Genomic DNA, 72,089 nt, shown 5'->3' with positions numbered 1-72,089 from the left:
AAGTGCAAAAAATGTGCTTAAATAATTTACGACTTTACTTCAGATACCTCTAAAATGATCGGTGCTTCTCTAATATATTGTGCATGTATTATACATAAAAACCTTCCTCTTGAATCAATCTATCGATTACAAAAAAACACATCAAAATCCGTCGTGTAATTTGAAAGATCTAAGCATACGTAGGGACAGACAGCGGTAAGCGACTTCGTTTTATACTATGTAATGATATTATTTTCTCATTCAGGATGAGGTGTAATTTTATGATCTCCATGTGTTAACTAAAACTTAAATACAGTATCTCGGAAAGCATCCTATGAAAATAACTCTGCAATTTTTGCAAAATAGATTTTAGAATATCAACGAGCGTAGACAGGTTTTCTTACTTAAGTAAAATGTATAAAATAAAATATTTCATAAAAGTTAATTCCAAAGCACTAGCTCCTCACAAACATGGCGCCGACCGCAGGTAGCATTCATCATCTAAACAGACTTAAACCGAGGCGTGCTCATTATTTCGCTAGGATTTAAACTGTAAAGGACCGCAAAGATTACAATCTAATAATGTTCATTAATTATGTAAATTCCAAATAATAAAATGATAAAAATATGTTATTCTCTATTTACCAGTTTTACAAATTGAAAAGTTACGTTAAAATATTTAGTAAATGTAAATAAAAAAAAAATCTTCTGACATTTAATATGTTATAAATTTAATTTTATATTTTATATAGGTTAGTTTGGCTTATATAATTTCCATCAAAAATATTTTTGAAGGTCAGTGCTGTTTACACCTTTAAAGACGTATCACTCTGTATGTTACCCGAGTCAGATATTAATTTTAAGTGCTTAGTGATACGTTGATGGTGTAACTTTTCCAATAAATAAATAAAATAAAAATGTAAGTTAAATGATAACAACGCGTGCATTTCCGCGATCTCTGATAGATTTCTTTCATATATATTATACACATTTTGTTAAACCAAAACTAAAAACTAAAAGCGATGCTCAGTGAGGTAGCCTGAATTATTCGGATGAAAGTCTGCCATCACGAGTACCAGCATCGGCATATTACAGATTCCACGTGGGAATAACCTGCGAAAGGTCACCTCGAAAGGGGGCTGTCATTTCACAAGCTCTACAGTAGCTCGCAATGATTTACAAAATACGTATGGCAAAATGCATACTAAAAGATAGGATCAAAATAGTGAGCAGACGAAGCGACGCGTGTAAACATAATTACCTGAAGTCAATGTTTGTGTTCCAGAACTCCGTGCTTTAGCTTTCGGCTCCGCGTTAGCACGACATCCGCTGCATTACCGACTTAGCGGGCGAGCTTGACTTCATTTCAATTTCGAGAAAGGAAGAGGGTTTCTGCTCGCCGCGTATATTTTTTATTTATAAGATTTCAATATGATAAACTTTATTATTTTGAGGACCCTGGATGGTTCGATATAGTATCATTTTAGAACATACAGATTTTAGAGTTGAGATCGCCTAGTGTTAAGAACACGTAAACTTAAACGGTGATTGCGGGGTCAAACGCGGACGAGCACCACTGAATTATCATGTGCTTCAAATTTGTTTTTATAATTCATCTTATTTTTGGCGGTGGAAGATAACATCGTGAGGAAACCTGTATGATTCGGGTGAGAGCGTGTTACGTATATATCAGAAGGGCATCGAACATTATGTTTTCACTTTCCAAAATTCAAAATCCATTTTAATTTTTATATTATGAATTTATTTCCTTTTTCATCGATTTCCGTGAGACAAGTAATACATTGTAACGCAGACTCGAACCTAAAATATATCTAAATATGATTTTGTTGGAGAAGTTTCCAGCAAAATTGAATTGCAATGTATGTTGATACTCGAATAGTAACCGGACAAATATCGCTCGCGGTCAAACCTGATAGTACGACAGTGTAATGAGTTTTAACGATTTGATATGACGTAAGGTCGGTTATCGCGTGGCAAACCGATCGAATATGCAAGTGTGGAAGTAATCCCGGATAAGTGTTTGCGTTGCTTATGTTGTTTATGCAAATTGAGACTTTAGTGCGCTTGTTCAATCATATTCGTTTTTTATGACTTAAAATGCTTTGTATCCACTTTTAAAAGAACTAAATCTTTGTGTCATTTGAAGAAAACATAATCTGTAAACATTGCAATAAAATTATAATAATGTTAAAAGCTTTGTTTTGATTTTTAAATGTCTGATTTGATTAGAAACAATTTTCATATTACAATAAGTGGGCTTAACGCCTCAAGGCAAAGTCAGCAAAGCCTATATATCTGTGCAATGTAGAAACAGCCGGCTTCGGGCTCGTCAACATTACTTATTGACTGTCAAAATTTTACCACCAGTCCGACATAGAGGAATAATTACTATCAGAGTTTTTTTCTTCAGGTCATTATTTGCCTGAAAGTCATTAGTCGTGTAATTTATATTTGCATTTAACAAACAAATTTTTCTTAAAAACATTTTTCAGAACATTAAGACTTTCGTATTATAGCACGAGTCACTAACCCCGTGTAATGGAGGGACGGAGGTAATGAGCTTAGGCCTGCTCCTCGTGTTAACAGTATGTACATCATAATTTTTGTTAAAAAAAATATTTTGTTCTAACGAACATATATATATATATAACTTTACGAAATTGTACTGAAGAGGTTAATAGTCAAAATTAAAGAACAAGAATTAATATTAAAAAATATTTTGCAGAACTCTAAAAGTTAATCAAATTGAATATCTAATTTTATTACATTCGACGCTGTTTAATAAACGAAAATTAACTATCATTATACCATTAACTATATTATAACGCGACGCTAATTTGCATACTTTATAAGGACAGGCGCTGTCTACGCTCATTAATGAGATGCTGTATGAAATTACCGTACCGTAATGATTATAAGAAACGTATTCAACAATGATAGTACCTACTCTGCTTATAGGCTTGAACAAAAAAAACAATAAAAATCTTTCGATTAATTAATTGAAATATAAATTACCAGATGCTACGTAGTTGCGTAGCAAACGCTACAAGAGATCTACGTAAACCCACTTGGTGGTAAGGCTTTATGAAAGCCCTTCTGGTGAGGTAGCGACCACTCGTCATTTGTTCTATCACCAATAAGCAACATTTAGTAGTGTTGTATTCCGTTTTGAAGGGAGAATGAGCCAGGTGTTACTACATGCACAAAGCTCAGTAAGCTCACATAACCTCTCAGTTCCTAAGGTTGATGGCGCACTGATAAGTGGTTAAAATTTCTTATGGGGCAGATGTCTATGCACAGTATTACTTACTGTCAGGTCATGGTATGGCACCTTCCTATGCTATAAAAATATATACTCATATAGCAAAAAAAAAATCGCCCTTTATAACGTTTTTACAAACCATTATAACAAAAAATATTGTAATTTGTATTAAAAAAAATCGCTACCTCTGGGATACAATGTAAGTGATAAATGACCTTTCGTGCTTAAGTATAAAAAATATTTGAAATATATAAATTGTACATACGTTAAATATTTCGCTGTTGGGTTATTTTGTGATATATCTAACGCATTGGACTCTGTGGCTTACCGGACTTATACAAAAGAACATTACGGTATTAAGAGGATACCTATCTCTTGATCTTATTGCTTCATACTTGAATCAAAGAACTCAACAAATGTACGTTAATGGAATTAAGTCTTCTGGGTCTGAACTAAAGATGAGCTCTCCACGGGGATCAATTTTTGGTCCCGTTCTATTTTTGATACACACAATTTACCTATTGGCTATTTTTTACATTCCAATATTTATTCCGATACCCACGCATTACTCGTCTGTCAAACTGTAAATAAGAAATCGTTTTCAAAAATTTTATTTATGTAATATAAAGAAGCGTAAAGTTAATTTCTATATTACAAAACAATCTCTTGGGGCTACGTGAGTGACAATTATTGAGCGAAGTAAATTTGTTTTGTATCGTAAATGTAAAAGCAAAGTCAGGCCGTATTGTTTCGGTAAACTTTCTCTTTTCAAACATAACGACCAAATCCGATTACAACATTTTTAATTAATTCCTCGTCGGACGGGCTTGAAACACAATCCGATTTATTGGGATTCCAGCGACGACCCAATTTTTTTGTATATTTTTCTAATTAGCAAAGGACAACAGGCACCCTGACCCGACCTGCGATCGCCACCAAGCGGTCGCCATGACTGCTACTATTATTTATTCCAACCTCAACGTGTAAATTCTAAAGTAATTTTATCAATGCGTCACAGTCCATGGGGATCTCAGATGTGACGTCACGTGCCTTCTTCCTGTAACTATACTGACTCACAATCACAGCGAAGCTTTGCACATGTGTTTGGTCTTGTATTGTACCAATCCCTACCACTAGAAAATAAAATGTCCAATTGTCGATATCTAGACACGCGGTAGCGTGTCAGCCAAGTTCAAGTAACAGAACTGGCGAGTGGCAGAGCACCGTGTGTAATATTACACGAATCATTTTGAGCCACTTTTGACCTCCTCATAACTCAAAAACTATTTGACAGAAACTATCTTGCGATACATGTGTGTTCCAAATTTCATAAACGCATCTCAAACGGTTATTTAGATATTAACGTCTAAAAGTCGTCATTTTTATCACTGACTGACCTATAGATCAAAACTATAACCTACTTCCAGATGACCTAGAAAGTTCAAATTTGGCATGCAGGTAGATAATTAAGCCAATACAAAGGAAAAATCTGAAACTGGTAAATTTTTATCATTTTATTATAATTTTTCATTTTATTGGGTCTATTAGGAACACTTATATACTTAGTTCCTGTAATAACTGTAAAAAAATGATGTAAGAACCAGCAATCAAAACTTATGACAGCCGGTCTTAATGTGGAATTTAAGGTTTTCACGTGAATATATAACGAGTTGAATATCACCCTTAATTTCTTTTAAATCCAAATATTTCTGTTTTAGTACTTATGAGAATAGTCGACTTTCGTATTAATTACGTTATTATAAGAACTAGCCAAGACATACCTTAGGCTACAATATATTATCCTAAGTTATAAGAAGAAATGATATTTTATATAGTTATAAATAAATTTCAGGAAGGACCATTGAACTTGGCACCCATTTAGATCTCACTTCTTTTGTCATTGAAGTCAACAACCAAGGTATATATCATAATATTGGACTTGTCTCTCATTTTTACATTTATGTTTTTGATGGGATTGATATTTTCACGTTATCTAATTAATAATTAATTTAATTATCTAATTCACGGTTAATTATTTCGTGACAATCTCTCATATAGGCATGTCGTACTCACGCACTAAAATAACCTTTTGTCTAGACGAAAGGTTACATACATTTATGAGTTGTTCGTGAACAAAACTGAAAACATACAATAATAATTGCGACAGAATCACATAATTAAATATTATTACATTGCTTTAACTCAGTATTGTGAATCTAGTTATTACCACGTGAACGAAAATATTCATACATTTTTTTTAAATTACATTAAAAATATAAAATGTTAAACTCGTATACAAGATAAACGTATTATAATTTATGCCTGTTTTTATTCCAGAATAATCTCATTTGGCATTTTAAGGCATCTGGTTAAAACCTTCTTCGAACGCTTACGCGGCTGTAAGAACAGAACTATCTAAGCACCCGCTGTGTCTGCTCTTTCAATATTTCCCGTACAACGATGGATTGAAAGCTTTCATATTATGAAACATTTCACCATTTGACCCACACACTTGCAGCTGAAGTTTAATCCACCCAACCTGTTGAGCCGATGAGCTCTCAGTACAATCTGAATCACAATCAGAAGTACAATCTGTATCTTAATTTATACTCGTTTTAGAAAATGTATTAAATAAAATATTCCTTTTAAAATTTGTATTATCATCTTGATAATTTATACGTTGCATATTTTATGACAGACATTATTAAATCAACGTCGGAGTGAAAATCGTCGGTCCGCGCGGTTTCGAGGCGGACGCCTTGGAGGGTACGACAGATGCACCGACATTATTTGTACGAAATATTCGAAGGTACAATTTTACTTTTTAATATTATAATATAAAGACATACGTGACGCCATAGCGTGGAGTAAGCCTCGTTCGTCTAGTCTAGCTTATAAGCTGCAGGTCTCGAGGTTTTAGGTTCAATCCCCGGGTCTAATCCATAGAAAATTATCTCTTGGTGGTAGGGTTTTGTGCTAATCTGTCTAGGTAGGGATTACTTACTTATGAGATATCTTACCGTCAAACAACAGCTCCCAGTATTGTTATGCTTCGGTTTGAAGGATGAGTAAGTCGTCCGCCTACCTATATCATAAATATATATATTAAATTATTTCTCTCAAGGAATTATTTCCGTTCGTAGTTTAGAAATACAGTACTACACTGCGTGTTTCGGAAGGCTCGTTAAACCGTTGTTTCTGCGACTGAACTTTCTCCAGTCACACAGTCGTAGCATAAGATTATAAGACTGAGGAAACAAAGGGAACACTGACGTGTGCATTTGCGCACTATATGTAAGTTGGCTAATCCATCGTGAAACATCATCATCAGTAATACACAGTTTAGAGTTACTCGTTATTAATTACACCTGAACACCAAATGCCTTTTAATAAGAAAATATTGTAACCAAATCTCATTGCCCTCGCCTTACGCGCCCACTTATAACATTGCGTGAGTCGGCTCGCCCGCGGTCGAGCTATACTCTTGATTCATTTAACTTCATAAATACTTGCAACTCCAAAAGAAATATAAAATATAATTAAATTTATCGTATTATTTATTGCTATAAGGTAGACCGGAATAAGGCACCGTACACGTCCATGTATTTTAAGGCACATCAGAAAATAACAATACTATTCTAGCGGCAAGATACGATGGCCGTTTTGACACATTAAAAAAGTGATGTGAAATGTAAATTTATTATCGATATAATATATTCAAATCTTTGTTTTTTTGCAAGTAATTTAATTCAAGTTTTTGTTGCAAGTAGTATCTCATTAAAAAGGTTTAATAAAAAATATATAAAATAAGCTTAAGTAATATATTCGAACGAAATCAATTTAAATCAAAATTGGAATTAGAATGAATAACTTTATAAACACATTACATACAAGAAATAAATTGATACAAAAAAAGAAACCAAAAACATTTACTATCAAAATATAAAAAATAAAATATAAAATATTTACTGTCAACACAAATATAAAACCGACTACGAGGACGAGTGTGAGAGTGTGACGTACACGTTTACGCAAAAAAAAAAAAAGTTATCCCGGTACCCTAATATTTGTAGTTTAGAAATCACATTCGATAAATTTTATGACTAACTGCACGTCACTATTGACAATAAAGAACAACAATTTGCTCCTTTGATGTAATTATTTATTAAATACGAAACTTCATGAGCGGGCAAACGTCAAAACGGCCATCATAGCGTGCCGCTACTATAGTTAACGATACATCCAACGCGCTGCCGTCGCTGCTTACACCTTAGCCCGGAGCAGAGAATGGAATTGAAAAATTCTCACAATACGGCGTTTCAGGTCCACAGTAACTACGATTATTGTACACGTAATTAATGTACTTATTGTCACTTCCGAATACTAGATGGCGTTATGTCACGTCTTTGGTATTTTTACATCACGATGACAACGCGACCTCACCCAGCAATGACTGCTTCCTCGTTGCGGGTTGACGAGCGCTCGCCGGAATCCACTGACGAATACTCGACCTCGCTGCGCGACGGATGAAGCCAACACACGGACACACCACAGCGGGATCCGCCGCGGCTCGCCGGTCGCTGAGGCTCGATCGCTCTGAGGCGTGAACCCCACTCGGATCAAACACCACGGACAATAATCCACCAAGTGACCCGTCTGTAGTTGCAGACGGCGTTGCCACTGCGGCCCATGTGGGCCTGCGTGAACATCAGATTGACATTAGTATTTTGCAGCATCCTTAGGATCGAGAGAGCTAGTTGTTCAATTAATTATCAAAGCGAAATTTATTCATGTTCATTAAATTTAATGGTTAACATTCACAATTCAACCATCTTCAATCCTATCGGCCTATGAGACCTATTGTTCATTTCTTTCAGAAATGAAATATTTAATTTGTAGAATCCTAATTAATCAGGTGACAAAGTTGATGGAGAATCCTTTTCAATAACGGTGTTATAAAAAAACAAAAGTTCGGTATTGGAAAAGGCCTAGAACGCAATATAACTTAAGTACATAGTGCATTCCCGAAAACATTATATTTTAAGGTTAATGCGAAAAGTTCCAAAAGTCTTTCATCAAAATAATTGCAGATGATTGACATCTACTAAAAATGTATGTTTATATTACGATGGATATATGTATGTATGTATGTAAGTAATGTGGCATTGTCATCAGCGCCTCAAGCATGCTGATGATGAGTCGCGACAGATCTCAAGCATTTCTCGAATAAAATAAAATAAATTAAATAAAACTAAAATATTTGTAATTAAAAATGTATTAAAATTCTATCGAAATCCAAAATGTTCTTTACGAGTCACGTCATGTCATGACCACTTACAATAAAATCTGGATTTCTATAGAATTGTTATTTTTGTATAGTTGAAGCTACTCCCGTTAAAATCACATTAACGAGAATTTAATTCTTAGTATTTAACAAATAACTTTTTTTTATAAATGTTTCATAGAAAAAGCCTGTAAATGTTTCACTGTTGCTCTTCACTTGGGGAGTAGGTTTCGGAACGTGTCAGAATTTTATTCGATTGTAGCTTTCGTAACGATGTTTTACTAAGCCGCTGTACGCGAGCTGAATTATAAGTACAAATCAAGCTGATGAAAACTAAATAAGGAAAAAATCCAACTTGGAGCCCATGGCTCTCTGTGAGGACTGACGCGTTCTATTCGCTGGTCCATCGAAGCTCTATTGTCTTTAAAATGGCTGAGATATAGGACGTAACACGTTTTGTTATGAATATAAACAGAGAGCTAATACTGACTGTTATAATACTTTCATTTCGTTTACTTTACATGACAAAGGGAGCTTACCATCTGCGAAGCCTCATCCAGAGAGAGTATTTCATACAATTTGAAATTAGTTGATAAAGATAAGATTTAATATATACATATTTATTACAAAAAGGAATCAATTGTTTTTTTTACTCATTAATTTCAACACGAAAACAAAAATTACCCCTAGGGTGCGGAATTCATTGACTGATAAAAATCCTATCAAGATAGTTTGAGTTTCGGGGAAGAATTCTTCCTACTACTGAGAATTTTTGACTTTTTATCAGCCCAATTTGGGCTTTTAACTATGCTATTTAAAGCGGCCAATAGAGAAGCGAAGCAGTCAAACGTTTGGTTAAGGTCCCTCAATTTACCAAACAGCTGTATAAAATATACCAAATAAAACTCCTTACAGTATTAGCCTACCCGCTATTGAAATGTTAAACATATTAACCCGATATTTCAAAAGCTAGCTCGTTCATTATTAAATAAGTTAACCCCGAGTGCTGCTACTAAGCCTACGCAAAATAATTCCACATAGTGCTCCTACGCTACGCGTGTGTGGCGATCGAGGCGACCATGTCTAAGAGAAGTGACAGGCGTGCGAGCCGCAAGTTGGCTTTAGAGGTTCCTATTTTATATTAAGAATAAAATCTGAGTAAACTTTTGAATGGTCAACTTTTGAAACAGCTATTCATGACCATTCAGACCATCCTTCGTCACATTTTCCCAATTACTTAACATAATTGTATATAAATCCCAGAACTGGGCAAAGGTCTTTCTCACCACTTGAATAGAAGGTTCTGAGTTTATTCTGCTCTAATGCGGGATGGATACACATGTGGCAGGATTTCATATAAAATTTTTATTGCAACTGTGGACGACCTGAAGGTCAATACAAAATAATCATTCCTTACATCACCAATACTGGTGCAATCTTGAAATCAAAGAATTTACGTCCCTTGTGCCTGCTGTTACACTGGCTCACTTACCATTCAAACTAAAACACAACAATTCTAATACCAGGTGACTACTTACTTATCTATACAATTTAAAAAACAGAACGTTATTGAAAGAGAGCCAGGCCGAAGTTACTTCGACCATTACGACACTTTTGCGCACATAGTGTGTGCGCTATACAATATACAATAATAATACAGGACGTCTGACGAGATTAATCTTAATATGGATACGATTTTTGAGTCAGTCAGTTTATATAATTTATATATAAAACATATAAGCATTATATACTCTTAAACGTTGGTAATTTATGTAATAGTGGTTGTTGTATGTTAATATGTAACATATAGCAAAATTAATGTCGTGAGTTAGTAGAATATATTTTTTAAATATTTTCAAAGGTTAGCTGGTTATATTATTAAATTTATTTTAGAACATATTCAAGAAAAAAGCAGAGTACGAACAAAAACAAACTACATCTAATCTCACCTGTCCTTACTTGAAGGCTTAGGATAAAACGTAGAAGGCCTTACAATGAATTGAAATGTTAATCTTGAAAAAGAGTGTTTAGTCTAAGTAGTACAGGCTGCTTAATATTCTAGGCTGGTATTATTTGCAAGGCTGAGTTAAGCGCAATTTACGGGCGGCTCGGGATTGGAACCATATTAATCTAACGCGACCTCAAAATGTCTGGTCCATTAAACCGAAACGAGAGCGACACGGGTACGTCACGATATTTGTATACGCTTTCCTAGTTCACCAGCAGCTCACTCTGGCCTCAGTCCGTTTAAATAACATCACTGTATTGTAAGATCGCGAGTTATCTCTGTGTTACTTAACTTATTCTTCAGTCGTGAGTTTGTCGTCTCGTTTGATTTGCAAACAGCAGGAACAGTTTAATACATTAACATTTATAATTGGTTTTATTTCTTTGGGCACGATGGAAATGAAATGTAGAAGTTAGTTTTGAAAAATCAAAAATGCTTTATACGATTAAACTGTTGTCGTTTTATGCTATGATAAGTAATTTAAGGTGACCGCGCGTTCGGTGGGTGACTGCGATGGTAACGATTGCATGATTTTTACTGCACACAGTATGTATAGTTAACATGTATTTAATTATTATACAGAAAATAAAAAGAAAATATTTGGAGTTTAGTTTACCTTCCCTCTGTTGAGGCCCCTCTTCGTCTAAGGAAAATGCAAATTCCATCATCATTCTCTAATCTGAGTCGGTTTATATTATTCGATACACGTATGTTTCCCAAAATGTATTCCTTTAAGGATAAATTTTAAACACAAACTTTTGAAATCTTTCGAAAACTCAACAGTGTCAGTTCTAGAAGAAAGTAAAGGCCGACGTGTCTTTTCCGTTGCGCGACCTCGGCTCTGAAATATAAACTTCAAAAAGATTCTTCTAACGACGTAATACCGATAACAACGGTTTTGTGAAAAATCTATTGGTGTGCTTCGGGCGCTAGAACGGTTCGCACGCCGTGACGAGCAGCGGTATGGCACTCGCTTTTAATAACATTAATGTATTTCGAGATTTTCTAGTAACTACTTATATGTGTGTCGGCGTATGTGTGTTCGTCTGCGGGTGTGTGAGTGCGAGTTAAGTGAGGTAATTCACTATATAGTGAGCAATACTCTGAGAGATAGAACATCTCTAATACATTCCATACACATCAAAAGCTCATTCATGTTACTTTTAAAAAGAAAATATTTTGTGAAATATGAAATTTTTTTTGGAAAACAAAGAGTTTATCAACGTTATCAATTCGGCTTTATTATAATGTTCTACTTGTTTTTATTTTCCTCGTTAAAAACGTTCCGCAGAGCCTTGAGCTGCGAGATAATAAATAGTCGGGAATGTTCATTTTTGTAGAACGCGAACAATTTCAATATCTTTAGCACTCACTACCCAAACTAAAATGCCGGGAGACGTAATACGAAAAAAAATTGAAGAAAGTATCCTTATCGAGCAGTCTCGACATCAGTAAGTTGTTTAACTTATATTAGACTTCAATAGTAATCATCCGAAGCACCTCTAGGGTAACGTTACATGACATCACCCTAAATATATTAAAACCATTAAGGATAGAAGAAGTACAGTCTTGTAAGCCTACGAAGGGTCCGCGTTAAGCGCTCGTTAAATATACAATAAATATTGTAATAGAAAAAAAAATACATTTCCTTTTAACAATTATGTAGTGTCGTGGGTTAAACGCAACATTGCGGCTTTAAGAACGCCCACAATCTAAACAAACATAAATAAAAGTAAAATTTTATTTAATTTAGAAATCAAACTATTTATTGCGTACAGCGCTAATAAATAAGGGAGTGAAAACGTTGCGAAATTAAATACTTCCGGCGCTTCATTTCAATTTAGATAAACTTGTGTGCTATTCGATTTAGTAGCGTAACGATTTCCTTACCGACAAAATAATATATTCAATTACATTCCCAGTTGCCATAAATATAAAAATTGCCCAATTGTTTAACACCGGGCTGTGGTCAATGTGCTCAAAGCAATGCCACGGTAGGCCCTAACTAAAACTTATAATACACGAATTATAAATACAACATACTAACATAGTTACATTGCAGCTGTTAGTGGTATGTTTTAATTGTATTGTTATTAAAAACTTAAGAAATAGTCTAAACAAACATTTAAGTCTTATATATATATCTATATGTAACGTTATACAGTCTATAGAAATATTGCAATCTGTAGTTTGAGTAAGTTTAATTTGTACTCACCAAATCCATACAAATCTGAACACTGAAACACTTCCACTGTTCGAACGCGTTTACGTTTTAAGTTAATCCAATTACAGTTCACACAACGACACACACATCGCCCCACGCCGGCGGCCGGCGCCTGACTGCCGACTGAAATTCAGAAACCACGGGACGCAACGGAACCCCGTCCTGAAACACAAAATACATGAAGCATTTTTGTCGTTATATAAGCTGATTCTATTAAATATATCCTTAAAAAATTTTGATTTCCTTCACTATTAGCTTAAAATACGTGTTTTTCATCATATGATGAGGATTTTAAATATTTTAGTAAGGCTTATTTCATTTACAATTTTGGACATTTCTCCGTAATGTAGAATACAGAAGAATTCAAATAAGGAGCAACATTTTTGAGACTTTGATTAAGTTGTATGTATGTTGCCTTTAGACGGAGTCCTGTAGTATTTTGTACTTTTTATTTTTTTATGAGATCTTATTCCATATTCAACGAAACCTAAAATGGCCGATAACGATGGAAGACAATGGAATATGAACTCTTAAATAGACACCGAGGAAGTGTCGAAAAAGGAAACGGGAAATGACGGATGTTTTTATTTTGACTTTTTGTTGCTTTCATTAATATTGCGAATATATTCTTTATGTCAACCTTACAAAATACTTCACTTAGTTATGAATGATGTCCTAGCATTTTTATACTTTCATCTTCATTATTTACGTGGCTCAAAGTTCTCCGATCTGATATTTTCAAAAACTATTTTCCACAATTGACTTTACTTAGATGAGTCTTTAATGTAAACAATCCATATGTAAATAAACTTTAGTACTGCACTTACTGAAAACTAGGAAAATTATATTTATTGAATAAACAAAATAAGGTTAAAATACAGGAAGACTAACACTAACAAAAAAACCACGCAGAAGGCCGTTTTATTACATGAGTAGTCATATCTTTCAGACAATATCGTGGAACTGAGATGGCGCAGTGGATAGACACTGGATCTTGACCGAAACCTGCAATTCCAATCTAGGTAAGCTCTACTGAATTGTCACGTTTTTAAATTGAGTTTAAGTTAATATTGTTCGGGGAAAAATTCGTGAGGAAAATTACGCCTGTCAAATAAAATTCTGTCCCTTTTGGTTAAATTCGCCGACCGTGATGGAGCAGCGAGTCGAAATAGGCTCCAAGTGTTCCCAGCAATAGAAGCCTTCATCCAACTGTGGCACATTTTCGGGATATTATTTTACTGATCAAAATTAAATCAAAATCCTTCATTAAATATAGAAACATTACATTTAGTTATTGATTGTTAAATTAAACGCTTCCAGCGGCAGCGCTTCGGTAAAGAAAATACGCTGAGATATTACCAAAGAAGAACCGGTGAAGGAAGCGGTTTATTTTCTTAATTTTTGATCATTTATGTATATTCAATATCACAAAGAAATAGCAAGGAGGCGATCGTTTCTTTCCCAATGTACAAAAAATAAACTCACTAATTGTATCATAAAATTTTTACGCATTGCTTAATTTGGCAACAAAGGCCTTTTTGACGCTTCCGGGGATCCTCTAGTAAAACCGTATACATTTCTCCACAAAAGAATTACTGACTCTATGCAAAGTAATAAGTTTGTGTTTTTTCCTTGTACCAATGCTATGAGTATCAGATTTTCTCGCAAACTCATTAAGAGTTCGTATCTTTTCGTCGACAGTAACTATATTTCTTAGTGAATCTAACAAGAAATATAAAATTCGCTAGCGCGATATACCAATGAGATTAATATTAGATTACCTACAAACAGATCAGCTGTTGCTCATAAATTGACCTCTTTCATTACAATCCTTCTCCGTTAATCAAGCAATTAGAGATTTCGAAGAGAACGCTACCTGCATGTTAAAGCGAAACTGCACATGCACGTGACACAGTATCGTAGGGAGGCGATACTAATATCGCCTCCCTACGATATGAGCTGACACACGTACAATACGTGCGTATATGACGTAGAGGATGCAATACATAGACAGATAATGCATCAATCAAATCCCAAGACCTCGGTAAGTGATTTAATAATCCCAACGGAGTTGATTGTCTATAGTGCAGTAGCCGCAGGTATAGACGCAACGGTGCATTGACGCAATTGTAACTATAAAACTTGTTTATCTATTTACAAAGGGTCTGTCTGAAGAATCAGAATTAAATAAGGTCATTGTACTCTTTCAGCCTATTCCATTCTAAGTAAAAATAAACGTGGTGGAACATAAAAAGTTTTTTTCTAACAACATAGGTGGCAAACGACCAGTAGGCCCACTTGATGGAAAGCATCTACCACCACCCGTCTGCAACACCTGGGTGCAGCTGCGTTGCTGGCCACTGCACTGTGGATTAATCTTCCTTAAAAAATTCCCACGTAGCTATCACAAATGTACATGATAAAATTAAATAAAGTCTTTATGAAACTCTGCACGATCAAAATAAAAGCTATTCAAATTTCTTACATTTGGCACACAAAATAGGCCATAGCTACAAAATATCTTGATTCTAACTTACTACGTTTAAAGTTAGGAGGAATTTTAATAGGAGCTATTATTTATCAGATATGAAATACGATAAATGTAAGCATATGAAAATATTACAATAAATTAGCCGTTGGGACGACACTGATGTGACGACACCGATGTGCCTCTCCGTATCTGTATGTACTCGTACCCGTGCGGTGCAATCTGTAAGCGCTTACTTCTTCGCTGTCTCTCAGTTTGAGAGAAAAGTTAATCCAAGTGAATACTTTCTCTTTGGAGACCGCTCTATTTTGAGAGTAATGTTCAATACAATATACCAATACAATGAATGGGCAATAGAACATATTAACAAATGATTGTTTTAATGTTAATATTTTTCCATTATGATGTAGATTTGAAGTACAAGTGAAATAATAATATCATAATTAATAGCGGTCGTATATATATATATGATACCGGTAGGCGGATAACTGTTAAATTATTATCAGAAAAAAAATTATATCTAAAATATTTTGGTAGCACTTCTTAAGAATAAAAAGCTACGCTCGAATAAGCTATCGATGAGCAGCGTCCGATCACTACGCTCACCCGTGTTGTATCTTCCCCAAATATCTTGTTCTCCATCGATGAAAAATCCAAAACAAAATCAAAATATACTTTATTCAAGTAGGCTTTTACAAGCATTATGGAATCGACATTTTACAAACCATATTAAGTGAATCTACCACCGGTTCGGAATGTAGATTCTACCGAGAAGAACCGGCAAGAAACTCAGTAGTTACCCTTTCTCAACATTTAAAATACAAAGTTATGTTAGGTAAAGACAATTATATATGTTTGTAAAATATCCTGCCTGGAAGTCAACAAGTATCCATTTATTTTGTTACTTTTAATGTGTTACAGTTTCTGAGTAATTCTAGCTTGTATGTCCGGTTGCATCAGATTATCAATCAATCAATCAAACGACTACAAGAATGAGGGAATAGAGGGTGCGAATGGTTCAAGCCAGTCCTTTAGCTCGGCTCGGGGGACAAGCCTTAGCAACACTTTAATATCGCACAAAGTACCGCATAAAGCAGCGCCGCCGCGAGCCGATCCCGAGTGCGCTAATACCTAAGAGCATTCAATGCCGTTTTAGTACTGTTCCACTATTAGGGCGCAAAGATGCAACTATAAACTATAAGTAAATAATACATGTTTTCAACGCGATGTCTTTAAAGTAGCTAATTAGTTAATTCCAAACACGGCGAGCAAAATTTAAATCTACTGATGCTTCTGAAATGTGCTAATCTGTCGCACGTCGTGGCGTCGTCGCCTGCGAATGGCCAAACGGTGCCCTTGGGGTGCGTGGCCATCGCCGCCAAGAGACGGTGGTATTGTCAGAAATATTTACTTTTCACTTCACATCACTTTAATGCATCGCCTCATCTTCCTCGGGAACTACGATGCTATAACTCACCTAGTCTGTTATACGGGCTCACTCGTCGGACAAATCGGTACGCAACAAACATACATCATTTTGATATTTGGCTGTAGAATAACCACATGAGTTAGATCACTGGGTATAGATTTTTCATTAAGCTCTAACAATAGATACATATCATAACAATAAAACAACAGCATAAAATAACATCAATCTAAATTTTATTTTATTCTAATAATACATATTGTTAACATTTCATTAATTACTTGTAATAACAAACAAAGTCCTTAATTATTTGTGTTTCAATTAAATAATTTTATAATATTTTTTATATCTAAGTACATATATATTTTTATGTTACTATAGTGTTTTATTTTAGTATATGACCTCTAGATTAGCTCGTAATAATTATATATTTTTATTATGATTTCTTTGTTATTTTAGTAAGCACGTAAAACTGATTCTTATAATACTTGGTTAAATAAATATTAAGCACGATGATATATTTTTCAATGAACCAATCTTATTTTAAAGCAATGAAAAAATCCGTCCAAGTACTAGTCAACAAGTCGGACTCGCGCACGAAGGTTTCCGTGCTATAAAAACCGTATTAGGGTCCCGTTTAACCTTTAGGTACGGTAAGTGGTCAAAGACAGAAAATATGATTTATTTTTATAAAAGTTTACTGTTTTTTCTATTGTTCAAAGCTTATTCAATCGTGTATCGATTAAGTAAAAGAGCTTATTTAAAAACTCAAGGATCGCTGTTAATATTTTTCTGTGTCAATAAAACATCAAACTATTATATTTTAAAAATAAAATTACAAGACAGCTTGTGCGGACCCGAGCGCGAGGTTAAAAGAGTGTTTCACCTTAATAAATAATCGTTAGCGTGTTTGTTCCAAAATTAATTTTGTTAGAATTCGTTTTTGTTTTTATGGTTTACATAAATTGAGAATTGATGAAAGAGGTACGGAGACTTAATATATTTTAAATGCTTTAATTATTTATTTATGATAACTTAATAATAAATATTTCTTAACAATGAACATGCGATTTAAATAGTACTTACTGATCATCATTTCAGAATTATAATTAAAGATTATAATAATTATTAGTAAAATAAGAAATTCAACACTTTGAAATTGAATGTATAAATATCAGTCATCGGTGACCTTGACCACGTACACTTTAAAATGCTTAGTAAAACTGACAACAGATAAGGAAAGTATTACATTTAGGAATATATCATTACATTCGCAGTTCTGCAACGACGGGAACGCTTCAACGGCGACGATGGTAAAACGGCACAGCACATAATTTGTTAAAATATAAAAAAAATGTATATTTATTATTACATTATATAATAAAATACTATTTCAAAATAGTATAATAGCATCGATATAATAATAGGTTTAGTACAATATTAAGCTTCTATTCCGCCCGTACCGACAGAGATTTAGACTCAACTGTCCTCCGCACTGGAACTCAATAATGGTAACACAGCACGTCCACGAACGATGACACGCTCATCTGCTGCCATCGGGATCCGACAAAACGAAATTTCTGGCCCAAATACGTTGAATCGTCCGTGCGTATAAAACTTTTTACTGTCGTGTGAAAACGTTTTCAACTCACGTTTCTAAACGACAAAAATTCTACAAAAAAAAGATTCTAAAAGATCGCTTTCGCAACGATGAATTCGTAGCTGTTATAACGACTTCACTCACAAATACTACGTCACGTCCCCTGGCGAGTCCGCGGCTGAGTCCCGCGACCATTCGTCCGTCAGCTGCGGAGGAAACTCATACATATATACACACATGGCGCGTATATTCAGTTTCGTTGTGTTCATTGATACGCTCATTATAAATTAATGTATAATTCCTCTTCCCTACATTCTATTTCGAATACGACTGACTAACCGCACAATGATCCGGCAATTTTACTGTAATTTTAAACAAATCGTACAACACAAATTTATTATTATTGTAATTATATTTATATGTTACTCTGTAGCATTATTTTTAACGTTCAGTTTTATGTGTGCTAATATTACGTAATCATAGATGAAGATTTACAGAATTCTCCCTTAGAGCGTCACTACACTGAGTTCGGTCATTTTGACTATTACTTACAAATATTTGAAAACTACCTTACATTTGGTGAACAAATAATTCGAATGTGAACAAATATTAGCTTATATACAATGAATAGAATCAAGTGCGGATGTAAAGCTATTTGTTTTTGATAGTTAATATTTGAAAATAATCTCAAATCACCAAAAAAACCGCTGATTTTGATTCGCCCGTTCTTCTTAGGTCAGGGTATTTACTTCTCTGAACCGCTGGTAGTGTTTGCTTTGATAAATAATCAATAATCAAATAAATTTTATAAAGGAATTTGATTTGAAGTATGAATTAAATGGAAATCCATGTTTCAAATGTGGGTTATATGCCTTTTTTTGGAAAGCAAGTCAAATGAGTCATTTGTACATCTATATTCACAGAGGTATCCATATACACTCTACGGAAAGTAGAGCGCCGCCATTAGTGAACGTGTCACCGTAAATGAGGCTAATAAAACGACAAGAAGAATAAATCGATGTTTCGTTTGCATAACATAATACTGTGCTAGATTATAATTTTATTTCATCGATTAGCGCGCTGTTCCCGCAACTGCCTCGCCAGCCACGCGATCCCGTCGGCGAGACCCACGCCCGTGAGAGCGCTGCAGGAGCAAATGTGCCACGGCTTGTCGGTGATGCGCTCCAACCCGAGAGCTAGGTAACAAACAGGCATATTAATAAACTGGGTCTGTGTGCACATTTTTCTGTCATGTCATTAACTTGCGGTGATATATCTATGGTGACTCTTCCAAGCAAGCTTATACAAAAACAAATAAATATTTATTAAACAAGTAAAAATTTTACTTTATAATTACAAGAAAATGCTCTTAAAATGTTTTAATATGTCAATTTATTCATTTATTCGGAACATCCAACAGAAGTCATAAATTATAATAATCATAATTGTATAAAAAACATGAAAATATAAAGATGGGTAATTGCATTTCTAATTATAGGACACGACGACTTCATAAAATAGTCTGCTGCGATTATATCTAGAAGAATTACAGTTTATTCTCAGTTAAGATAAAAAAAGAACTAACTTTACATTAAAAATAAAAACAAATATTTGTTATAATTATCCAAATTAATTAAATAATATTAATCATCGGCACTACAATTGTGACCCATATAAGCCCGAAATATAATATTTATTTTTTAATGAACATTCATCGTAGTCGTTGTAGTTTAATGGCGCATGTTTTCCTAACTTCGTTCTGTGTTTATTTATTTAAAATACATTACCGCGATTTCATGGTATTCCGAAAGGTGTATTGATATGAACCTTGGATACCCGATCAGGAGAGTCGATGTGGTTATAAAAAATGAGAACATCATGTCTAGTAATTTTCGTCGGAAAGATAAAGTCGTCATAATAGGAAACCTACATTTTTTTATGTATGATAAAAAGATATGGTGAGATTCGAAATGATATGTCTTAAAAAAATTTTGCAATCTTTCGATCCTTTGACTGTATTTTGTATTGAGGATTCCCGAATATTGAATCGCATTCTAGTTTGCTTCTAACAAAATCAGTAGAGTTAAATGAAGATCGAAGGATAAAATCCCTACTTTCTCTGCACAAAACTTACAGATATTATAATAAGTTGCTAACGTATAAATGTATTTTACAATTTATAAACCACACAACTGTCTGAAGTCTATTTGATCGTCTCCCTGGGAATTCATAAAGTGCTCTTCTGAAAAGGAATATTCAGAGAAAATGTACGTTTTTACCATATAGAGATTATCCTTGATTGAAGAGATTGAACTTAGTTCAACGTCAGACGCAATGCCATTACTACCGCTGTGAGAGAATTTATCGAACAAATAAAAACACAGCGATCATGTTTACGAGATAATGCTTTGATAGTGATGTCCTAAATTAAAAACTAAAGTCTTGGTTTCAGCGAATACATTTTTTTTCAACTACCAACTAATTACATAAGAAAACTTTGGTACGTTGTTGCTATTCTAGCAATATTACCTCAGCCTTCAAAAAATAATATATATTAAGATATACTAACAAATACCGCCAACGTACATCAACCCCCGGTCTCCCCTCAGTATCAGATAGCACGGAACAATATCGAATGACAATGTAATTAGAATGTGGTGAGCGGTTAGTCACAGAGTCCACCCAGCGCCCAGCCCGCGTGTCACTGATGCAACAAATGTCGCTACACGTCCGACAACTTTTAATATAACTGTCACTTAAATAACCAGTCGTGTTCCTGACGAAATTTCGACTTTTTCCAATTTAAAATTCCATTTCAACTTAAATTCACGAGAAAGACTAATTATCAACTAAATATGTGCAATGATTTCCTTATATAAGAACACGCCTTCAGTAAGTATTTAGTATTTTTTTCATGTACTTTATTATTGGTCTAACTGCATTTTTATCAACCAAAATGTGAAGATTAGTGATAACAGTAATCTTGTAACATTTGGTTGGTCGGGTAGGACTATGTCTTCCCGTGCTATTTTTTTGGCTGTCTTAATGTTATGTGCCGATCAAAAACAAACTATTCTGAACCCAAAACACTTGAATGTTAGCCGGCTGTTGTGACGTTAGTTTAAACGGCATACAATTACCGGCAGCCACGTGCGCGGCGGACAGCGCGTGCGGCGCGTCACTCTTATTGGCGAGCACGAGCAGCGGCGCGCGCCGGCCGAACATGTCCGGGTGAGCGAGCATCAGCTCCAGCTCCTCCCGGGCCACCACTGCAACAGCACAGCACCAAAACAACTAATGCAGAACAACGTATCAATACTGTCATCGAAGTTTATTTACCTAAATATTGATTGCTGTTGTTATTCATAGTAAACGTTATACGTTAACTTTAAAAAGTAAATAATTACTAATGTTATTAAAAAAACCTTTTAAGACAAGCTTCTATGAAATCGCAGCAATATGGGAAACGTTTAGTAGGTGCTAATAACGCGGACGAAACTGAAAGGAGAAGGAACCTATTATTGGTATCCTCCTTATGTAAGGTACATTCAATTAACATATATAGTAACAAGTTAATACAGTAATCCATAATGGAAATACAGGGGTAGATTAAAGGACAGATAAAAAATTTAAAAAATATTGGTGTTGTAAGGATTTTGGACAAAAATATTTTCAGATAAAATAATTTCAGAGGACGATTATTTCCTCAAACGAGTATTAGTTTATATCTTTATTTTTTTAGTTTGTACCGTCGCCATTGCCATATTTATTTATTTATTTATTTATTCATCGCATGATGTCCTTGTCTTTTGATGGAAATAAAGAGTCCGAACAAACCCAGTCGCAAGTGATCGGCCGAGTCGACGACGAAGATGACTGCGTGCGCGTGTCGGTAGTGGCGCTCCCACAGCGAGCGCATGCGCGCCGCGCCCGACACGTCCCACGCGCTGAACGACACGCCGCCGCCTTCGAAATACGAGGTTGGAATAAAAATTAAATCCCAAATTTTGATTTGCATAATTTAACTAATATGATTAACATCCAGCTTCTGTCGCCACGACTCCGTTCGCGAAGTAAAGCAAAGTAACTGTCCTTTCTGAAGTAGTAACATTTTTGAGGACGTAATAGCAGTGTTTGTTATCTTCCTGTGAACGTGATGATTATATATGTTCCCATTACTTAGTAATCTATTCAATTTATGTAATAACTTTTCTAGTTTCACTTATGTCTAGCGTCATCGAATAAATTTGTGGCGATGGGAGTCTTCCCAAAATATGTGGGGTAGGCCTTTATCACCAACGTACGTGAAACCGGAACATTCAATGATAATAATATATTGAATACTCATAGTTTAGTCAATTTACCTCCTAGCTACCTTAATATGATAGCTGTAGTGGGTCAGTTCCTTTTGTTATTTAATAGCAAGAGTAAAATATAAGATCACTCTTTATTACATAAAAAAACTTGTTGTTTTCTTTACATAAACTTAATTCTATATTAAATAAGCGCATCTCACTCTGAAAGTGGTCCTGCTGGTGTCCGACTGTGGGCAGCGTGTGCGAGACGCGCTGTTCGGGCGGACGCATCGCGTTCAGTGTAGAGGTCTTGCCGCTGCAGTCCAAGCCCAGCACCAGCACCGTCACCTGCGTGCCGCCGCCTCCTATCCACGCTGACAACTTGTCCAGCAAACCCATACTCGAATTATACTGAACAAAGATGTTGTACTCAGTAACGTAAACCTTTAATATAAAACTATAAATTGTCTATTTGTGTGAGTATCATTTGATGAATTTCTTTCTCGTTAGAAACTTATAATATCTATAACAAACCACTTATGGAGAGTAAAAGATGGTTAGGAAATGACGACACTACGACTTTATACAATAGAAATAATATGTAAATTATATGCACTTACGACCTTTTCTTTAGTAACAAACTAAACCGGGTTCAATCTTGAATAAATAATATTGTGATTTAATTTGTAAATATTTGTTGGCTAATATTTTTTATAATTAACCAATTATAACCCATTTTTGGTAAAAAAACCTTAAGAACATATTTTGCAAAAAATTTACTTGTGTATGTCACAACTGGACTAATTTAGTGTTCTCGAAGTTTCGTTGATGCGGGTCACAAGCTCGGGATGCTTTAGTGAGAACTTCATCATAATCATAATTAAATATTGAATGATATATTTTTTAAATTGGCAATATCGAAGTAATTAAGGTTAACTTATATCAATGAAAATTACACGACGCGGAGCTAACTCTAGTTAAAATAAAATACTTGTATTCGTTTTGTAATTCCCCACTAGCGAAGTCCTCGCGAGCTGCAGGCCGTCGCCGCGGCAACATCAATCACTGCGCACTGCACGCCGGGCGCCGGGCGCTAGCTCACAGTCACATATTTTCCCACTTCCCATTAACTCGGTTATGAACGTCCCGAGCTTAATTAGTTCCAGCGCTGCGATAAAGTAACGTTAAATCACTTCTCTTCAGCATTCGTATGTTACGCTATCAACATCGTAAGTTAACCGACCGTTGCCATGGAAACCGATGAACAAACTAACTTCACTTTGACGCAGCTGTCGCTATATTTTATCAATTTAATTATATCAAATAATACTTATATTTGGAAATTGATACTGATTTTGCCAAAGCGCTGATAAATGATTGACGATGTCAGAAACTTGTGGGAGGGTACCGGTATAGGCGCGTCCACTCGCCTTTGAGTGGGCAGCTGTTGCCATCATATTTCTTAAATAAGATTTGGTGGCGATTATCGATATCAATTATATTATGGAATTATTTTGAAAATGTAATTTCTTTTGAGACAAATTCCGAACAATTGCTATCAATTGATTCAAACTTCACATAACTGACAAGAAAATCAGTAATTATTTATTAGTTTACTCAAATTAAATTACTTTAATCAACTATAAACAATGACTCCTGCACACCAAATAAATCCTGTAAAGAAATTGACACGCGACTTTAATGAAATAAAACGGCGAATATTGACTTACGTGACGAATAGCGGCCTCGCAGCATTCGGGGCGCATCGAGTGCAGCGATACAAGTTTCCTGTGTGCCCTGCAACCTAACTTCTTTCTTTCGTATGAAGGCGGCGAGTTAGAATAGCTTCTATTATATTATTAATTCATCTTTACTATTTCAAAGCGAAGATAGTTTACTATAAAAAAAACCAGCGTCAACTTTTGAACGTAAATTAGTATGATTCAGAGCTACAAATATATTGAGCCGAGATGGCCCAGTGGTTAGAACGTGTGCATCTTGATCGATGATTATGGGTTCAAACCCAGGCAAGTACCACTGAAAATTTTCATGTACTGAATTTGTATTTATAATTCATCTCATGCTCGGCGGCGAAGGAAAACATCGTGAGGAAACCTGCATGTGTCTAATTTTCTCCTCAAAGGCAGAGGAGGCCTTAGCCCAGCAGTGGGAAATTTACAGGCTGTTAATGTAAATGTATGTATAATAACTCGGCGACTAATATTGTAAGTGTTTTGAACATTTTAGAGATTCAACGTGTCTGCTAGGTTGACGAATTCCTGCACGGTGGTTTGGTATTAATTTTCCCTAAGGCGAGTACAAATACAAACAAACACAGATGTTTGTTTTTGATGACAACGTTTTCTGTATGTTCAATTGTCTGGAGATAACAATCAGGTCAGCAATTACTTATGGTAGCATTCTACACAAATATGTTAGGTTTGGTGAGATAACATGAAGTTATAGCTTAAAAGACAGGCGTGACTCATGGGGCCGGCGACGCATGCGGTGGGACTGCACATTTCCTATTTCAAACGGCCCTGAGAACGGCAGCCGGGATGCTCGTGCTGCCACACGCGCTAGCGAGCAGTGCGGAGGGGTGAGATCACTTGCCCCTCTGAGGAGAGCTTCGCCGAGTCACGAGCACCGCACGGGCCGCGGATGTTTTATATCGACATGATCCCGCAGCCTCACCGTAGTTAGTGGGTAGGAATCCCAGACAGCCAAGCGACAATACTAAGAACATTGTATGTTCAATTATAGTAGATTCACACATCAATTAAGCTACACCTTGAGCTAAAGTATAAAAATATAAGTATGGTATGAAATTAGAGGAAGTTGAAATTATTTTATAGATGCAGTTGATTCGCTTATTGGAAGTTTTGTAATTTTAGTTCCACGCAGTAATCGCTATATAACCTTTCACTCCGGTATTTAATGTAATTTTCATCAGATTTTCTAAATAGGGATCCAAGGAAAGAATGTTATCGATTTAAGCGTACAAAAGACGCCGTAAAGAATGAAACGCTTATGCAAAAGCCGTCCCACACTCGCCCCCAATACGACGGAACGTGGCCGGTGACAAAGAAGTCACCGCAGTCCCTCGCGAGGCGCGCGACGACCTCGCGACGTCCGCGCTCACGATGCTAAGCGACGACATGTTTATGAGAGGACTTTTCTTATTTATGACATTCTTCGGCATAAATGTTTAACGCTGGCCTCGTAGTGGGTTCTATGTTGCTGTACTTTTTTCTGCGTATCACACAATTTAATAGTTAATTTTGGTTACGGACATAACATTTTGTACTTAGAATATATATTCAAAATGAAAAAGGTTTGTAATAAAATACTGGGCTACAAACAAATTGTATTCGAACAGTCCTATTCAAAGAGTATCACAGCTTCGTGCACGTGGCGAGTTCACTGCACTTAGAGTCCGGCCCGTGCTCGCAGTCGGTCGGCCGGGCGGGCCGGGCGGGGCCGACGGCGGCGTATATCTGCTCCGGCGTCCGGCCGCGCGTCTCCGGCACGAGCAGCGCCGCGAACAGCGCGTACGCGAGCGTGAGCGCGGCCGCCAGCGCGAGCGCGCCGCGCAGGCCGCCCGCCGCCGCCAGCGGGAACAGCGCCACCTCCAGCGCGTTGCCGGCGCAGCCGCCCGCCGTCACCAGCATCTGTGCGCAGCTGCGGTACTGTGGGCCGACGATTCATTAACTCGATTACAATTATCGACTCCTAAGAAGATTGAAAAGTTATGAGTTTTCATAAAGTTGTATCCGTGCGATCTGCGTATCCGACCTGATAGTGAAACATATCAGCGAGCAGCGCGTAGGGAGCGGGCTGCAGGCCGGCGGAGTCCGCCGCGACGGCGACGGCGATGGCGGCGGTGGCTCCGACCGCGGTGACGCCCGTGAGCGCCGCCGCCAGCGCTAGTGCTGCGCCCGTCAACACCGCGCACACCACCAGGAGCGGCTATGACGCGGACCATTTACTGTAACTTTTAGTGTTCAACAAACACAACACTCTTTCCTGAGAAGCGCGTCTGCTCGTCAGAATTCTGCTATTTAATTGTGATTCAATGTCAACCATTTACATTATATTATTACTAAAACTTTCTGAGGATCTTCCGACTTAACCCATATAAGTATAGTAACCCTTCAATCGAAGGGAGACTGACCCTTCGTCCGATCCTTTCGACGAGATACAGGGAGAGGGCCGACATCACGAGTTGGACCGCTCCGATGACGACGGCGTGTCGCGCCGGAGACATCAGCTCGTCGGTCGGAGCGGCCGGCGGGGGGTGGTGTGAGCTCCCCGGCGGCGGCGGCGCGGGCGCGGCGGGCTCGCTCTCGTCGCGCGCCAGCACGAACACCCGCTCGGCGTACTGCAGGATGGCGAGCAGGCCGCAAGCCTCCTGCCCTATCACCGCTATGGCGCCGATTATGAAGGCGCGGCGTCTCTGCGGGTCGCTCACTGTCGAATTTGAATATTTAGAAATTTCAGCAAAAAAGATAATATGCGAAATTGTAAATGCAATTATATTATTTAAATATATCGAAATCTTCGGAAGTATGACAAGTATATTTTTCAAATTTTTAAGTAACCTAAGCCACATAATATGTTATAATTTCGTTCAATTACAAATACTAAATTGGAACATACATTCGAAACGAATATGTACGCAAATACGTACGCAGAGAAACAGTATAACAGATAAACAGTAAATATTTTTCGGGAACAAAGACGACTTTACGTAGTCCGCTTTAGTATGTTGAAGACACAACGCACACATTTCTTTCGCGAGGCTCCAGGACGACTGGTCACGCTCGGGCGGCGGCAGCGACCGCAGCTCCGTCTCTAGAGCGGGGTCCGACACCGACACGCCGCGGAACCACGCCAGGGACACGTAGGCTTCCTGCAAGTTACTTCGGCTTGTAAAACCCTATTAGATAATATAGCCAGTACTAAATATGCATTTAGAAGAACGCAAAACAAAAGGTAAACAAGAAACATATTTTGTAAATAGTAAATGAATGTAACAGGATAACTTATGTATAATAATAATTAAATGGGTGGGCCCATGAACTATTCCACCGCTAAACCATACTTAGTACTTAGTACCGCTGTGTTTCCGTTGAAGGCACGAGCGACATAACATCTTAGTTCCCACAGGTAGGTAGGCGGGTAGGTGGCACATTTCCGACGTGAAGAATTGTTATTATAAGACATATAGGTACGTCTCATTGTCGCTTCTCATGACAGAAGAACCGGTTCATTATTCTTGATATAGAAAGAACATTATAGTGATCTCGTATAAAACGTGAATCAAAACAAAACATAAGGTAAACATTATGTAGATTATCACCAGCAATAAGTATTGCCTTTAATAGACGCATTTATTATTTAAATATAAACCGTAATCGTACAATTATGTTAAACAGAATAATAACATCCGAGATTCATTGATTGTGTCGCGGCATTTAGTGTTAGTGAGAAACGACTTCATGCGCATAAAAGCTACAACACCGATTGAATAAATTAAATAATATAATACGATAGTCACATTTCATACGAGTTTATTGATAATACATAGGATACGTATTCTTATTTAGAAACTTTTAACTAACTTATACTTTTGGTTATGACCATACAATATGGCAAACGAGACGACTCGATTGATACATTTTTAAAAATTGATTAATAATAAACGATAAGAGAGTTTATTATTAATCAACTTACATGTTTATAAGACGGGTGCAGTACAATCACGGCACGAGGTTACAACAGACACCGGGCAATATATGTATGGGAATGTAATCGTACTTTACTGACGCACCTACTCTGTAATTAAAACGGTGAAGAGAGTAACTACTGCCGGTTCTTCTCGGTTGAATCTACTTTCCGAACCGGTGGTAGCTTTACATTAAATTCAACACTGTAACGTGACAAGTCAAAAGCGCTTTCATGAGTCTACTTGAATAAAGAATATTTTGATTTGTTTTGTACTGTAAAGAAACATTCGCCAATCTTTAACCAAACTAAGTTAACAAAAAATAATATAATACTTAGTAGAGAAACGTATTACCTTCATTTTACCTTTGGCTGCCAGAAACGACGGGGACTCGGGAACGAACGCGAAGATCACGCAGTGCGTGACGGACAGGCCCAAGCACCACCACAATATTGTCCTGCAAAGCAAAATATAAAAAAAATATATTTGAATTATTGAAGTTATATAATATCTCTCATCTCTGTTCATGTTCGGCTTGTCCTATCGATATGTAGAAGCTTCCCTTGATTCTAATTATTACTTGAACAATTCGTCATTAATGCAGAGACGATTAAATAGATGACCTTAGAAAGCACCTAATCTGAATACAAAATAAGGCTATTCTTTCAATACGTCCGAGATACACGAAATACATTTGTATACAATTGCTTATTTAATGTTATAAAGTATAGTAAAAAAACTACGAAAAACGGCCGTTCATTTTTGGTACACACACGAATAAAATTTAGTTTAACATTAAATTGCGTCGGTACCAGCATCAAAAAGATTTATGCAAAATCGATTCTTTCAGTCGGTGGAACTGGTTTTGGTATTTATTTTCTAGTTTTGACCCACACTGTGGGTGTCTATTTAAATATGTAGGTAAAGAAAAATCTTTTGAGAATATTGAATTCATTACAAGTCCAGTGTTGCATTCAATAAAAATCTAAATTATAATATATTTAAAATTATATTATTTTTAACATAATATTTCAAATAGTACTGGTGCGCTATCGCCGCGTCGGCCGCGAGGTACATGAGCAGGACGCCAAGGTTATGAGCTAGCGCCAGCGCCGACACCGCAGCGCCTTGGTATTTCTTGCTGCACATCTGAAATTATTATTATATTATTCTTTGCCCTATTGGAGTCTAGGAGACTACGAGAGTATAGACTGAAGGAGTTTATACGTTCAAAAAAATATACACCAGGACAGTAGCAATTAGCTCCTTACTAGTAAGCGTTTAGCAAAAAATATTTTTTTGCTAAACGCTTACATTAATTCATTACTTCAAAATAAAAGCCTCAACCATTCTTAAGCAGGCGGGAAATAATCCACCAACAAAAATAAAACCCTTGGTGGAATGGCGTCAGGCCTGCAGCCTGGTGATGTATAAGTGTATTGGTGATTACTTCTCGGGCCAGCAAGGGAGCGAGGGCCCAGGCCGCGGCGCCGCCGAATCCGGCCGCCACGCGCGCCACCACCACGCACCACGCGCCCCCCCACACGCTCACTAGCTTGAGGGACCAACAAACCTGTAATACGTTATTGTGTTATTAATCGACAACATCACGGAAACGAACACATTCCACAATATGAATATGGCATATTCAAGTAACATTGTATTCACATAAAAATATATGTAGTAAACAGGCTGTGGGTGATCATGTTATAAATAATTCAATATGTATTGCGTTTTGTATTTGTGAGTTGATTTCTCAATATTTCATACTGTTTTTCTATAAAAACAAAATGTAAATTACGATTTAAAAAACATTGAGATACGATAAGTTGATAGCTTATCGTCTTCTTATAAAGTTTGATTAAACGAAACAATATTTACGTAAGTCGTACCGACCACGAAGCAAGAAGAAGTAGCGATGAGCGCCGCCTTCCTTCCAGCGTCCAGAGCGCGGGCGCTGAGTGGGACGCCCACCAGAGAAGCTGTAAACGTGGTCACGGCCGCGACCACGGCGCCCCGACCAGACTCCTCCCCGCCCCCCGAGCCAGCCGCGTCCGCTGCGCCCGCCTCCCCGCTCGCCAGAGACACCCAGCCTAGTGCCAGCCCGAACGACATCGTGGGGACATTGACTAGGAGAAGAGAAATATGCTTTATTTATGGAGGCGAAAATAATTCTTACACTAACCATAACGTTTATGTTGATTATTTATGTATACTGAGGTATTGTTTGGTTTGCAAATGCAGATCACTATTTATAACAATTGGAAAATTTTAATTTTAAAATGTGGTGTGTGATTATGTCTTGATTATATTCAAGTATAAACCTGCGAGATGTCGCCTCATCGGCACGACAGGTGGAGCCCTGTCAAAACGCCGGCCAAAATATGAAACGCTTAATCGCGTTTAAAACCAGAACACAATATCTAGTCGTTCTCAGTCAAATAATTGTATATGTTCTCATCCAGCTGAGGCTATTTCGATGTCAATTTGCATTGCGCTCGGTTCATTAGTTCATACATGCTGTGGCGACAAAACAGACTTAACTTACATTTATAATATCTGTTCACATAAAATATATGCAACGTGTACATCGCCAAGTCTTAAAGGAACAAGAACCAATAACATCGACAGCACTGTATTGCATTAATTCAATGAATGCTTTGCTTTTCTTAAATTGTAATCGTTGATTCGTTTATTTGGACTTCATTAACTCAGCAGGCGCCTATTTTATTTGTTTTAAATAAATCGATCAAGCTCCGATACTCAAGGCCAAGTCCACGCGATACAAACATCTGTTGCAATGATGAACTCGCAGAATATTTGTCGAAAAAAATGTTGTAATTCGGATGTGATGAGCAAATACACTAAATACATGTTGAGAGTAAAGCCCAGGCAAACATGACAGACACGTGTTATGTCAAATAAAGACTCGACTGTCAGCGGACTGCCGGTGAGGACCGAACTTTCGGCTCGAGGAAAAAACAATTGATACGAAACGACACGAAGATTTAAATATGTTTCGTAGTGTCTGTCACGAGAGAAGTATTTCATTGCAATATATTCCTTACATAGATGAAACCGATGGTTTGTACGCAATCGTAAGGGTGTCAGATTACTACAGAACGGTTACCAAGCGTGCCGTTCGATGACGACTGCATCATTTGGAAGCCGCACAGCCAAACACTCTCTAACTATTATATTTGAGCCGAAGGTACACACAGTAGTATTAAAATTCGAACTAATTTAAAATACTCGTAAAGAAATCACAGTATCTTTACAAATGAATTAGACACGCGGCACGGAAACCGCAAAGTATTTCTATCAATTAAAATTTGGTTTGCTTTGAACAATGATTCGATATGTTATCTAGTAGGAATAATAATCTACGTCGTTGTAATAATTTACAATTAATTACCTATTTAATAAAAGGTTTAATGTTCAATGGATTATTTGTTTAATATTGGAAATTTTTTAAGCATTATGTGATACTGTCGTCCCGGCCGATTTCAACCACGGTGCGCGTTCAGGGGATGTTGCGTGTGTGGCACAAATGCACTCTATGCTCTAGCACTAAGTTCGGGCGGCTCCGGCACTGGCAGTCTGGACTTTCTTTGTGTCTGAGACATGGGAGCGTTGACGATGACGACTTCGCTACGCTGGACTGCTACTAGACTTTGAGGATTATCCTATCATATTACCCGAGTAGTCTGTCTGACAAGTGTGGGCTACCTCACGACGTTTTTATTCGAAGCTAATCAAGAGATAAATGATACCAATTGAACACATGGAAGTGGTGCACAGCTGGATTTGAACCTGCGATCTTATCTAAATCATCACGTATTACTACTCGACTCGTCTCAGAAATGAAAACAACAAACAATTTCTATGTCTTCTTAGTTTTTCCTAAAAACGAATTCTGCAGAGATAATACCGCGCAGGCTGAGTGGCTAGAACACTTAGATAACGAATGACTGCCTTGGTTTCAAATTTCATGTGCTCGATATTACTGACCTACCTACCTGTAGTAAGTTATGTGTTGTATGCGAAAGGAAAAACAAAGACAGCAATTTTTTTTAAAACCGTGGGCTTCATATGTAATAAGTATATACACAATACACATAGTGGATATTATCCAACGCACACCAAGCCCTCGTGTGGATGAAGCGCCAAGTTGTTAAACTAGCAGTGAATATTGGTATATTAGAATTTTGTAATTAGACTTACTCAAAAATACTAGCAGAATCTGATTGACCGCTCCTCGGACGTTGGCCAGCAGCGCCCAGTGGCTCTTCACAGTCATGACACTTTCTCACTAATAAGTCTATTTGTAACCGTTTTCTGCAAATCTTTTTTATCTAATTATCACGTAACTGAGTACAATTTAAGTTGATAACACAATGTTCTATATATTATTTAACGTTATTATCGTGGTGAGCGCGCGCCCTACCAGCAGGAGTCCGCGCTGGCAATGCGTCCCTTCGACGCACGCCGTGGTATAAACCGCGCGCCCGCCCATTGACAGGCCGGAATCGTTATAGCATCGCATCCCGCGGTCGCAGCTCCTCGGCTAGTCATCGCTTTATTTATTATAATCGAACACCTTTCTCGTGCAATCGTCGAAAGAATAGCTTATTAATTATTTAACAATGTAAATGAATATTATCGATCTCTAAGAATATACTCGTGTATTATTATTTTCTATTTCTTATTTTATTTATACTTTACAAAAGCAATTATAAAATAAGCATTGACATTAGAAAATCAAGTAATTATATTTGCAAGCACATATTTGAAGCAAATTCAAAATTCGACACACAATCACAACCCGTGACCGACACACTCACGTGACCTATTATGATTAAACTTAAACAAGTCTCTAGATATCCAGTTCGACTATTAGTCGCCTTATTAAATAGTACAGAGAGCCGGTAAATAAAATACTCTTTATATGAAACGAAATCAGACAATTTTCTCTCCAGCGAAATCACGACTATACTCGTGTGCGAAACCCTGGCGCTTCTACCGATACCGTACCATTTAAACATTAAACTTATTACTTATTTATTACAAGCAAGATGTTGAGAGTATTGACTAAGTATCGCGTAAATAGCTAACATCGCCTCTGTGTATTTCCAACTCTTAAGTTGCAATAATAAGTACATATAATTAATATATTCGTAATCACATAATGCTCGACACGAAACGTGACCGCGCGAAAAAATTCACATATAAAATAATTAACTACTTGGAATCTACAACAGATTTTTGTAGTTTTCCATAAAACTGTGATGCTATGTACTGCTGTCATAAAGAGGAGTAACCTGCCGTTAATGTACGCACGTCTACGACTGTAGGCAAGGCCTTTGCAGGGATGATATTAATATTTAATGTTGATATATGTTTTTGGTAAAATTAGTCCTAGTTTTACAAACATCAACCCTTTTATTTGAAAATCAAAATACAACGCAGATTTATTTGTCAATAACTAAGTGTCCGGAATGTAAACAAACCGACTGGGCCTCTCGTGCTCGGTACTTTGTAAATATTACGTAAGTATTTACATCTTATTGAATGGAGACATATTTTTTAGAACTGGAGACGAGTGAATGAACGAGTGAGCGGATGAGACGAATAATCAATCATTCAATGGAAACTAAGACTTCGGGTCCCGGAACACAACGATACTAAGTATTATTGTTTAGCAATAGAATAACTGCTGCGTGGATGTCCAGCAGTGCCATCCTTCAAACCGGAACACGACAATTCAAAGTATTGCTATTTGGCGGTAGAATATATGTTGAGTGGGTGGTATCTGCCCAGATAGGCTTGCAGACATATCTACCACCAAGTTATTATTTTATGCCAATTGATTAAATTGCTGTCACGATCTGTACATAATAAATTCAATAATATTATGCATTTATTCCAGAAGTCACATCTTTGTTTGCAAGACCCGGAATAATTTATAAACAAACAAACATATCAGTTCCTCTTCCATTTCGGGAACAATTCAACTTCCATATAGTACGGAAGATTATTCAAGTAGCATTGACTCGTGATCATTCCATTCACCATCAGCAACGAGCAACAGCAAGTAAAGATGTCGACTCTATTGCTCTTGAAAATATTTTTGACTTCCCTAATGTTGATGCGAGGTGGAAACGGCACAGATAGGTATTGATTGTAATAGTAAAATAAAATACGAAACTCGTTTGTCGCGATTGGTAATAAGCCTATCATTTACTCGCTAACAAAAAATATATTTTAATATTCCAGAATTGTTATTATTTTCTATAACATCGAGACACAATCAAACAGGAAGTAAATAAGTAACAGCCTCCCAATCTAGTTAATTTAATTGCAATTTGCTATTTTCAAATATATAAGAGTACGATTGTGTGTAACGTTTATAATTCTTGAGATGATAATGTTAGACATTGGAAATGAAACAATTTCCTTTTAATAATATTAATTTTCAACACTATAACGATATTTACTAGTAGACATTATATTACGAATGTTTACTCAAACTCGTATTCTCACGTACACGTAATCCCCAACTCTCATTGTTTAATGGAAGACATTATGCACTGGACCAATGTCTTCGCGTACTTCCTGAAGCAATTAGCAAGAACTGAAACCAACTGCTGAAAATCCATCACTGAGAATATATTGATAACAAGCCCAGGATTACCAGCCAATTTGCTAAAAATATAAGTAACAATTGAAAATTCTAGAAATATGCAACATGTCGTCTGCAAGCTTCACAAACAACGCAGTAAAAACATTGTGGCCTCGTGATTTGGCTTCAAATTATGTGTTATGGAGGCGGTATACGATCAAGAATCATTTGTTTTAATTTAAGATTTTGTTCCATCTATTTAAGCCAGAAAAGTTTGGACCAATTACTATAAAAGCGGAATAATTGCTTAACTTTATGAAACCCCGCTGCGTGTGCACCGGTCCGACCCGCGCGTAGATCATGGTGAGTTCATCAGTACAAGATACTGCAACAGAATCCTTCGCGCAAGTGTCAACAACAACTGTGCTTCCAAGTATGCTTTTTGTACGTCAGATTTAATGTGTAGAAGAAGTCGCATCGCGTCGGTTTCTAGTTCAAAATAATATCATCACCGATATTGCGCTTGAAATGCGAAATAAGTACGAGACTGGTTTGTAAACTGTGTCATACGAAATTATATTATATTATATAATATAATTTCATTTTTTTTTTATTCGCTTACTTAACATTTCTGTTCAACAGGTCGTTTGTTAAATCCAAATTTATTGTTATTAGCGATCGTATAATAAAGTTGTAGTCACGGGTAGCAGCGGCCCACTTAAAAAAGCGGCCAAATGCGAGTCGGACTCGCTCATGAAGGGTTCCGTAGCAGCAAGTAACATTATGTCAAAGTGTTCTTGATGTTCGTTGTAACTTTGACCGATGTTTTAACAATAGTTCATTTTTTTTTAATTAAGTTATTGATAAGTAAACATTATAATTAGATACCTAAATGATGGGATTTAGATCAAACTATATGCGAGCCCATATAGGCTTGTGATAGCTAAACAAGCCAATAGGCACCTATTGTTAGAAAATAATGGTTCACAGATTTATAATTAGAAAATAATGATTCACAGGTTATGCATAAGGTTTATGTTTATGAATTTAAATGCTTTTTGTTTTTTTATATTTGAGTTCATTGAATGAAAGATAAATTGCGGTGTACGATTTATGACGTATTAAAAAAAAACTACTTACTAGATGTCGTTCGAGCCAATTTTTGCTGGAAGTTTGCATGGTAATGTACATCATATATATTTTTTTAGTTTATCGTTCTCTTATTTTAGAAGTTACAGGGGGGGGGACATTTTACCACTTTGGAAGTGTCTCTCGCGCAAACTAGTCAGTTTAAAAAGTCAGTTTTGAAGACCTATCCATAGATTACCACACGTATGGGTTTGATGAAAGTTTTTTTTTTATTTTAATTCTAAGTATGGGGAATCCCTAACATTTTTTATTTTTTATATTTTTGTGTGAAAATCTTAATGCGGTTTACAGAATATATCTGCTTACCTAGTTTCAACAGTAGGTATAGTTCTTATAGTTTCGAAAAAAAATAGCGGTGACATATGGACGGACAGACGGACAGACAGACAGACAGACAGACAGACAGACAGACAGACAGACAGACAGACAGACAGACAGACAGACATGACGAATCCATAAGGGTTCCGTTTTTTGCAATTTAGCTACGGAACCCTAAAAATTGCTTAATGCTGTCTCGATGTATTATAGTACAGGCTGTACCTTGTTTATTACTTGGAGAGGGAAGAGTTTAATATGTATGTTTATGATGTTGATAGAGAAGCTAGAAAGAGAATATAAGAAATAAATATAGAGTGACTTACATATTATATTAGCGACGCGATAAACATACTCAACGCTACGTAGTTTCCTCGTGCGCGGCATTTCCCGCGATGAGGAAGGTAAATCTGAGACACAACTCGACTGATCGCCGTGCTATCTTAAAATCGCACTTACATTTCATTAAGTATTATTATTACCAGCAATACAATTGATGGGCTTTTCACACTAAAATAACTAATTTAAACAATCTAAAGGCGCTAGAGGCCATAAGTCTTCTGAACTTTGCAGAGAGAGCATACGTTTGCTGATTATTAAATAAATCGTTTGGATCCAATAATCTTAGTGTCTGAAATTTTTCAAACATGACGTTGATAGAAAAATCAAGAGAACTATAAATTGTATAAGTTGTTCACACGTGTAAACAATCCCTGTACGGTTAATGCGTCACAAATGAAGAGACTTTTTTTAAAAGTTTTATTTTTTATAGTTTATCTTCTTTTGAAGATATTTTTTTTCACACATAATATAAAAAATAACAAAATTATACTAAAAGGAATAAATTATTGCAATTTGTAAGTTTTGAAAATTAACAAACAAATTCCATGCATTGTGTTTCGAGGATATAAAACCTTATGCCCAGCCCAGTGGCATCTGTCAATATTATTTTGACATTCCTAACTGTCATACACGCAACTTGTGTCGGCAACCTGCAGACTGCAGTGCCTGCTGTCACGTCAGTCAGCACTCGGCATAAAAATTACACTGACAGACTGACAGTGACAGTCTAGTTCCTTGTGCGGTATCAAGTATCTTATATTTTATTGCTGCACTATTTTTTGGTTAAACGTTGACAGGCTTTTCTTTTACTGTTATCGTGCGTTATCTGATATCATAGGCATGTCGATGTGAATTCTTTTGTATGAATAATCAAAATGTTTTCACGCTACGTAGTGTCGCAAGTAAAGCATAATTCTTACTTTCTCGTGGGATTAGGGATAGGGCTATGGCTAGCGTTAGCGACGGTACCATTAGATGAAGAGGTGACAGCCTGCGAGCCAACAGTGACAGTAGGAGCGCCGGACGAGTTTGAGCCACATCGTGAGGAACGTCCGCTGGGCCCCGCGGGCCAGGCAGGGCGCAGCGTACAGCGCCCGCGGTATTACAGTACTGAGCTGGGTATGCGAGGAGGATTGCTTGCAGGTTTGTAGGAGTTAATAAAATGACCTTAACAACTGTAATAGTATGTTATAGCTTTTGAAACAAATATACTTTCATAGTTTATTAAACAGTATGCTGACAGTTAAAATAGATTATTAATAATGAAATACTCTTTACATGTCAAATAATATAAAAACAATTCTTTGTTTTTGTAAAAAAGATAATCACACAATTGTCATTAAAGTGTTTTTTACTGACATGTACTTTGTTTTCTTCTAAATATTAGTATTCATTCTACACCACTTCTTTTAAAGTAAAATAATATAAATAATGTTTCAGGAGTCCTCAGTTCTGAAGATGTTTTAGAAACCCGAGCAGCTGCACTCAACCAAACAGCAGCACGCCTTCAACCTGCTCTTCGATTCTTCATCACGGCGAGTGCTTTGCAAGCTGCTCCAGGACGAGCAAATGTCGTTGGCTTCACTGACACCAGAGAAATGCTCAAACCATTTCATGCACTCAAATACCTCGCTGATAATTATTTAGAAGAATATGATTTCTTCTTTGTGGTGTCTGATACATCGTTTGTAAATTCACGCCGTCTGACTGAGCTTGTGTCAAAACTAAGTGTCAGTCAGGATATTTATATGGGTACTATTGCCGATGATGATACACATTACTGCACTCTAGGTGAGTTAAAGTTTAGTATACAAATTGAAATTTTACAGTATATTAGTTCAACCTGATATATAGGTCAGACCTGCTGTTCTATATGGATCAGAGTGTTGGGCTATAAAAGGGATGACTGAAAGACAATTGCATGTGGCGGAGATGAGAATGCTGAGAGGAATGTGTGGTGTTATGCGAATGGATAGAGTAAGGAATGAGTACATAAGAGGAAGTTTAAAAGTGGCACCGGTAACCGAGAAGCTATCTGGGAACCGGCTGTCTTGATATGGGCATGTTATGCAGAGGAATGAGGACCATGTTGTGAGAAAGGTTTTGAGAATGGATGTGGATGGATATAGAGGTAGGGGAAGACCCAAGAAACGATGGATGGCTTGTGTGAAAGACGATATGGTTAGACAGAATGTTACTTGTGAGAGGACATCCGGCAGAGAAGTATGCAAGAAGAAGACATGAATATTTTGCATATTTATTGCTTTCGTGTCGATCATTTAGACAAAGACAAGAGCAGCAAAACAAAGTCAGTCAATGTAAATTTAAAAATAAGATCCTTTTTTTAAAAAAGTCAATTTCTGGAAATAAGTTGAGTTAAAACCTATGTTTAGAGGGTGGCATCCTGCTGTCTAACTCCGTGCTGCGCGCCGTGCACGGCGAGCTGGACTGGTGCGTGCGCAACTCGTACTCGCCGCACCACCACGAGAATCTCGGGCGCTGCGTGCTGCACGCCGCGCACCTGCCCTGCGCCGCCGCCGTGCAGGTAGCCCGCGCGCCTCGCCCGCCGGGGCTTCACTACTGCATACTTTGATGTCTTTTGGCTTCGACAGGGCGAAAACTACGTCTCCATGCACATAGAGGGCATCGCGGAGCCCGAGGGAGGCGTGAGGAGAGCCCTGGTGGAGGCGCTCGCCGACGCAGTAGTGGCGCACCCCGCACTGGAGCCCGAGCACTTTTACCAGCTGCACGCTTTCGTATCGCGAGTAAGAAAACGACTATCTCGATTCTAATTCATATATAAATACACCCAACACCACCAACGGTACATATGTAAGGTCAGGGTCTCGCAGAGTTGAGCCATCAAATATCGAGTTATATCAAGTATCGAGCATCAAGAGTGTCATTCGTATCACATCGTAACCGTCGTTGAAGCCAAGAGCGTCGCACAGGTGTACCTCGAGCGCGCGCAGGCGGCGGCGGCCCGCGAGCGCGCGCGCGCCGCCCTCAGCGCGCGCCGCCACCCGCGCGGCTTCCGCAACGCGTCGTGGCCGCCCGCGCTGCGCGACGACGCGGGGCTCGCGCCCGCCGCGCCGCCCTCCAGGTAACTCGCAAAACCCCTCCCCTTCCCTGTTCCACGTTTGTGTTTAGATCGGGCTCACGCGTCATCGCTTTCAGGTTCGATCACCTGCGCTGGACCCGCTTCAACCTGACGCACGCCTACATGCCGGACGACCACCGCGCGCTGGCGCCGCTCTCGTCCGCGTACAGGGAGGCCGTCGACGTGAGTTCCGATCGGAGCATCGGAGTCTCGTCTCCGTATGCGTCGTCGCACTACAGCCTGTCGTCTTCGCGCAGCTGATCGTGGAGGAGGTGCGCGCGTGGGCGGCGCGTCGCTGGGGGGTGGCCGCCGGAGCCGCCGCCGTGGCGCTGGAGGAGGGCGCCTGGTGCTGGGAGCCGCCGCGCGCCCTGCGGTACCGCATGCTGCTGCGCGTGCCGCGCGCGGAGGTGCGTACGCGAGCCTCGTGCCCGGCGGCCGCGCGCGGCGCTCGCTCACGTGTCGCGTTGCGCAGGGCTCGAGCGCGCTGGTGCAGGTGGAGGCCGCGCGCGCGCTGGGAGCGGCGCGCCTGGCGCCCGCGCGCTACGTGACGGAGAGCGCGCGCGTGCTGCTGCTGCTGCCGCTGCCGGTGCCGCACGCGGCCGCGCTGCCCGCCTTCCTGCGCCGATACGAGAGCGTGTGCCTGCAGCGCGACGCCAACACCGCCCTCACCGTCGTGAGTGGACCCGAGCGCTCGCCCGCCGACTCGCCGCGCTCGAGGTTGGAGAATAACGCTGAGTCCCACCGCAGGTGGTCGTCCCGACGAGCGAGAGTCCGTCGGCGGAGGAGGACGCGGCGTCGGCGGCGGCGCGCGAGGCGCTGCGTGCGCTGGGGGAGAAGCACCGCGGGGCGCAGCTGGAGGTGCTGCTGGGTGCGCGCGGGCCGGTGGAGGCCGACGCGAGCGAGGCCGAGCTGCAGCAGTACGCGGCGCGCGTGGCGCTGACGACGGCGATGCCGCGTCTGTCGCGCGACGCTCTGTTCCTGCTGTCGCTGCCGCACATGGAGTTCACCGAGGATTTCCTCAATAGGGTAGGAGGCGCTCCGGCGACGTTTTATGGCATATTTGTATAGCAATCTTTTATTCACATACCGTGTTTTTTTGTTTGGTTTTATCGGAATCTTGCAGCAACTGGCGATATCGATATAAATTATAATTGCTTATAGTTCGATACAAGCGATAAAATATGTTTAGAGTTTTTTTTTTTGTAAAGTCTGGACTTAATACATGTGTAGATTTCAAAAAATTCTACAAACGGTTCGTAATAGATATGCTGATATATTTATTCAATAAATACAGTAACATTGTTACTAAGTCTATCCCATACGTGGGCCGTCAGTCGAGTCGGATAATATGAGAGAGTGGTGCGGCAGGTGCGCATGAACACGATCGCGGGCGAGCAGTGGTTCCTGCCGCTGCCGTTCGCGCGCTTCGCGTCGTTCGCGCACCCGCAGTTCGCGGACGCGCACGGCGCGCGGGCGACGCTCGACACGGGGCGCTTCCAGTCCCGCGCCGCGCCGCTCGTGCTGTCCGCCACGCGCCGCGACTACGACGACGGTGAGTCGCAGCGGCCGAGGGCCGAGGTTCGTTCGAGATTCGACAGCTACGAATACGAATCGACGCCGAACTTCTATCGATCGAAATCGATCGGTGAAAGAAACCGGGGAAGTGCCTTCCATCGCACACGACGGTAATCGCTCCGATCGTCCGACAATTATTATTGTGTGCGCAGCGATGGAGGCGTGGGCGGCGCGCGGGGGCGCGGCGGCGCCGGACGCGGCGGCCGCGCTGAGCGCCGCGCCGCTGCGCGCCGTGCGCGCGCCCGAGCCCGCGCTGCTGCTGGCGCCGCGCGGCGCGCCGTGCGCGGGCGCGCCCCCCGCCGCGCTGCGCTGCCTGCGGCGCGAGCGCGCGCGCGGCTTCGCGGCGCTGCAGCTGGGCGCGCGGCACTCGCTCGCCAAGCTGCTGCTGCAGACGCAGGCCGAGCTCGCTTGACCGCTCGCGATTGCGTCGAGATAATAAAAATGTTTCGTACTCTTCGACGGCTTTTTATTTAGTTCCGTTTCGAAATTTAAAATTTTTTTTTTTGTTCAGTCATACGAGAACTTCTGGATCTCAGGTTGAAGGTGGATCGTACCGATACCGACGTACCGATCTATTCGTTAGAGAGTATTGCATTGTCGTATATCGTCGGGGTACAATCGCAGAATAATGACTACAAATATACGGGTTCAATAGAGTGTTCTATTAATTTTGAAAAAATACTTCAAATTATTGAATTTCCTAACAAAAAGCCACAAAAAATATATATTTCGGCGAAATAAAAACGCTTTCTTGCCGTAAATTTAAATTAAATTTTGAACCATTTTTATTCTCCCAAAAACGCTATCAGTCATTTTGGTGATGTCACATTGGCAAAAACACCGTCGCCCAGTGGACCGAAATTTAACCGTAGAAGACTTGGTCATGAAAAAAATATATTATTTTATTTTAAAAAAAATAATTACAGAAATGAATTCTACTGTCAAATAGAATATTCTATTGATCTATGCCTTTAATGCTATGAAAATCTCGCAATTCTCCACTACTCTCCAATAACGCATTGAATATTTAAATAGTACGATTTATTCCCCTATTTGCATCTAATCCGGTACTGAGATATTTTGCGATTTCGGAGATAAACATATTTCTTTTAAATTGACACAAAATATCAGAAGACTTTCTTAGAAAACTATAGTTCTTTTTTCATGTAAAAAATTTTGACATAATTTTTTTTTTTTGTCAGCTGTCCTATTTAATTTTAATGGAAATTCGACTCTGTATCTTGTAAGGATCATTTCATTATATCGGAAGAAAAAAAATTGAGACGATAGACATCTGTCAAATTTAGCAAAATATTTTTTGAAACATTAAAATCAACATTTCTATGGATGTATCAGTCATAATCGATAAAGTTGTTGCCTCTACTGAGACGACTTGGTGTTTTTGAAATAGCTTATGACGTAGTTTTGAAGTATGTGGGTCAGAGCTGATTAGCAAATTATTTAGAATATCTCCATTGATGACCTTTCTACAGAATTTTCTCGCATGATCTGCGCGATATCTTCTGAAGTCTTCATTTCGAACTTCAGCAGCTTTGGATATTTTTTTCAATCGGCACTAAACCAAAATGTTCAATGGTAGCTGCTCCATGAGCAAGGAATTTATGAACCAACGATGATTGTATAAATCAACGAACAATTTTATGGTGGCTTCGGAATAATCTTTAAACTTTATTGTATCTACAGGATGACCTTAAGACATTGACCCTAGTATAGTTTTAAATCGTTTTATTAGATCCCGATTGACTCCTGTAATCGTAGCTGTAATTTCGAGGATCTTAAAAAATCTCTAGCGGTATCTCCTTTCCATCATTAGTCGTACCGAGACCCTATTTCACAACATCATTTAAATGACAAACAGGACTGTTTGGCATTTAAACGCGTCCTGAATAACTTTTTTTCTGTTCTACATAATAGCCTTACTGTCACCCCTTACAGACAATGTTTTCAATTCTAATCTCCGAGGTGCGTTTTTAAGTTCGCGGAATGAGAGGGATGGAGGGGGGTGATTAAGCTCTTTAGGATTGTAATGTCTTCAGTGACTCATAATATTAGTATAAATACGAGGTTTCATTGTTATAACCAAGCAACATAATCGGAATTGAAAAGAGGAGTGAAATATGGAAAATATCGTGTCGTTATAAAGTTCCTTACCAAATAAGGAAAATCTGTTCCGACCATACTGAATTAGATGTCATTGGTTTACGGAGACTCTTGCCCACGAAAAACCATGGTGTACAAGTGGCACAATTTATTTAAATAAGGAAGGAAATCACTTGAAGACGACCCGAGGCCCGGAAAAAAGAAACAACTCGTAGAAATGATTGGAGCATCAGATACAACCATTCTTAAAATCCTGCATGATCATCTTGGTGATCATGCATGACTAAGGTCAAGATGAGTGCCGAGAACGCTCACGCCGCCGCAAAAACAACAGCGCGTAGTGTTCACGTGCACTTTTGGACCTCTGCAACGAAGAAAAGGATGGTGTATTGAGTCGATTTTTTTCTGGAGACAAAACTCGGGTTCATCATTATGAACCTGAGTTGAAACAAGACTCCATTGCAGTAGCATAAAAAGGGCACAGCACCTCCAATGACGTTTAAGGTGTCATAGTCAGTTGGGAAACTCATGGCAACGGTTTTTTGGGACTGAAGAAATATTATTGATAGATTATAAAGATAAAGGTGTTGTTATAACCGGTGAATACGCTTCAATATTAGAGCGATTAAAAGAAGCCATTAAAGACAAAAGATGTGCTGCTTCTGCACGACAAGGCGCCCGTCCACAAGAACAGCGTTGCGTTCGCTGCGCTGCATAAGATGTGCTTCGATAATTTAAATCACCCACCCTACAGGCCGGACCTGGCCCCGAGTGATTACTACCTATTTCGAAAAATGAAAAAAGAGCTACGGGCTAAGAAATTTACCACCGATGATGATGTCAAGGATGCATTTTCGGCGTATTTTGAAGTTTTTTTTATGAGGGTTTAAATATTTTATAATTGAAAGATCTGAAAAATGTATCCGCCTTGCAGGTGAATATATTGAAGAGGAAAAATAATTTGTTTTTTATTATTTCACCCCTATATGCCCTAATCCGCGAACATAAAAACGCTCCCTCGTATGTGAAGAATGCATTCCATGATTCTTATCCAAACATGTAACGATGTTTAACCATATTTAAATGTATAAGTCGACATCAACATTTTTTGTCAATATCAAAGGGAATTCATTCATGTTCTTTATAATAATAGCTTTACATATATCATCTTCGGCATGATGTTTCGGAGAGAACAGCTGCGACTTTACCATCTATCATAGTTTACAATAAACTGTGTGAGATTTTTTAAAATGCTAAATTGGTTTTCCTTTAGAAATTAGAAGAAGATTATGCGAAACCAATATGAACAGTTAAGGGAATCGTTTTTCCAAGCAAGATAATCACCAGAAACTAGTTTAATAGGTAGCATACTACCCATGAAAACACTAGAGTCATTATAATTACCTTCTGTGTGTATGGCAATGAGTATGGGCTTATAGTTTGCTTGATTGGAAGCTCCTTCAATACCCCGTTTACTTATCAGGTCATTTCTCAATGTCTCGTCACGTACGTACGTCACGGGAGTTGTGTGGAATATCCTTGTTCATAATTACAATATAATTTAATTTGACTATATTTTGTAATACAATTTCTAATACTAGCCATAGACAAAAAACATACAATTTTGAAAGTGGTATAACTTTGAAAGTAATGAGTTAATGAAAAAAGTTTTATTACATAAAAGTATTTAAATTAAGTAAAAATGTATCCCTAAGTCCACACTTTTTGATTTCGGTCCATTGTGCGTCGTGGACCGGCACTCATTCAACGTTAACAGCTTGAAATATTTGGTGTTTTGTGGGAAAATAATTAATTACAATTGCTTTCGTTACTGCGCAGTGTCTAGTTCTACAAATACTAGCATTAAAACTCCAGAAAAGTTGTTTATCAAAGTGCCAGATGATATTTAAATGAGGTGGAGGACGTTTGATTGGAACTCGCAAAACGCGATTCGTACTATCTGCTATTACCAAACCGGCTTGGATTTTAATAAATAATATACACCGACCAAATAACACCATTAATCCGACTTTAACTATGTGACATTGACATAAAATGGTTTTATTTTGATGTCACCATTTGGTAGGAAGTGGTGTCACCGGTACACCCTAAACGGTGTATCCTACCGAGGTACTGTCTTACTAAACTACTTAAACTGTTCTACTTGGTATGCATCTTCCACCATAAAAGTAGATTTTCACTGAGTGTCAACCTTTTCTCTCTATTGTATTCATTTAATAATGATTTTTTAACAATTAATTTATTTATGCCGTTCAACACAACTTGTCATAACAACTTTTCACAAAGGGACACAGGGACAGAGAAAGCGACTTTGTTTTATACTATGTAAAGAACCTTAGTGTATTTAATTTATAAACTAATAATTAACTTTTCATTAACAGTGAGACTACAGTGTCCCTAAAAGTTAAAGCATTATATTTTTTTGTAAAATTTGCCTATCATACAGTAATAAGCACGCGCTAACGGCAAAATGTGGAAATAAAAATACTCCATAAAATTTACAATCGATTTAATATTTTGCTCAATTTTTATTTTTATACCATACCTGATATAGTATATCCACTATATTGTAATTTATTTCATAGTTATTTTCACTAACGTCAGGCGCAATCTTGTTCTCGACGCTGACTTACCATTAGTGCGGACGTTACCGCAAGCGAGTACGGGTGCAATAAAACACGTGCATACTCTTAATCACGTTTATTAAACGAAACGTAAACAATAGTACAGGAAGCAACTCGAGGCGCGGCCGCAGGCGCTGCGACGATCCCCTCTTATATCTCAATCTCTTTAAACTCTAACAACGAATCATTGTAACAAATATTTCACTAACGGGTTTGTAACAAATAGACGACAAACAACGAGGCCTCGTTAAACCGTCGACTTCAACTTCGGGAGAGGTCGCAGCGATCCTGCCTGGCCCGACGCTATTAAAATTAGTGTCTTTTATTAAACCAAAGAACGACCGCTCCGCCTCGGCCACGATGCGCATTACAAACGCGCGTTTGACGGAGCGCCAGTGCGGCCGGCGCTCCGTCAAACGCACGTTTGCAACGATATCATATAATGTATACATTTACATGCAAAAGGCATAAAGCACAATAGTGTACACCCACACCGATGCTCTGGAATAGTTTTGTAGTATAATAAAATGCAAATATTGTTCAGTACGAATACTTATTTTAAAAATCGAACATCCGCAGTTCCTAATAAAAATATATAACATACCGCTCCCCAAGAGAACGGGGCGGGTCGCCGGCGGGTATCGCGTGGAATGTGGTTCGAGTACGAGAGGGCGACCGACTCCGTCCGCCTGACTTCGTCGAATGCACGCCGGGGCTCCGAGTCGGGCGCGCCGAGCGAGCGCCCGGACGCGAGGCACGAATAATTTTGAGGTAGGTACACACGACGCCCAGCTCGCACGTTCGTATAGATCATCTCATAAACATTAAATATAATACTCAAGATTAAAACTACTCAATATCACGTCTCGCAACATGGCACACGCTAGCCCTCCGGGGACAGCTCGCCGTCGGGGGCGGCGGCGCCGGCGGCGGGCAGCGCGCGCGACGGCGGCGGCGGCGCGCACAGCGTGGTCCACTCGCCGTCGGGCTCGTACAGGCACTCGACGCAGGCGAGGAACTCCTTGCCCGAGAAGCCGCCGGCGGCGTACAGCACGTCGTGCAGCGCGGCCAGCGCGGGCGCGGCGCGGGCGCGGCGCAGCTCGGGGCCCGCGCGCCACGAGGCCGCGCCGCGCGCCAGCAGCGCCGTGCCGCGCAGCGACGCCGCACCCGCCGAGCCGCCCGCCGCCACGGCCAGCCCGCGCCACACGGCCGCGCCCACCGAGCGCCGCGCCGTGCCCAGCGGCGGCCCTGCCGGAGGCGTGGCGGATTACGCGGGCGCCGATGGGACGTCGCCAATACTGGACGATTTCTGTATTATACTGATCTCCGAGCGCCGTCGCGGAAGCGAAGGGACAAACGTTACCTTCGATCCAGGCGGAGGAGCGGCCGTCGAGGGGCAGCATCTCGGTGGACGCGATACAGTTCCAGGCGTCGCAGCCGCCGAACACCCACAGCGCGTCCTCCCACACGACGCCGGCGCACTGCGAGCGGCCCGTCACCAGCGCCGGCGCCTCGCTCCAGCGGTCCTCGTCCGGCGAGTAGCGGTGCACGGCGCGCAGGCTGCGGCCGCCCGCCCAGCCGCCCACCACGTACAGCGCCCCGCGGGCCTCGTCCGCCGCCGCCGCCGCGTGCGAGCGCGCCAGCGGCATGCGCGCGCGGGCCCGCCACGAGCCGCCGCCGGCCGCGTCCTCCTCGTACACGTCGACCGAGTCCAGCTCCGTCTGGCCGTCCGATCCCCCGAACACGTACAGCGAGTTGCCGAGACGGGCGGCGGGGAAGCGCGCGCGAGCCCGCTTCATGTCCGGTATCGGCGACCACGCGTTGGTCTGCGGGTCGTAGGCCTCCGCGGCACGAAGCACGCGTGCACGGTCGTAGCCGCCGCAGACGACGAGTCGCTGCCCGAGCGCGGCCGCGCCCACCGCGCAGCGCCCCACCGTCATGTGCGCGCGCACCTCGCCCGCGCAGTCGGGCTCCGGCGGCGCCTCGTCGGGCCGCGTGCCGCCCAGTCGCCCGCCGCGCGGCCCCTCCGCGTTTCCTATGCGCCACGCCACTCGCGCTCCGGCTAGGCGTCCTCTGATCGCTACCACCGCCCGCGTCACGGCCGCTCCGGCTCCGCCCCCGTTGGTCCCGACGCCGGCACGAGCCGCTATGACCGAGCTTTCTCCTAGAACCTGCACAAGTCGTGGGTTTTAGTTTTGGTGTATCGCCCTTGCGGTCGCCTCTCGCCTCTCGTGTTCGGTCAGCGATACCTCGTCCTCGGCGGCGCGGTCGGGCGGCTTGTCCCGGCGCCGCTGTCCGCGCTCCCGCTCGCGCGCCTCTCGGCGGTACTCCTGCAGCTCGGGGGCGTCACCGCGCGCCGCCGGCAGCTCGCCGCAGTCCCGCAGCGAGCCGTTGGCGTCCACGAATAGGAGATGAGTCCGCGAGCACAACTCCTCCAACTATAATCGAAACGTATTTCGTTTCATACTACGATCTCCTCATATACGTATGTTTGATGCCCATATATGCCCAATGCTGCGGGCTCCCGACTTACGTCGACGTCTGCGGCGTGATGGTCCCGCAGCCACGCCAGCGCAGCGTCGGCCACGGCCGCGGGGGCCTCCTCCCCACCGTCCGCACTCGTCTCTCGCAGCAACTCGATACGAATCAATGGCAGAGCCGCTAACGCACCACTCTCGCATATTTCGTCGAACTGAAAGTAGAAAAGTTTCTCGTAATTCGTGAGATATGGATAATCATAACCAGACCCCCGAACGAACCGAACTTACGTTCTGCGCTATGAAAGTGTCGAGTTGCGCTCTATGGTGCGGGGCGAGGTCGGGCAGAACACGTAACGCGAGACAATCGTGGGCAGTGAGGCGGCGCATGAGACGCTCGGCGAGGTGCGCACGCGCCGGCTCCACGCGCAGTTTGGCCGCGGCGCGGTACAGCCGGCGAGCCGTCGCCGCGTCGCGCACGCGCAGGCGCCCCGTGTACGCGTACTCGACTAGCTCGCGCAGCGCGTCCGCTTCGACGCCGGACACGCGCAACGTCTCGGGCGCGGCGGCGGGCGGGCCGGCGCCGAGCGCGGCGAGCAGCCGCGGGGACACGGCGGCGAGCACGGCGCGGTGGGCGGCCACCTCCTCGCCAGCCGCCGCCAGCAGCACGTCGTAGTGCTGGCGCGCCTTCCGCAGCGCGTTGAGAGCGGCGAGCGCGCGCGCCGGCGCCTCGGGGTCGTCCAGTGACAACTCCTGCTCGAGTGCGCTGATCTCCTCACCCTCGCTGTCGTCCGACCTCGACGCCGCGGATGTCGCCCCGCCTGAGCACATAGCGCATTATTCACGGTTCTATCGTTCTATAATAAAATATTTTTATTATTTATTAGTTACCCCGATCCGAGATTCGAAGAGACGTCATTTGGCCCAAGCTATCTTGCCCCAAAATTAATATATAGATCACTAATATGAACCAACGGTCATGGCACAAGTAAATAGCGCAAATTACACTGCGATCCACAATTATTGCTACAATATGTTAAACCGTATTATATGTGTAAGTATAACCGGTTGTGGACGAGATGCGGGATGCGCGCTCACAATATACAAATCTGCCGAGCTATCTACTAGCGAGCCGCCACGCGTAACGGCCACCTATATATGATAATTCTTTTCTCGACTCATTCACTACACCACACTGATAACTAAATCCACTTTTAAGTGTTTGTCGAGATGTACCGAAACGTTAATCAGACGGAGCCGTAAAACTGTTTCAAGAGGAGAGAGATCGGGCCGCAGCGCACTGTTCTTACATCACACGATCACAAAACGGTAAACATTATGACAACCTAACTTTTGATTATACTGTTATCTTACGATTAAGCAACGTTATCTGATATTTCATTGATACTACGCGGACACATTTCGTAGACAACGTGAAATATATTAAAATCGTAAATAATTAGATACATAAACAGTTTCAGATGGTAAGTGAATCGTGAGTCACGTCGTCTACGTAAAAAACATTGTTTATTTTCGTTAACTACTCGAAGCTACGCTCGAGTCGTATACATTTAAATTCTATTATTCCCATCGAAACCGAGCACATTTTAAAATCGCGTGCTTGTGATTGAGACTGTCGACGTTTCGAGCAATACTTCTACGTGTGACACGAAATACGCCGAAGAAATGCAGGACTAATTATATTTGGGTGTTGTCATCAATTGGCTAGCCTGCTGTGGCCGCTGACGACTAGTTCGGTCGACCGCAAACCGACAAGCGAACTTATTCGTTGGACTTTTTATTAGACATTAAAAACGAAACAGACCTCCAATACCTTCCGCATACGAAGTTAAGACTAGTTTGAAACGATACCTACATCATAGTCATCGAATATGATGTTTCTCGAAACTTAAAACAATCATAATATACAAAAAGCAATGTCCACTCTGTCTATCTTCTAGCACACGACTTAATGTGTTTGAGTATATCTATCTACTATAATTTTGGATAACTAACAAAGAACTTCATAAAATTTGTGCAATATACTTAAAACTCAACTAGAAATCTTCGAAGCAGTCCAGAAATTAATGAATCTGCCCCTACAATATTTTGATATAATGCTCTAACATAACATGGAGTAGTAATATTAAATAGCAATTTAAAGAGTACTCGTGCGAGGCGTGACGGGCCTGCGGTGAAGCTGCGGAGTACGGGCGACGGACGTCAGTAATGAAGTAAGTTGCATTAGATCGGATCGAGTTGCGGCGTCACGTTGCCGTAGAAATATTGTAATTGACTTTGTAGAAACCTTGAGTAGTTTATACGACATCGATTTCCTGTTCGCGGATTTTAAATCTATCATATTACTTTCGATTATATAAGGCATTGTAACGACTAAAAACGAAGCAATCATATTGAATGAAGCTATTGAGCGTAATTGGTAAGGAAAGATATCACGCGAGTGGGAAACGTTCGACGGGAGCCGATGTCGACCGGATATCGCCATCGTGCATCATTTCATTTAAAGTTACAATCAGAACAACCACTGTGTACATTCTTCTGACAATTCAACTTCATAGGTAGTTAAATACATTATCAAACCAATTTAGACACCAATATCATACCATAATAAATGCTGACAAAAAAAAATTAGATACTTAAATATTTTATGGCAGTACTATTAATTTAGAAGAGCATATTTATTTTCATGGGCAATATAATAGTTCGTCATATTAAAATATTGAAATTGTGTGTAAAATTTTATACTACAGATCAAAAGTTGTGGATATATTAAAAACTGCTTCTAAGACTTTATAATTTTTTATAATAACAGCTATGTCAAACCGGGTACTAGTGAATGGGATTGCATGATACTTGTAATCTTTATAATCCTTGTTAAATATAAATTTATATTTGTTTATTTATATTTTTATTGACTCATAGTACTTATAATATTAATTATATTAATTAATCTTAGCAATGCAATTAGTATTTCTGATGTATATACATATAAAGAACATAACACTTCTACTCGCCATGCAAATAATGTAGTGTCTAATGATCAACACCTCAAAGATAAATAACTTAATATTTTTGCCTGCATTTTAATCATGGAAATATATGCCACAGCTTGTAAGGTAAAAGCTTGAACTAAATTATAATTATTTTTATTTAGAATTATATTCTTAAGCACTTAAAATAAGAAGGACCCTACATCAGATACTCCACCAACCACCTCTATTGTGATTAGGAAACACATAGACCAAAGAAGAGAAGAAGTACAAGATTGGTATAAAATATATTCCATATAGATAAATTCCCAATGGTATTTAAAAATCAAGGTACATATTATTTAATATATATCTTTGACATCAGTATATGTATATATAGTAGATGATAATGGTGTATATTTCTCTTTGTACTGCCAGATCTCTATTACCACAGATGCATAAAGTACATGTCTATAATCCAGTTATTTTTTAAATAAAATAGGCAGACTGGCCTATAGGCTTCCTGGTGTTCACTGGTAACTATCTGCCATAGATCTTGCCACTGTAAGAAATATGAACCATTCCTTACATCACCAACGGGACACCCACCATGGGGATAAGATGCTATGTACCTTGTCCCTATAGTTACATGGATTTATTCGAACCAGATCACACGAGCACTAAGTATTTGCTACCAACCAGAACATTAATTTCATAAAAGAATAAGATACAGTTTAACTAATTAATTGTATTTATTATTTTTTACATTTTTTGTTTTACTATAAGCAGATAGAAAGAAAAATTCTATGGTTAAATATTATACACATACACTATGTACTTTGTTACTTCTTTTATGAGATTAACTGGAAGAGATTTGTTAATCCTCTTCTCTGGAATAATCACTTTTATACACTTTGATTAATATGTATTATTCATATTACAATATTATTTATATACAATTAAGACATTTTTAACAATAGCAAGGCAGCAAGAGTTCAAAAGTGTAACATAAGTATAGTGCGAATAGCACAGAGAGGCAAAGGATTACTGCAGACCTTTGACTAACCATTTACTGAAATACAAAGTTTAAGCGAGGTCTCCTGTTACACAACATTTCAAGAAATGCTCATAGTTTGCGCTGAGCTACAGTCACAAATACTCATATGAAACTTTATTAGAAAATTTATTTAGCCGTTTAATTTAGATATTTACCTTACTAATAGCAAGACAAAAGAGATAATGTGTCAAAACATTTGCTCTTAAGCAGCTTATATTGGTAATTACTGACAGAACATCTGAAAAACAACTTTAGAAAAATAATAGCTATCATTTGTTAGTCTTTTATTTTATACAATTTAGCTAGTCACTATTGATGGTTTGTCAAAGATACTTTGAAATGTGTTTAATAGTGTTTATTTAATGATGGCACAGGTTACTAACCATCTCCATTTCTGTAGTCGTCCTGTGGCTTCATGTCGCCGGTAGCCGGCACAGCGCCGTAGCCCCGCGACCTGTGTCCTGCACACACCACACAACAGAGCGGTGAGCGCACTGCTCGGGTCTCGGGCCGGACACTGCCTACGGCCGCGGTGCCGCCCGGTGCATCGGCACTCGACAGTCGGCGGTCCGCACCCGAACATTCGCTAACCAGATTACACTAGAGCACGCGGCGGCGAAGGCCGCGGCGCAGTATCGAGTCGCCAAGTCACATGGCTTGCGCTCGCCCCATTCCGTCGCCTACCGCCCGCGCCGCGGCCCACCCGCTGCTCCACATCACAATTTAATTAAACATATTACGCGTTATCTCAGGCGATCAGCCTTCAATCCGCTCAGGAAGCTACGCAGTACAGAACGACACCGCCGTTTAGGTGATCCACGCGCCTTGTTTTGAAACTCTGACACTGACAATGACACATAAACGCTGCTCGATAAATAACATCTATTCACTCGCTCTTACATTTAAAAAAATAGAGACAGGTGATATCGACATTGACAATAATAAACCTGTTCGTCGCTTGAGATAGTTTCTTCTAATCAGATATCTCTGGATTTTTTCAATTTTTTACTTTAAATAAGCTTATTAATTTAATTATATTCATTCAAACGGCTAGATCGAATTGAATAGAATTAAAAATAGATTGAGCTAGTATATACAATACAGATTTTGACCATGTTAAATTAATCGTTGAATAATGATGATAAAATAAAATCATATGAGAATATCATATGAGAACCAGTGGCGCTTTTTTATTTTGAACTTGTCAACGATGAGGTCAAGCTGTTTTATTAATTACTGACTGGTGGCCGCGACCCCGTTCGCGTGACTTTAAGCCCCAATTCAAAAATTAAGTAGAGATCAATCTCTACGGCATTTATGATCAAAAAAATTAGATTATTGACTGATGTTAATACGGCTTTTAACTTTTTCTTTTGTGCTTTGAATGATCTTCTCGTTTTAAACGGCAACAGTCTTACTCACTTAGCATAGCTGTTTCCCAACGGCCTTGAAGTCGTTCTTCAAGCTTCTTTACATCCTGGTAGAACCTCTCACCCTGCTCATCACTGACCGCACCTAGATTAGATGGAAAAAAAGAAAAATGAGGATGAAAAAAGTGAATTCTAATGACATTCTGCAGATTTTCGTATGCTTTTAACATGTCTTTAACTAGCTGTTCTGCATTTTCTGCTCTGTGGTTCCCTAAAACCCTTTTAGGGCTGTCAAAATTTGGGTCTTTCATCAATGTACGTAATTGTAGTCCCAAAAATTTTTTAGTTAAGTTGACATTTTTATGATCTATCGATGGTATATGTTTCACATTAGATTTTCCGCAGACAAACTCTAGCCTTACTTTTGTAGTATAGTGCTTTTCTGTGGCTCTGCTGTCCCACATACAAAGAAAATAATAGTATTTGTAAATCCACTCTGTAATCCAAGCAAAATTGGTATACCTGTGAGATCAGCGCATACTTTCCGGTTGTATTCTTTGTATTTTATTAAATTTAATGTTGATTTCATATTTTCGTATGTTTCTTTTAAAACAGTTGAATATGCTATTGGTACCGACGCACACTTGTTGCTATTGCGCAGCAATACCGCCTTCGAACTTGTTTTTAAACTGTCAATAAATAAACGCTAGTCTTGTGTTTCGTAGGGAATGTTCAACTCACTCATCAAAGTTTCTAAATCGTTACAGAAACATATGTTTTCAAAATTTGAATACAATGAAGTTAGTTTTTTATTACGTTTTCGTTGCACAGATACACTTGTGTTAGGAGCCAACAAATTCCACTCTTTTAGTCTTGATCCTAGTAATTCTAATTGCCTAATTGATAAATCTAAGTCTCGTATCAATTCATTTTGATTTATCACATGTGGACGGCCAAATGAACTTGTTGAAGGTAAAAACTCAGGATCTTCGCAGCTTTCCTCATTATATTCTACAACATTTGGCAAATCTAGCTCTTCTGGAATATCAATTTCATTTTTGGAGGGAGGTAAAGGTACATCTTGATGTTGTGCTTAATTTTCTTCGTAAAACCACGTTCAGTCATGTAAAAGTAGCAATCATTAAATTGATTACTAGGTACACACCATAAAGCTGGTACAGCAAATGGCATTGACGCCATTGCCGTTTATACAAAGTTATGAGAGTAGCAGAGCATGAAACACAAAAAATCTTTGGTGTCCATGGCTTATCTTGATTAATAGCACGTCCGAAATAGAGTAAATATGCACTTCTCACTTTTTCGGAAACATTTTTTGCATGCGATTTTACAATATACTGTCCGCAAACGTAACAAAAATTATTTGGTGCATTTAAGACGTTGCGACGACCACTTAGTCCTCCATATTCATATTCGATTTTCAAATAAATATGTACAAAGATGTCGACGTTATCGAATAGAAACGATTACTAAACAAAACAAAATAATAAAAAGTACTATACATCGAAAACGGTAACTGCTTCTTTTACGCCTAAAGTAAGGGGTACTAGAAATAATAACTGGCATGTACCTCGAAAACTAGACGTGGTGGATACCACATATTTGGATCATTAAATCTATGACTCATTACCTATTAATTCCAGCTAAAAGTTAAGAGGGTACCAAAATTGTATAATTAACCGATCCCAATATATAAAATATATTACACATAAATTGTAAAGAAAAATGTAATGTTTTTGTTGTTAAATTTTGTAATTGTATTAACACTAGATTTTTAAGAAAACATTGTCTTGCTAACACTATAAGGGCTAGTCTCGAAATAAAAGTTTTTATTATTATTATTATAAACATTGATGTCATTTGGTTGTTATAATACCTTTATAGACATTATTAATTGAATAAAGTAAGTTTATTATCATATACATCTGTTAATTTTATATAGAACTAAACATTAATATCTTATTAAAATTATTAACTACATTAATATTAAATAACATTATATTGTATCATGAAACTGCAGTTAAATATCAGGATTTGTAATAATACTAGTATTACCAAGATAATTGTTTTGTAATAAAATATAGAAAATAATATTGTAATTCATTTTCATTAAATAACGGTGCGGGATATAATAAAACTTCTTCTTTGTAGTAATTTTGAGTGAATGGAGTACAACGTTACGAAGGTAAACAGTTCCTGTCAAAGCTTCAAACATGTTTACGATGACACCGTAAGCAGCTTCTTTTTTAAAAAAAAGTACAGTTTTCGTCAGAAATATTAGAAGATTATGATTTGGAACTCCGATATCAATCTTTAATTATGTTTAAACAAAAATGAAATTAATTATTTTGTAAATAAAACCAAATTAATACTTATAAGTGTATATTTATTGACACTTAAGAAAAAAATTAATAACTTTTTACAAAGAACTACATTTTTACAAACACCAAAGAAACATTACCTACACTTTGGACAAAGAATAATTAATTCAATTGATAACCATCTTTCAGACATAGTGATAACTTTATAAAATAAGCCAAATAAAATAATTTCAAATGGTAACAGTATAGAACTTTGGAGGAGGAGAGAATTTCTATATTTGCATTATATATTTGTTGTTTTTATTTTTTTTAACAATAACCATGCTATCTCAATTAAAACATTTTTATTAGTAATAATCTACTTTTATTGAATATGAACTATAAAAAAAACTAAGGTACTGCGCGATCAAGCGTGACCTAAGAAGAACTTGCGAAAGAAACTCAAGCTCAACAGCCGGTGATCTTCTAGTTTACCTGACTCATAAATGGGCGGAAGCAGTTGAGAGCAAGGGGGAGGCATTAGCAGCCAGTCTGGACATAGCGAAGGCCTTTGATCGCGTGTGGCACAAAGCGCTTCTTTCGAAGCTTCCTTCCTATGGGCTTCCCGGGAAATTATGCAACTGGATTACCAGTTTTTTGGCAGATCGGAGCATCAAGGTCGTTGTTGACGGTGCATGCTCCGACTTAAAATTCGTCAATGCTGGTGTTCCACAAGGCTGCGTTCTTTCACCCACTCTGTTTCTTCTGCATATCAATGACATGTTGCAAATCAGTAACATTCACTGCTATGCAGACGACAGCACCGTAGACACCTCATACACCGGCCGTGTTAATATTTCTCGGGAAAACGTCGAAGAAAACCGGAACAAACTTGTGTCTGAAATCGAGTCTTCGTTAAACAAAGTCTCGAACTGGGGTCGGCTAAACCTAGTCCATTTCAACCCCAAAAAGACACAAGTTTGCGCGTTAACTGCTAAAAAACACCATTTGTCGTATCTCCACGATTCGAGAACATTCCGTTAGCCGCCACAGCTAGTATCGGAATACTTGGCGTCGATGTTTCGAGCCTCGTTCAGTTCCGCGGTCAATTGGAAGGCAAAGCCAAATTGGCATCAAAAAAGCTCGGTGTGCTCAGCAAGGCAAGACAGTATTTCACGTCGGCTCATCGTCTAAGACTATACAAGGCGCAAATTCGGCCTCACATGGAATACTGCTCTCACCTCTGGGCGGGTGCTCCCCAGTACCAGCTCCTTCCATTTGACCATATCCAACGTAGAGCGGCTCGAATTATCGACGATCAAGCCCTCTCCGATCTGTTTGAGCCTTTGGCTTTGCGTAGAGATGTTGGATCGCTCTGCATCTTCTACAGAATTTATCACGGGGAATGTTCCGAGGAATTGTTCGGATTAATCCCGGCTGCTGAATTTCATTTCTCGCACAACCACTCTGTGGAACCAGCTTTCGCCGGCGGTTTTTCCGAACCGATACGACTTAGGAACCTTCAAGAAAAGAGCGTACTCTTTCCTGAAAGGCCGGCAACGCACCTGCAAGCCCGCCGGTGTTGCAGATGTCCATGGGCGGTGGTAGTCACTTTCCATCAGGTGAGCCTCCTGCTCGTTTGCCACCTCTAACATAAAAAAAAAAAAAGACTAAGTAATAAATGCACGTCTTTAATACTAAACTATTTAGTACCGGTATTAACGGCTGATCGCCTCACTCCGAAGGGTGTCAACATCTTAATTTTAGAATGTAAGTTCGTACAAAGTAAACCTTGTTTCAATATTTGAATTGAGAAAATTGGTATTTAGGTTCGCGTTTGTTAATAATGGCCAATCATTCTTTAAGTACGTAAAATTGGGGATAAAAATTTGTAATAAGGTTCGCCATTTTTTGCATGCACGAGGCGGTGTTGGGGTATAGCAGGAAGAAATTGCGAGAATGCCATGTTGAGGTGCTGGACTTTTATTAAGCGTCCGATAAGATGTCGCAGTCTCAGAGCGAGAGGACTGCTTATGGCTTCTGTAAGTATATGGGTAACTTGGACGAAACGGCAAGTGCTAATACTAGTCGTCAATGGCAAGCATACCCAACCTGTAAAGATTGTACGCCATGGTGCTGAATGTAATTCTTTCCTTCAAAAGGAGTCGGTTATTGGCTAGAGAATGAGGATAGGTCTTGCTCGCAAGCTTAAAGGTAGAGATGCAGGAATCCATCGACCGTTTTGAGCAGATAGCTGAATGGTGGCTGACTGAGCCACCATTTCAGCCAATCATGGTAAAAGTTCCGTTTTGTCGATGGCGCCTGACAGAAAATGCAAGAAACATCCCTACCAGAAAGAGTGTTTTCTCTGTCGGTAGGAAGAAACTTCGGCAGATGTCTTGTGTGGAACGATAGTGATATCTAGGCATAGAATTTATATAGTCCGGGGCTTCGATGCTTGAGCAGGAGGTGAGTAAGGCCTTGGATATGATGTCCAAGGCGCAACAGCGACTCTCTCGTCTCGGTGTTCTTCTGCCAATGCTACCGCTAGATCCGAAAGGATACGTAAAAAATTAAGCTTGGCTAAATAGTAAGTCGGAAAGTTTACCGGGAAAAGCCCAAGACCCATATTACATATGTGGAGCAGTACTGCATGCATCGACGAACGGCTTCGAACTTCGACAGTCGTACCCGGAAGCCGGGTATACTAACATGTGCTTCACAGTATGGTTACAACAATATTATGTACTTAATTTATAATACGTGTAACACTAAAAAGAATACACAATTATTTTTTATATCAAAACTCAATATTTGAATTATTACTTATTGGCACGACATTTCACCAATGAACGATAAGTATGTTTTACGTTCCATCTTGAAGAACTTCTTGAGCGTGCGGCGGCGGCGTTGGCGGAATAATTATATGTGAAAATTCGGTGATTAACAACAGGGAGCTATCCATTATTTCGAAATAAATAGTTAATAGTTGTGTGGAGTGACTACAAGTTATCCAGGACTCTGGGGTAAGCAGATGTTTTCATAGCGAGCAATTCGGTTTTACAAAAGGTCGCTCGAAAACTGATACGGAAATAGCACTTCTCAAACATATTTACAATGTTTGGGAAAAATCACAGAATGCTATTGAAGTTTTCTGTGATTTGTCTAAACCATTTGTTTGTGTAGAACACGAGACGATTCTTTATAAGCTCAAATACTACGGAATTAAAGGTAAAGCTCTTGATCTCTTTGCTTCGTACTTAAGTCAAAGAGTCGATTAGTATGTTTTACGTTCCATCTTAAAGAACTTCTTGAGCGTGCGGCGGCGGCGTTGGCGGAATGATTATACGTGAAAATTCGGTGATCAATAACAGGGAGCTATCTATTATTTCGAAATTAATAGTTGTGTGGAGTGACTACAAGTTATCCAGGACTCTGGAGTAAATACGAGTAAACCACGAGGTGGAAAGATAAACTGATAACACCAGTCCCGGCTTCGCAAATTTAATACACCCTTACTTGGACATTGTATTCGTTTGATTATTCAAGATTTAATATTTTTAACTTGACCTATTAATAAATTTTATTGTACTGAACTAACATACTCTGAAATTATAATGAGTATTTACTGAGTTTCTTGCTGGTTCTTCTAGGTAGAATCTACTTTCCGAACCCGTAGTAGCTTTACATTAAATTCTACACTGTAACATGACGATATAAAAATGCTTTTATGAGCCTACTTGAAGAAAAGAGTACTTTGATTTCGATACTTCTCAACTTCTATAACTTCAAGACTTATCTTTCGAATTGGTGATTTAACCGCAGAACACGTAGTCACGGTCTTTATTTACTAGTTCCTTTCAACTCTACTGAGTTTCTATTGAACACAATCGCGTATCTCTTAGCGTTAAGGTAGACACGCATGTTGCTTCGTTGACTTATATTGGTCTCCACGATTAATATTTTTATTTTAACGCAATAATATATCTTTGTCTGTCGTGAATGTTTATTGTAACTATTAGTGAAATCATTTTTAAAAACGAATGAGTAGCTTCAGAATTCACCTCCTACCTCCAAACTTACAAACTATACCTACTCTTTGTACTATTGAATTTTAAATATAAATAACACAATAATAAAGAGCAGGCCGTTGATATTTTTGGTTCATGTTAGGATTCAAATCAATAGAATCAATACACATCACACTTTGACAGCCACTGTCTCTTTAAGTCCAAAGTAAGATAACCTATATCTAACCATTGTTAAATTTATATATAAAATATTGAGTTTAATATAACCTAACTCTTAGCTTATACTATTGACGAAGGTTTAACATTTAGACATCAATAAAAGTAAAAAGTAATAAGCAGGATAGTGCAAACCGTGAATGCAGCATCCAGAACAAGAGAAAATAAAACTGTTCAGACCACATTCAACGTCGCAACAAAAGTGCAAAGCGGCAAGCAAGCAGCAGCAGCAGCAGCAGCAGCAGCAGCAGCAGCAGCAACAGCAGCAGCCTCACTAGACATGCGCCAGTTTTGTTTCCAAATTTGTAATCAGCAGTGAGCAAGATCTTCGAATTAATACAGCAATATGTTATATTACTGTAGTAAGATAATAAATAGTCTGTGAACAAAACAATGTATTTATTATCTGTCTCGCATAAATACTAGGTCTTAAGAATGAACTAGACAAAGGGGCAGACATTTAAATATTAACTTATATTCAAATTGAAGTTATCAAACTTGATATTGTAAGTGCCAAAATATGGAATAATTTTGATTAATTAGCAATAAAATAGAATAAGAAAGCAAGAACATAGTTTATGTTAATGAAAATAAGCCTTCAAACTATTCCAAAAACATTGGGTTTCGACCTAGGTCATCAAGTACACTATTAAAAACTAAGACCAGATTTGATTAAAATATCAAGAAGTCAAATGAAATAAAAAATAATCTTAAAGAATATCGATTAATAATGAAATCAATGCATCATCTCACCTGACGATTGAAGGTAGCCAAATTTGGCTATCTATGACAGTTATTGCACGTGGCCGCCTTCTGGTGCAAAAACTGAAATTTCACGATAATTTTGTTAAAACTTCGGTAAATATAATTTGATTAAGCGAATGCAAATGGTTCTACTTACGGTTAGCTATCAAGAACCTCTTAAGCATTTGAACGAAAATAGCTGATTAAGTAAAAAGCCGTTACTTGTAACCTTTACATAATCTGAAACGAATATAAAAAACCAATTCATGAAACTTAGAAATAATACTGTAAATACCACTGTTCTAACATATTATCTGAAAATACTTACAAAATATTTAAATTAGAAAGTTTCACGGTGGGTACTGGTAACCGACCAACGCCTGTTCAAATGGAGAGAGGATAAGGAAATGAAGAATGAACCTCTAAAGAACTCCTTTTAAGGAGTGCGAACAATGCAGTGCTGCCAACAAGGCCAACTATCCTTTATTATATCGATATTATTGTGGAAACAAATTTCGATTAAATAATCGATTTTTAGTTGTAATATTTATTTATTTTATTTTAGGGAAACAAACAATGATATGACACTTATGGCATAAAAAATATACAATATTACATACATCAGCTAAGTTTCCACTGATACTGATACACAGTTATTAAAATTTAAAAAAAAAGACTAACATACATAAAATCAAATAGGTAACATTATACAATTAATTAGATAAATAAACGTAACGGAAATCTAAAACAATTATGAATAAAGTTAAACAAAATTAATAAAATAAACAAAATATAAGGCATTAATGGCTACATTGGTTAATTAATTACAGGCTAAATATTTATACATGTCAGAACATATTTTACGTTACATATAATGTATTAAATTACAGCAAATGAAATAAATCAACAGCAATTGAAAATAATTAAATGTCAAGAAATAAAATTTTGTGTAATTACAATAATAATAAAAATAAGTTAAAATAATGTTATATTGAACAGTATATAATAAATAGAAAGATACAGAGAAAGAGGAAGAGAAGGAAAGGTCACCTGGAGAGTAATGTCGACTGATATCGCCTGATAATGATTTTTCCTTACCCGAAAATTTCTGCTGATTCATTCTAATGTAAAGCAGAAAGAATATGTATGTTATTTTTGCATCAAACTAAAATACTAGTAACAAAATCTACTATCAATTTTGAACTATGTCAAGAATGCATGACTGCGTTTTATTTTAAATTTAGTCCAACTCACTGACTCTTTGTGTTTCGATAGAAAACGTTGTTTTATTTATAATGTATATAAAATGTAATGAATGAAATAGTGGCTTTTTAATTTTGAGTATTTTTTTGGTGATACTTTTGTCGTAAAAAAAAAAATTATTTTGAATAAATTTGAGTAACCCAGTATTTTTCTTTCATATTTTTTTTTCGTTTTATTTATTTTAGTCTAATATTTCACTATCATATTTTTTTGGCATCAGATAATTTAAAACGAGAATCGATTAAACAGATTAACTATAATGATCATTCGTAAATTTCATACCTCATGTTGGTAAAGTAGGCAGTTAGCTTCTTACGGTTGGTAATGAAAGTTCACTAAAGGTGGCGAGGAGATCATTTATATATATATTTTGCTATTTTAACTGTTCATTAAATGTTATTCATTTTACAATTTTTTTTAATTTTCTTGTTTTTATTAAAAAAAATTTAGTTCAAAAATTGCTATCGTCAAGTACAACACACATAACACATTTTATTGCTTTTTTTTAAATGTCATAATTTCCAATTAGATATTATTTATTTGATTAAAAAGTACATTTTATGCCTTTAAATTAATACTTAAAGATTTAATACTAAAAAAAAAATAATGTTCGCCGCCACCTTATGAGAACTGGCAATGAATGAATTCGTTTTAACTTTTAAATTTTGACATTAAGAGTACATAGTTCCTTCTGTCATAATAATTCGTTAATTTTTATTCTGTTACGTATAGCTTTAACGTGTCAATGTCGTAACATCCGGGTCAAATCTATGTCCTTACCGACGATTTGTAATTTAAACGATAAAATATAATCAAATATTATGATAAATAGTGAGTATTATTTGTGTATATTATAAATTATTGGCAAATTAACAATTGTTATTCCGGAGTTTCGTAAATATATTGGTTTTTATATTCGTTTCAGATGATGTCAAGATTACATTTTTGTCATCTATTTTATTTCAAATGCTTAAGAAATCCTGTAAGTAAAACAGCTTGTAGTGGCGTAATCAAAACACATTTACCGTATTCGATAGTTTTTTTTTTTATTTCCGGATGTTGCACCAAAAGCGGCCACGTGTAACGTCTGTAATACATTGCCAAATTTTGATACAAAATTAGTGTAGTGACGACCTGGTTCGAACCCTAATGTGTTTGGAATAGTTTAAAGGTTCTCTCTTTCTTTTATATAACTATATTTTTGCACTTACAATCACAACTGTATTAACTTCTATCATTCCGTTATCACCTACTTCATTCTTTAGACCTAGTATTTATGCAAGACAGGTACAAAGTCGTTTTGTTCACAGGGCGAGATCTCTTATTATATAATAATAGTGATATAAAATTATTGACTAAGATTGAACCATTGGATGCTCTGCTGTTTTATTGCTGACTTAACTGCTGCCTGTCCAGTGAGCCTGTGCCAATTGCTGATGCTGCTTGCTTTGCACTGCTTTTGTTTTGACACTGAATCTGATCTGAACAGTTTAATTTTCTGTTCTGGACGCTGCATTCACGGTTTGTACTATCCCGCTTATTTTTTTATACTTTTATTGATGTCCAAATGTTAAACCTACGTTAACCATATTAGTTAAGAGTTAGGTTGTATTAAACTCATTATTTTATATATACATTTAAAAATGGTTAGATAACCTAACAGCCGAGATGGCCCAGTGGTTAGAACGCGTGCATCCTAACCGATGATTTCGGTTTCAAACCCAGTCAAGCACCACTGAATTTTCATGTGCTTAATTTTTGTTTATAATTCATCTCGTGCTCGGCCGTGAACGAAAACAACGTGAGGAAACCGGCATGTGTCTAATTTCAACGAAATTCTGCCATATATGTATTCCACCAACCCGCATTGGAGCAGCGTGGTGGAATATGCTCCAAACCTTCTCCTCAAAGGGAGAGGAGGCCTTAGCCCAGCAATGGGAAATTTACAGGCTGCTAATGCAAAAAATGCTAATGCAACCTAACTTAGGACCTAAAGAGATGGGTAGTAGATGTTATAGCGTGACGTGTATTGGATACCATCTATTTATATCCTAACACGACCAAATAACGTCAACGGCTCACTCTTTATTATGTGTATTATTATTTTTAGGAATCCTTTTAAGATCACTTCGTTGTCCGTATGTCTTTCTGTTTGTCAAGGCCAAGAGGTGTGATGTTGAAACCTCTAAGTATATGCAATCATAAGATGTGGCTCTTTTTTTTGCAATTTTCCATACATTCGCAAAGAGAAACACAACCTATAGGGTACTTTCCGTTGACCTAGAATCATGAAATCGGGAAACCGTAAATTTGTTGTTACATCGATGTCTATCGGTCTATCAGTCTGGTGGTACGGAATTCTCGAATTACCAGACAGTGCGGGAATCTGAATCGAATTGCCTGGTTTTTTTAAAACACCTAACATTTATTTAAAAGTTGAGGATATTATAAAGAGTAAATAACGTTTGTAGGTTCTGAGGTAGGAGGTAAATTCCGAAGCAGCATTCCACTAACAGTTACGATAAACATTCCGGACAGGCAAATACTATATAAATATAGGTAATATATTACCTCCTTAAAATAAATAGGTTTTTCGTGGACACCAATAATTTTTACTTTTTATGGAAACGCTGTAGAGCTGAAAAGGACCAGCAAACAAGTGCTGATTTTTATACATTTTAATAACAATTAATATGTTTGCAAGACAGGTAATAGTCCTTTTGTTCACAGCACGAGACTTTATTACGTTACAATAGTAATGTAACTTCATTTGCTGAGATGGAGCTGAGCTGAGTGGAGGCTCTGCTGTTTTATTGCTAACCTGAGACTTAACTGCTGCTTGTCCAGTGCGCTGCTGATGCTGCTGTTGGTGCTGATGTCTGCTGCTTTGCAATACTGTTATTTCTACGATAAATCACTAATGTCTCTTTCTGTTAGTGTAGTGTAGTCGGTGGTAGTGTTTAATTTGACTATCAATAAGTAAGTATAATGCTTCTATGTTGAATAAAAGAATTTGAGTTTGAGTTTGTTCTTGAAGTTGCATTCAGGTTTTGCACTGTCCTGTCCTACCTTACCACCCTTACCCTCATTTATGTTGTATTAAATTAATAATTTGATAGATTGATCAATATTAAGATAAGCAACTTCATTCTATCATATGTCTTGATTTATATCAACTCCTAGTGGTATGTGTTTAATTGTGTATATAATTATGACCCGATAAATTAATGATTAAATCTCAATTTTTATATAATTATTCCATCAGTACAGTATTTATTGCAATATTTTGGTGACTTGCTCTCATAAACTTCGATTTCGAAAAATTTGATCAAAATCAGAAAAATCGATCTTCGTTTGTATAACTGCCTGCGCTCCAGTTTATTAAATTTTTCTCGATTTATAATATTACTGTTATACTATTTTTTTGGTTTCGTCGTACATTGTTACGTAAGTTTGTTCAGTATTATTTGACAATATTTTATGAGTGATGTGACTTGGGGTCATTCATATATTTGTTTAATTTAATTTTTATCGACAATAATTAAGCATACTTTGATATTTCAGACATTTCCCACAAAGCGTATAAAACTTAAGACATCCAATAAAATCCACGATTTGTGTAATCATATTTATAACTGATTAGTTAAACGTGCTACCGCGTGAGTCCGAAGAGATGTTAGATGACGTTCGGTCGGGGTCTCAAGACTAATTTATTTTAGCATAATTCAGAATTATTGCTCTCACTTAAGAACGTTTATTTGAATTGCCGCTTGTCAAGTTTTGTCATTTTTAGGGTTCCGTACCCAAAGGGTAAAACGGGACCCAATTATTAAGACTCCGCTGTCCGTAAGTAGTATCGATGCTATTAAATTATTTATTTTTATAGGTTTTATTTTCAATTTAGAAAATAAAAGCACATACTAATAGTAAATTCAGACAGGTTAGTTTTACCCTATTGATTGCTCGTCGTTGCGATAGTAATACAAATAACACGTGATATACATTAACTCGTGCATCACGGCACCAGTGTTTTGATTATACCTCAGTTCGATGTCGGTGCTCGGAATAGTCTGTAGACGACTTTAGTTCCTGGAGGGGTGTTGCGCTTGGTATAGCGGTGTCTTGGTGTGATCTGTTGAGACAGCCCTACGCTAGGTGATACGTCGTCTCGCGTTGTCGTCGTATTTTTGTTTTATATAATTTAAGTAATTTGTGTCGGATCAATTTATTTGTGTAGTTGAAATCGAGAAACACAAATTTTAAAAAGAAATATTTAAGACTATATGGTATAATCCATTATTGTATTAGCTATTCTTTACTATACGTTCATTGATCTCATTTGATTTTATAATGTTTAAATGCCAATTTTGATTTAATGTATTCTGAGTCTTTATTAAACTATCATAATTGTGCTATTATTATTAGTGGGAACTTAACTGATGTATGTATTATTGTATCTTAATAAGTTATAAGTGTCATCTCATTGTTTGTTTCTCTAAAATAAAAATAAAAAATATAAATAAAGCGTTTTTTATTTTCAAGTTAGTTCACTGATACAAACCAACTTTGTATCAGTGATAATACATTGTTTAAATCGTCATAATTAGGTTGTCAACTTTAAACTTTAAAAAGTGATGAAGTATCAATATAAAACACTAATAAAACAAATACTTTTAACATAAGATTTCTTCTCGATAATTATCGATTACATACAATAAAAATAGATAAGACCCAGAATTCTGGGTCTTGGTCCTCGTGAAATGCAATGGGCGTTAGTACAGATTCCGAAGGCCGTAATCGATTAATAGATGCCTGTTGAATTCTTTGATTCATGAAGTATGAAGCAAAGAGCTTTACCATGGCACCGTAATGTTTTAGCTTGTACAAGCGAATCGTGCTCTACACAATAAAATGCTAACCCATAGTACAGACCGCTAGTAAAGCCGAATTCTTCACTATGATAAGTAATCTCTACAGATCTCACAACGGTCACTTGGAGATAAGCCTGCATGCATTTAAGTAAAAAGCGGTTATTTAAATACTACAAAGATACTCTCTTTTTTTTAAATAATATTTTATTTATTTTAACGATACCATTGACGCTCACAGCACACCAGCATTTCAGAAAATAAAATGTGAAAATAGAGGAACAACATCTGGCACAAGAACGTCAAATTTGTCAAGTTGTGCAAAAAAAAAAATCCAACCCACGGGGCCACTAATAAAACTGATTTTATCTTTTAAATCATAATAACTTTTAGGAGGGAGCTCTGCGGATTTTAATATTTCTGCACATTACGGTCCATGTTTCGATAAGGGAGGATGGCAAATGTATTAGATTTTAATATGAAACATTAAAAAATATTAGGTCCTTACATATGAAATTAGCGTTTTGTCGTACTGATCACTTTGAACTGAAATATCTCCTCTTTGGTTAAGAATTCCAAATTCAAATCTATAAATTCATTTAGCTGGTACATTTGAATTTTGAAAACAGTCATTCATTTGTTTTTTCTTCATTATTTTTTTCTCGTCGCTTATTACCGCACAATGGAAAACATTCACTACAGCTTTCTAAAGTCTCGCCAAACGATTACGGCAGATATCTATATTCAGTAACTGCAAACCATGAAGGAAGAATTAGCTGCTAAACAGCCGAGATTGGTCAATCGCTCTAGGCCACTACTGCTTCACAACAATGCAAGACTACACACTGCATTTTGTTATGCAGTTAATGTTAACCACTAAGATAGTTAAGCTACAATTGGAATGTTTGCGACATCCACCGTACTTCCCGGACCTTGCTCCAACAGATTACCATTTTTCCGGAATTTGGAAAACTACTTACAAGGAAAAAATTCAACTGCGATACGGCAGTCCAAACCGCCTTCAAAGAGTTTATTGATTCTCGCCCCTGTGGTTTTTTAGCAAAGGGATCAATGAACTACCTATGAGATGGCAAAATTGCATAGATAACAACGATGGATACTTTGATTAATTAAAAAAAAACTTTATATTCCTCCTGTACAAAACGCCAATTTCGTATGTTAGGAACAAATATTATATATGCATATTGTTGTTTTAAAATTTTTACAATACAGTTTTTATATATACATATAATATACACAGTATTACTATTATTACTATTTTAAGCCTCAAAAGTGGGATTATTATATGGTTGACATGACATATCTGTGTATCTTTGAGTCTGTCGTGGCATTGTAGTTACCAATAAGTATTTACCTAACTGCATAGGTATTACACGTAGTGCCGTCGGGGATTAAAGCATAGATTTTTTTATAAAAGATTTTCAGTATAACACATGGCCACCAAACTAACTAATAAACAAAAGTTTAACCTATTGTATAATATATTTATATTCAAGCAAAGTTATATGTATTTATATATTTATATTTTTTTTTATTATAAATCTAACCTAACCTATAATATATTTTACTATTCAAACAAAATAATATTTTATAAGTCTAAACTCATTATTGTTAGCGAAGATTTTTAGCAAAGAAAATATTTATTAATTATCTAAATCTATCCCAATAATCGACAGTAATATTTTAAAATATTGTTACATCACAGCAACCAAATTAAAGAAAGAAACTAAGACACAAAAGTTTAATCTATTCTATAATTTATATAGTATCTATGCAAAGTAATATGTACATAAAATATATTTTTTACGATAAGATCGTATTAAGAGGACTACAAGAGCTAAGTCCCCTTGAGAATCGCACGCACACACTTACAAAATCGATAAAAACGGCAAGCCCGTGAACTAATGGTTAAGCGAGGTGACGAGGTTACGCCTAAATATTCTAATAGATGGCGCCAAACTGAGCGAAGTAAGATCAATCATAAATCTCATAAAAAATAGATACGACAACAGAATTGTTTTTATTCTTTCGATGTTAGTTAACAAATGATTATAAAATAAAACTGATTCAATTAAACTTACAATATTTTTATTTATATTTTGTATACAATAAAATAGACAGTTAATTTTAACCTTTTTTTTCTTTTATTTATATTATTATACCACAATTAGTTCTTATACTAAATATTAAAACATACTAATTTTTAACATTTTGTAAAAGTTTGATAATCTATTTATATAATAAAATCATAAGTGTTCGAAATCTGTAGTCTAGTAAACGTGGGGTAGCATATAGCGTAGTGTTTGTTTGTTTTATTAATATCGGTTCACCAAGAAAAAATATATATTCAATTTAAAAAAAAAACATATAAATATTTACTAGAAAAAAAAGTCGTCAAGTCGATTTGGTTGAATCATTGGCTAACTAGGTTAATCATACTATGTTTAATCATAAATCTCATAAAAATAGATAGGATATTAGAATTATTTGTATTGCTTTTGACTGTTATTCAAAAATGATTAAAAAATAAAACTGATTTAATTAAACTTAAAATATTTATATTTGGTACTACAAAAAAAAAACAATAAGTGTTAATTTTTTTATTAAAATATTTTATTTAATTTCACTTGTATGTATGAATGTATGTACATATGTCCTGGAATCTTGCAATCAATATTACACCCACTTCCACTGAAGCTATGGAGCTGAAAGTTGGCACACATATTTAGTCTCGATGACAATCCACGATTCATGAATTTCTGCCATATTCAATACAATATGGCGGACGTTACAAAAAAATTAAAATTTTTGAATTACGTACAAATGACATTTCTAAATATTCTAGTTCTCTGGTTCACAACAATTACATTTTTTTTTGTTACGGCTTTACTTTTTTTTATTATTAAAATTAGTTCATACATAACTTTAATTCCTATTATAAACAAAATCGATAAAATTAAACTCTTCGCAATATAAATAGCTTCCATGTTATTGTTTTCGATTTTCTTTATTCTGTAAAAAATAAATATATGTTAGTAATTATATTTTTATTAATTATAAAAGTATGTATTTAAAAAATATGTATCTAAATATGCCCCATAGTACTTTTAGTGAAAAATATAATATTGCTTCAAGTATATGGGAATCGAACGTAAATCAAAGTCAAAGTCAACCTAAAAAACGTTTATATAAATTAAGCGCCGAACATACATATGAACGATATTAAAAGGTAAGAGTATTTTATTAGTAAACATATTTTATTTTATTTTTTTTAGTTTTTATTAATATATTTATATATTAATATATATTTTTTGTTTGTGAACCGATATAAATAAAACGAACAAACACTACGCTATATGTTACCTTACGGTTACTACACTGCAGATATCGGACACTTACGATTTTATTATATAAATAGATTATCAAACTTTTATAAAATGTTAAAAATTGGTATGTTTTAATATTTAGTATAAGAACTAATTGTGGTATAATAATATAAATAAAAGAAAAAAAAGGTTAAAATTAACTGTCTATTTTATTGTATACAAAATATAAATAAAAATATTGTAAATTTAATTGAATCAGTTTTATTTTATAATCATTTGTTAACTAACATCGAAAGAAATAAAAACAATTCTGTTGTCGTATCTATTTTTTATGAGATTTATGATTGATCTTACTTCGCTCGGATTGGCGCCATCTATTAGAATATTTGGGCGTAACCTCGTCACCTCGCTTAACCATTAGTTCACGGGCTTGCCGTTTTTGTCGATTTTGTAAGTGTGTGCGTGCGATTCTCAAGGGCACTTAGCTCTTGTAGTCCTCTTAAATGGTGGCCGTCTTAATGTAGCCGATATTACGGTGTTTTTAGGAATAGCATTGGATTCCAAACTTCAGTGGAATCCTCATTCATCGTCCCTGACAGGAAAAATCAGCCCGGCAGCATACGAGGTTAGAAAAGTTAGACGACTAACTGATGTTGATATTGTATCTGTTTTTATTTTGCAAAAGAGAGTAATCCGGTCTGTTTGTAATCTTGGAGCTAGAGACTCTCTTCGGGATGTTTTTTTTTAACAAAGTAGGAATAATTACTGTTGTGTCACAATATATTTACAACAATATGTTGTATATTCACAGTAACATTGAAAACTGTGATAAAATCAGTGATAATCATTGTATGTGCACAAGAAGTAAGGATAAGCTTATAACGCCAAGTTTCCGACTCCGTAAAGTCAATAAATCCTGCTTGGGGCAAGGTATCCGTTTCTATAATAAAATCCCGCGGACATTTTTAACTTTGCCATTTCATGAATTCAAATCATTTGTAAAAAACACATTGTTATAGAAGGCATATTATTCAATACAAGATTATAAAGATGATAAAAAAGCGTGGAGTTAATACTTGTTGACATCCAGGCACGATATATTACATACATATATAATTGTATATTTAACTACCATGACTGTATTTATAAAACTTGAAAAAGAGTAACTAAAGAGTAACTACTGAGTTTCTTGTCGGCTCATATCGATAGAATCTACATTCCGAA

The 72,089-nt window shown here is 37.9% G+C and overlaps 3 protein-coding genes and 1 long non-coding RNA gene across 6 annotated transcripts; 2 read left to right on the top strand and 2 right to left on the bottom strand.

The window, feature by feature from the left end:
• Positions 1–19,261: 19,261 nt before the first annotated feature.
• On the bottom strand, positions 19,262–33,055 carry LOC113403601 (solute carrier family 2, facilitated glucose transporter member 8-like). The gene is made up of 14 exons (XM_064218993.1): positions 32,540–33,055; positions 30,212–30,444; positions 29,766–29,888; positions 29,358–29,464; positions 28,670–28,772; positions 27,373–27,499; positions 26,762–27,057; positions 26,383–26,556; positions 25,987–26,276; positions 24,318–24,435; positions 22,809–23,031; positions 22,130–22,258; positions 21,433–21,561; positions 19,262–19,488 (listed from the first exon to the last, which is right to left on the bottom strand). The coding sequence occupies exons 1-14, from the start codon at positions 32,613–32,615 to the stop codon at positions 19,358–19,360; spliced, it is 2,259 nt and encodes a 752-aa protein (XP_064075063.1). The 5' UTR covers positions 32,616–33,055; the 3' UTR covers positions 19,262–19,357.
• Positions 33,056–37,468: 4,413 nt separating this feature from the next.
• On the top strand, positions 37,469–41,874 carry Chpf (Chondroitin polymerizing factor). Its single transcript, XM_064218967.1, has 11 exons — positions 37,469–37,886; positions 38,184–38,534; positions 39,137–39,288; positions 39,356–39,508; positions 39,695–39,846; positions 39,921–40,026; positions 40,101–40,250; positions 40,316–40,516; positions 40,591–40,869; positions 41,212–41,395; positions 41,571–41,874. The coding sequence occupies exons 1-11, from the start codon at positions 37,619–37,621 to the stop codon at positions 41,828–41,830; spliced, it is 2,256 nt and encodes a 751-aa protein (XP_064075037.1). The 5' UTR covers positions 37,469–37,618; the 3' UTR covers positions 41,831–41,874.
• Positions 41,875–46,246: 4,372 nt separating this feature from the next.
• LOC113403602 (influenza virus NS1A-binding protein homolog B-like) lies at positions 46,247–53,656 on the bottom strand. 3 transcript variants are annotated; one of them, XM_064218908.1, is made up of 7 exons: positions 53,449–53,656; positions 53,092–53,169; positions 48,953–49,482; positions 48,718–48,876; positions 48,434–48,622; positions 47,548–48,355; positions 46,247–47,432 (listed from the first exon to the last, which is right to left on the bottom strand). In XM_064218908.1, the coding sequence occupies exons 2-7, from the start codon at positions 53,123–53,125 to the stop codon at positions 47,068–47,070; spliced, it is 2,085 nt and encodes a 694-aa protein (XP_064074978.1). In that variant the 5' UTR covers positions 53,126–53,169; positions 53,449–53,656; the 3' UTR covers positions 46,247–47,067. The 3 variants fall into 3 exon arrangements, with proteins under 3 accessions (XP_064074978.1, XP_026499974.2, XP_064074977.1); XM_026644189.2 differs by lacking the exon at positions 53,449–53,656 and having other exon boundaries at positions 53,092–53,438; XM_064218907.1 differs by lacking the exons at positions 53,092–53,169; positions 53,449–53,656 and adding an exon at positions 50,831–51,129.
• Positions 53,657–60,883: 7,227 nt separating this feature from the next.
• On the top strand, positions 60,884–61,451 carry LOC135194134 (uncharacterized). Its single transcript, XR_010309669.1, has 2 exons — positions 60,884–61,038; positions 61,414–61,451. It is a non-coding gene; the product is annotated as an uncharacterized LOC135194134 (long non-coding RNA).
• Positions 61,452–72,089: the final 10,638 nt, after the last annotated feature.

The sequence above is a fragment of the Vanessa tameamea genome, chromosome 25 (assembly GCF_037043105.1).
Source record: "Vanessa tameamea isolate UH-Manoa-2023 chromosome 25, ilVanTame1 primary haplotype, whole genome shotgun sequence".
In the NCBI taxonomy this organism is placed as follows: domain Eukaryota; kingdom Metazoa; phylum Arthropoda; class Insecta; order Lepidoptera; family Nymphalidae; genus Vanessa; species Vanessa tameamea.
The sequence above is the reverse complement of the archived record's forward strand: the minus strand, read 5'-3'. Positions and strand labels throughout refer to the sequence as shown.

Excerpts from the sequence above, each read along its gene's own strand:
- LOC113403601 (XM_064218993.1), bottom strand. The coding sequence starts at position 32,615 with ATGACTGTGAAGAGCCACTGGGCGCTGCTGGCCAACGTCCGAGGAGCG. Across the intron at positions 29,889-30,211 it reads CTACTTCTTCTTGCTTCGTG|GTTTGTTGGTCCCTCAAGCT; the intron begins GTCGGTACGACT and ends AACGTATTACAG. Across the intron at positions 24,436-25,986 it reads CTCGCCACGTGCACGAAGCT|AAGCTATTCTAACTCGCCGC; the intron begins GTGATACTCTTT and ends ATAATATAATAG.
- Chpf (XM_064218967.1), top strand. The coding sequence starts at position 37,619 with ATGTTTTCACGCTACGTAGTGTCGCAAGTAAAGCATAATTCTTACTTT. Across the intron at positions 39,289-39,355 it reads CCTGCGCCGCCGCCGTGCAG|GGCGAAAACTACGTCTCCAT; the intron begins GTAGCCCGCGCG and ends TGGCTTCGACAG. Across the intron at positions 41,396-41,570 it reads GCGCCGCGACTACGACGACG|CGATGGAGGCGTGGGCGGCG; the intron begins GTGAGTCGCAGC and ends TTGTGTGCGCAG.
- LOC113403602 (XM_064218907.1), bottom strand. The coding sequence starts at position 51,074 with ATGATTGCTTCGTTTTTAGTCGTTACAATGCCTTATATAATCGAAAGT. Across the intron at positions 49,483-50,830 it reads GCCCGTCACGCCTCGCACGA|GCGGGGCGACATCCGCGGCG; the intron begins GTACTCTTTAAA and ends CTATGTGCTCAG. Across the intron at positions 47,433-47,547 it reads CTCCTCCGCCTGGATCGAAG|GGCCGCCGCTGGGCACGGCG; the intron begins GTAACGTTTGTC and ends CGCCTCCGGCAG.